Raw genomic sequence first — 72089 nt, forward strand, 5'->3', positions numbered from 1 at the left:
TCAATACTTTCGATCAGGGGTGTCAAACTCATGGTGTCGTGTTGTTATCATGTGATGAACTATTTTCCCCTTCGCTAATCCGGGGCTGGGAGTGGCCAGTGCATGATGCATCTGGCCCATGGGCCACAAGTTTGACACCCCTGCTTTAGATCAATTAATTACTAACCAAATTTTAAACCAATTGAGACAGTGTAATGAGAAATTGAATTGATTAAAATGCATATTGACAGGATATTCACTCTAAATATCTTTTGATTTCACAACTTGGTCCCATTTGTCAGCAGCACCACAAACTCCAGAATTATTAATACTGAAGTACATTTTGGACAATTCTAAAAATACAGGAAGATTTTTAGAGTGAAATATAATTTTAAGATAAATTTTCTATCCCCTCATTGAAGTAATTTATAAAAATTACTGAGGAGCGCTCCAGAATATATCCCTGATCACCTCACTGCATATTTTCCTTTGTGTAGACATAAATCCACTAAGAGACACACATTAAGTTTGATTATACAAACAATGTTATACAAGCTTCTTCTATTTTATCAAGAAGAAAGCTATGATCCACTTTATCAAATGCCTTACTGGCATCTGAGTATACCTCATCCACAATATTCCTTGGTTTACAAGTCTAGTAACTTTATCAGAAAAAAGCAACATTTCCCAAGAACTTATTTAAAAAAAAAAAAACTTGTATTGACTTCTAGAAATGACCTTGTTCTTTTCTAAACCCATTGATTGACTATCTTTGCTAAAAAAATTTACAAGATATTGATATCAAGATGATTGGTCTGCAGTTTCCTGGATCCATGTTTTGCTTTTTTTAAACAAAAGATCAGGACAACAATTGCTCTTCTCCAATTTTCCAGCCCTTTCTTGTATTCCAGGAGATCTCAAACAATACAATCAATGATTCCCATTCCTTTAGCACCCTGGGATGTGATCAATCCAGCTTTGGTGAGTTGAACTAATTCAAAGTGTTCTCTCACCTTTTCCTTGTCCGTTTGGTCTATTTGTTCCCGTGATGCAGCTTCTGACACCTTGGTCACATTTTCCTTTTGCAAAAAAAAACCCATGCAAAATTGGGATTAAGTAATTCAGCCTTTTCCTTGTTACCCATCACCATCTTCTATAACAATGACACCATTAAAGCCAACCTCTTTAACACATTCTTTGGCTCAGTATTTGTACACAGCAATGGATCATGCCCAGTATTTTCTAGTTGAACCACAGACAACTACAATGATCCAATACATATCAATTTCACAGAAGACAACATTGAAAAAGCACTACGCAATCTAAAACCATCTCTATCTATTGGACCGGATGGAATATGTGCCTACTTCTTTAAAAAGCTATCCACTGCCATAACCAAACCTCTAAGCATAATCTTTGAAAAATCTTTCAGGACCAGCTCCTTGCCAAAACTATGGTCTCAAGCCACGGTCATCCCCTTCTTCAAAAAGGGAGAGCCCAGCCTAGTTGAAAATTACAGACCAATCTCTTTATGCTGCGTCATCTATAAAGTCATGGAATCAATTATTAACCAATCCATTATCCTCCACTTAGAAACAAACAACCTACTCTCTAATAAACAATTTGGTTTCAGAAAAAAACTATCCTGTAATCTGCAACTCTTACACTGCAGAAACATATGGACTACACAACTCGATCAGGGCAAAACAATAGATGCAATCTACATAGACTTCTGTAAAACCTTTGATTCAGTGGTACTTGACAAACTACTCCTAAAACTAAAATCTTATGGTATCTCTGGACACCTGCATAACTGGATAGAAACATTCCTGTCAAACAGACAACAAATGGTCAAAATTGGGAGCGTCCTATCAAATTGTGTACCTGTCAACAGTGATGTCCCCCAGGGCAGTGTTCTAGGACCAACTCTCCTCATACTCTACATAAATGATCTCTGTGATCATATTAAGAGCAACTGCGTTCTCTTCACTGATGATGTAAAGCTATTCAACACCACAGACAATACTGCTACCCTTCAAAAAGACCTCGACTATGTATCAGAATGGTCAAACAAATGGCAACTTCAAATCTCAATAAATAAATGTTCTGTCTTACATATTGGCAAAAAAAATCAGAAAATAAAATACAGGCTGAATAGTCAAGACCTTGTTGATGATCCAAACTCTGTCAAGGACCTTGGACTTCTCATCTCTAATGATCTAACTGCTAGAGCCCACTGTAACTACATAGCCAAAAAGGAATTAAGAGTGATTAACCTAATCCTACGCAGTTTTTTTCTCTGGTAATATCACACTACTAACGAGAGCATACAAAACTTTTGCTAGACCAATACTTGAATACAGCTCATCAGTCTGGAACCGGCATTACGTATCTGATATTAACACAGTTGAGAAAGTCCAGAAATATTTCACAAGAAGAGTTCTCCACTCCTCTACTTGTTGCAGAATACCTTATGCCACCAGACTTGAAATTCTAGACCTAGAAACCTAGAACTACACTGCCTTTGGTCCGAACTAAGTATAGTATATAAAATTATATATTGCAATGTCCTACCTGTCAATGAATACTTCAGCTTCAACCATAACAATACAAGAGCACACAATAGATACAAACTTAAGGTAAACCGCACCAAACTTGATTGCAGGAAATACGACTTCAGCAACAGAGTGATAAATGTCTGGAATACTCTACCTGACTCTGTGATTTCTTCCCCAAACCCCAAAAACTTTAACCTTAGAATGTCTACTATTGACATCACCCCTTTCCTAAGAGGCCTGTAAGGGGCATGCATAAGCATACCAATGTGCCTACCGTCCCTGTTCTATTGATTTTTTTTCTTATATGTATCCACTTCATGTATATGTTTATACTTATACCTGTTATCTTAGAATAGCTTGACAAAATAAATAAATAAAATAAAATAAATAAATAAATAACAAGCTGGCCGTCAGTTTCCTTGACTTTCCTCTGGTTCCACACATACCTAAATAAATTTTGTTTTAATTTTTGATGTTAATTGAGAACCTCAATTCATTGTAGGCCTTAATCTTCCTGACCCTATTCCTGTAGTTCAGATTGTGCACTGATCCTTTAGAAAAACATCTTGCCCTTGTATGTGGACTTTTTGATCTTTAGAACTTCACAAAACTTTGTATTCAGCCTCATTAGTTTCTGTCACTAACTTCCTTTTCCCCCTTCTCTTTTATTCTCCTTCTCTCTCCTCATTGGAATTATTTGTGATCATGCTTTTTAAGAACTTCATATCCATGGGGGTCCCTTTTCCATTAATTTCCCCTGCTGTGGAATCATTGTTCTGAATGAATTAAAATCCACTTTTAAAGAGACACATTTAACCACAGTCAGCTTTAGCTTTCCTTAAAACCCAAAAATCTCACTTTAAACAGTCACTTTCCTCTAATAGATCCTACTGTGCCCACTTCATTGACTCTTTCCTATTCATGAGTATTAAACAGATGATTTTCTTCTTCTATCTACAATCATGCAAGTCCTGCTTTGAATCTGCAAAGAGCCGACTGGTCATTTAGTTTAGGGGATAGGGGTGTACTCTAAATATATATAATAATCTACTTCCTTTACTGGGCTCTACTGCAGCTCGCCGGTTCATCCTTTGGGTTGGTGGATTTTTCAGCTCTTTTCCCAGACATCCCTCTGGTCCTACTGCAAAACTTCTCCAGCTTCCAGCTCCTCTTGGTCTTCGCTGGAGCTAGCCAATGGTTCTAAAAGTTGCAAAATCCCCACAGTAGATTAGTCCTCTAGCTCAATTAAAGAATGTAGCTCTGGCTTAATGTCAGACCTGCCTCTGTTTGAAACTCTAAGTAAGAATTATCCTTAACTCCATTTGTTGAGAAAGGTATAGTTTAATAGAGTTCAAGTGATTTACTATAATGCAAAGCTAGAACTGAGATTTGGGTGCCAAAATCATTAAGTTCTACTCCCCCCTCCCTGCCTTTTGCAGTCCAGCAATCAAATTCTTGCAAGATGTTTCTATAATTGCCAGTCTGAGTCCAAGTTGGTATGCAGTTCCCCCTTGCAGCTGGGTGAACTTGGAGCAGCATCTTGAGGTGGCTTCAACTTTCAATTTCCCCCCAAGCATCCCTTTCCCTTCATTCCTCCTCCCCATAGTTCATGGCAGTCTGTCACCACATAACAGTGATGCACAAGCAAGCATAAGGTAGCAGCTGACATAAACTCTGATTCTCTCACGAGGAAGTGCAACACTTAATCTAAGCCAACTCCTCACAGAGTTCTTTTATCTGCAGCCTTATTTGTGGGGTGGTGGGGAAGCAAGGGAGAACACACACATTATGATACTGTGGTGTAAACTCCATCCTTGGAGTTACACCTTAATATCCAAAGCAAATAGGTAAGGGATGGAGCTTGTGTGATCACCACAGACATTTGATGGAACACCTAATTGAACACCTATGCCTAATTTTCGTATTCTATTTCTGCATTTAGAAAATGTCAGTCCTTTAAAATATTCCAGATCAAGAGATGTCATGTAAGCCTAAACTACTACTATTAGAACAGCTAGAGTAACAATCTTGAAAGCCTGAATGTGGTTCCACTACTCCCTACTCTTTTATCTTCATAAAAGAGGCTTCTGTCTCTGGTGTCTATAGAAATCTCTATTTTCCTATGGACTTAAGCCACATCTATCTATCATTGCTTTGCTAATGGATCTTCCCTTTCTCAGTCATCTTCTATATTCTCTACAGCCCTTAGCTTGCTAGAATCCTCATTTTTATAATATTTGATAGGCCTTAAAGTTCCAATTAGCTCTATCATGCTATGATTCAACTGGACCTCTGCTGTGGTCCATGACTCCACCTGGTACATAATATTGAGGCTTTTCTGCACAGCACAGTAACCATGGCAAAACTATGCCTCATTCATCAATGCAGAATAATATGACGGGGTGTCCTTGTCATCCACTCATCCCACCTCAAAGGCTGCCTGTATTTGTCTTTCCTATGCGTTTCAAAATGGTATTTTCTACATTTTCCCAACAAAAATCTTGCCATTTATTTCATCTGCAGACCTGTTCTGCTCCTACTGGCCACCTAAGGCTGCTCTGGTTCCAGGCCACTGTTTTCAAGGCCATTTACCTCAGCAGGTTCTCTTAACTCTGTTAACCCTGCTACAGCTAGCAGCAGAACCCCAGATAGCCAGAGAAGTGAGAAGGTGATTCTTAGTCTTTTGAAGTTGTTTCAAAGGACCAGCAAATGGTTGGGGGAAGGGAAGTTGGGGGAAGCAGCACTTTAACTACTCCTTAACTACTTACAGGGTAAAGCCAACCCAGTCTGGGAGAGCAGAGCCTGATCCATAGAGTTAGGTAGTGCCACAAAGATGATAAAGAGCAACAAAGACAATAAGGGGTCTGGAAGCTAAACTATATGATGAACAAAACTAGGTATGTCTAGTCTAACAAAGAGAAGGACTAGGTACCTGAGGGGCTGTCACTGAGAGGAAGGGGTCAACCTATTCTCCAAAGCACCTGAGGACAGGAAAGAAGCAATTGGCAGAATATTATTAAAGAAAGATCCAACCTAGAACTTAGGAAAAAGACAGTGAAAATAATCAGTGGAACAGCTTGCCTCCAGAAATTGTGGGTACTCCAACACTGGAGGTTTTTAAGAAGAGATTGGAGAGCCATTTGTTCAGAATGACACAGGGTCTTCTGCTTGAATGAGATTGGTCTAGAACAGGGGTATCATACTCAAGTCAGTCAGAAGGGCTTGCTCATACAACTCTATCATGAACTAAAGCCTTTGCTTGTAATGGCAGAAATGGAGTCTCCCTTCTAGTCCTTCCTACCACACTATGATCTGAAATCAGCTGGGCTAACAGAGTTAAGGGGGCTTGCTCTATGTCATCAGATAAAGAAAGAGTGAATAGAAGTCTTGTGTGCAAATGGTAGGTTCTTTGTATTTGATAACAGTTTAAAATATCAAAATTCTTCTTCATCCGTCTCTCTCAGAAGAAATGTTGGTAAACCACTACAAAAATGTGCACAAGTCCATGTGGGCAAATGCATTGCATGGAAGGAAATGAGAGAAAAATAAATGTGTTGGACTTCTCTCTCTCTCTCTCTCTCTCTCTCTCTCTCTCTCTCTCTCTCTCTCTCTGTGTGTGTGTGTGTGTGTCTGTGTCTGTGTCTGTGTGAAGGAAGACAGGCTGATGAGAGCACACAGATCACTGGGAGCTCTCAGGGTGGGCAGTAAACTCAAAGATTGGTAAATCTGAAGCAGAAAGCTCTGGTTGACTTCTCTACTTGAAAATCTATCAATTTCCTTTTTTTTAGAGTCCTAGAATGAAAGTGGCTCAGAGAGCAAATACTAACTGCAATTTGGGACAGAGATAAGATGCAAGTAATTTTGAGACCAATGGGTAACATGAAATTTTTTAAAGCTGGCAAAGTATTTACTCAAGGACTAGAAATGCTAATCTGTGGAAGGGCTCAGTGCCTGAGTTGCCAGCAGATGCCTTCCCATAAAGTGCTTCATGCTCTTTGTGTGCTAGTGTTTGGCTCCTTGGCACCCCCTCCTTTTATTCTTATCCATCCTCAAAATATCACACAAACACCCTCAGTAGTTATGTTTCTCCTCCCAGGTCTTTAATTGACCACAAACTGAGCACAGCCACTGAATGAACTCATTGTCAGGGTTCCAAGTAACAGCCCAAATGAAATCAAAACTCCAAGGCCAGAGGCTTCCTCAAACTATAAATTTATTAGGCATATCATATTGGCACAGCTGGTGAAAACCAGACTCTGAAGTTCTCCAGGTTTTCCCCACCCAGTTCAAAGTCCAAAGTTCTTCCCCTCATTACAGACAATCATCACATGCCCCAATCAGGTCACACTCCCCATCCTAGATGACTCCCATTCACACCCCTCCAGCTGCTGGTGATAGTGTCCTTGGTTCCCAGAAGAAAGAATGTTATTTTGGCTACATATTCCCCCAGTTATCTCTACTCCCCCCACCCTTCCCCCCAGCTCCTTCCAGCCTCGCTGTGACAACCCTGAAGACGTTCAAAGATGGCTCCAGGGTTGACACTCATATCTTGGTCTCAAATGTGCAGCCTGACCCCTTTTGGTTCTGTTTCAATATAAATTCAACAGTCTGGCTTGCCCAGCACACCTCAAGACAACCCAGATTGTTGGTCCAGACTAACAGTAGCACCATCATATGATTTTGTCAGTCCTTCGTTAATATTCTCAGGAGTTGAAAGAGTCTGGTTACTTTACTTAAGGAGAAAATTGTTTTTGTTGTGACTACTAATGAACTCTATTTTTTGTTTTCCAAATTGGAAAGGCATAGTTAGCCTGCTTCAGGTATCACACTAGTTCCCATCAACCAACCATATATATTTTTTCAACTTTAAACCCTCTTAGTGTTGATTCAGCTCTGTTTAGCAGATGACCAGCTACCATTCTCAGTTTGAGAGTGACTCCTGCTGGTTCTGCTCTTTTCTTTCTTCCCTAGATTTGTGCTGCCTGATCCAGCTGTGAGTCCTCTGCACTACCTCACTCAATGTAGCCTATCCAGTCAATCATTTCTTGTACTTGAACTCTGTTAGCTTTAATGCTGCCTCCTCTGTCGTAATCCAGCTTTTCACTTCTATCGTCTTTCTAATAGAGCCACAACCAAGGATGTCTGCAGCATATAATTTAAAAAGTCAAGATGATGTCCAATGTATTTTCTGTGCACTGCATGTGTGATGTACATAAAAGCAGCCAAACCTCTTATATACTATTGTGGCTGCCATCTTGATATTTTTGACTATACCCTGGGACACCTCCAGCCATAATAAAGTGATTCCAATACTACTTAAAACCCAAAACTTAAAATTAGGGTACGTTCTTGATCTGCATTTCATTTGTTCACATGAAAGAACTGCTGCAGGTCTAATTCCAGTTGTGCTTCTTTTGGATTTCACTTTGTCACAAAGAATCTATTTTCTTCATAATTAGGCTCCTGAAGATACATTTCAATATTTCTTTTTGAAGCATGTGATATGTAGAATTATACCTGTAAAAATATAAAGCAATGGTAACACCATTTTTAACCTCTGTGTTAACCTAAGATAATTTACTGGCATATTATGTAAGATTTCTCTGTTGTTTTGTATAAAGGTTATATATTTGGCAGGTCATGCTGTCCAGTGTCATGTTAATGATGGAGATTACTGGAAATGGAAACAGGTAAACAGGATGATGAAACAGATGGTATGCTACAATAGGGATGTTGCATAGGGAGATACGTAGCTGGATAGATTGTGAACCTGGAAAGGGGCAGAGACTGTATATTTGAACCTGTATATAAACCCCAGCCTTCCTGGGAACCATGTCTTCTGCCCATGAGCAGAATTCCTTTTGCAAAAGCTTCATAATAAAGCTCTTATATATTGTTCATGTGTCTCCAGTTGTCTGAATACCTGAATGGTTGATTTTTATCACACAGCAATTTGCCATGTTGGAGCCTTTATGTAAATACTGAAAGAAAAAACAAATGTATATTCAGGAGTATGTGTCTTTAAATTGGTGTCTTTTTTCCTTTTAATAAAATGGAAAAGAAGTTTGCATCATAGTCAGATCACATCTGGTTATTATGCATGGATCTGCTTCTCTGAACCAACACTAAATGACTGAGGAAGAGATACAGAACCAGCATTGAAATAGATGCTTTGGTGTTTTAAACAAAAGTTTTCCTCCAGTTAATGTCTTTGCTTTGCTGCCACTTCTGTGGTACCACATTTCTATGGACTGTGGGAAGAAATGTTCATTTAGGTTCAGTTCCAAATGGGGAGAAAGACACTGGAAACATGGAGGCTGATTGGAAAGATAGTTTATTGATGAACAGGACCACATGGGTTTGAAATCCTGGGTAACTGACCACATGGAGTGGAGACTGTGTTAGTTATACCTTCTTTTGGGCTTTGAACTTGAGCTTCCTGTTCCTGTGGCAAGGGTGTGTGTGTGTATTCGCTGTCAGACTCCCAGGGGGAGGTCATGTTTATCTGAATCAAGTTTGGTTGAGCCTTGGGCTGATGTAATGAATGGGCTTGGTTGTGCCATGTGGTGAGTTCTGCTGATAGACAACCCTATTATATCCTGGAGGATCATGCCTTAATCCCATCACCCTGGAGCTGAGGTCTTTTGTTTTGTAGGTAGGCTGGCCCAGTCTTTAATGGGCACAAAATATCTGCTGAGGGCACTCTTTGCCTTTAAAAAAATGTTTCTCCTTTTCTCATCCAGGGAAATATAATATTCTGCCTTTTTAATATTTCCTGGAATATTTCATTCTTCTAAGAGAGGGGTGGGTGCTAACTTTCTACAGGACCATAATCAGTCCATGAAACAGCAGTTCTTTTTATTTTTATTTTTATTTATCTTGTTCCAGCCATTTAAAAGCACCTGCCAAAAATGACAACCATGTCCCATGAGTACATTAATTCCCCCTCTAAGGAATCATCTTCTCGCAAGTATGACTTCCAATTCTCTCAAATCAAAGGGCAACTTTGGTTCAGATTCCCTTCCATGAATCCTCAGTAGGATTCGGAATCACCCCAATGTCTCCAAGTCATCCCAATAATATATGCATCTGTACTAGCACAATCATGTGGCCTACACAATAAATTAGTAACTCCCTCCTTTCCTGAAGATGGGATAAAACCAGTGGTGGGATTCAGCCAGTTCGCAGCGGTTCAAAAGACCCGGTTGTTAACTTTCTGAGCAGTTTGGTGAACTGGTTGTTGGAAGAAATCATTAGGGAAGAGAACCGGTTGTTAAATTATTTGAATCCCACCACTACATAAAACCCATGATTAGTTCTGTGTGGACATGCCCAGATTAATAGCTGAAGTTTGCTACAGGCTGCTGTGAAGTCTGCTACAGTGCTATCCCAGACTGCTGGTGAGTCATAGATGGAGGCAGCCACTGAAAAAGAGATGCTAACTAGAAACAATTGTGCATGCAGAATGTAGTAAAAAAAAAAAAAAAGCCCAGACGGTCCCCACAACAGTGCAATTGAAGCTCTGAGAGACACAAAAAACAACAACCAGGCACAGCTTCAATTGCATCATTACAGCCATCATTTTGATTATTTTTTTTTTTTACTATACCTCATAAACACCCCTAATTGGGAGACTGATAAAGCAGACCATGAACTCCCAGAGATTCCAAAGAAAATGGCTTCTGAAAAAGTAGCATAGAGATAACAGTTAAAGCAAAAAAAAAAAAAATAATCCGAACCAAAGTCTTTCAATGGACATTTTTCAACAAATTGCAGACTCAAGGAGGTTGTGTGTTTGAAGGAACAAGGCAAGTGTTCTATGGCCTGCTTCTCTTGACCCATTTCATCAGATGAACAAGTTCATACCCCTCTGAATCTGTTCTGGAGCTGATTGCCACTTACTTAAAGAGTTTGTAGGAATTGAAAATGCTGGTCTTTTTAAGCGTATCTGAGTCCCTGGACCACCAGCATAACAGGAAAGGAGCTTCTTCTAGCAAACATAGTTATGTTCAGTGTGGACAAGTGCCGGATAATTTGCAAGGTTTTGGAAAATGGAGAAATCAGGATGTTCACTGTCTTAATAAGGAATCCCTTCTGGCTGCAAAGCAAATGAGTGCAATACATAACTAGGAAACAATTGCTTTCAGCAAAATATAATATTCTAGGGGAGGAGGGTGGAGAGAAGCCAAGGCAACAATTAAACCAAACAACACATTTTGCAGGAGATCCATTGCTGAAATTTCCAGTATATATTTCTTCTAAATGAACAAGAAGGCCAATTAGGATCAGAGCCATTATGTGCTTTTTCCAGCCAGGAAAAAAAAGGTAAACTACACAAGCAGCTGCTGAAATAGTACAATTAATCTTCAGTAACAATTTAGTATTTGCTTCCTGGGTCCAAAATATTTCAAGTATAGCAACTCTTCATCAAATACTCTCTCTCTCTCTCTCTCTTCCTCCCTCTCTCCCATCTCTCTCTCCCTCCCTCTCTCTCTGTCTCTGTGTGTGTCTATCTCTCTCTCTCTCCTTCTCTCCCTCTGTCTCTCTGTCTCTCTCTCTCTATCTCTATCTCCCTATCTCTGTCTCTGTCTCTCCCTCCCTCTCTCCCTCCCTCCCCCATCTCTGTCTCTCTCTGTCTCTCCCTCCCTCCCTCCCTTTCTCCCTCCCTCTCCATCTCTCTCTCTCTCTCTCTCTCTCTCTGTGTGTGTGTGTGTGTCTGGTGTGTAACCAGCAGTTTGGTGCAATGGTGCAGGTAAAGGCACCAGACTGAGTGACCTTGAGCTACTCACTCTCTCTTGGCTCTAGGAAGAAGCATGCAATGGCAAATCACTTCTGAGATTTTGCCAATGAAATTGCAGGGACTAGTCTAAGCAGTCTACAAGGTTGGTGGAGAGCACATACACACACACACACACACACACACACACAAGTACACACAAGTTTATTTCCTCATGTTGTCAAGTGGTGAGTTGAATAAATCTTATACAGTACCACATTCTCACACTATCATTGGACTCTGAGGCAGAGAGATGTATAATGACAAGGAATTTAATTGAAGAAGTAAAATCTTTCTGGTTCTGGTACAATTCCAGTTTGAGTTGTCCTTGCACCATATTGAGAATTTATTCCTCACTCGATTTCAACGTCTCCTCACAGCTTGGATTCTAGCTTGGATTCCTTTGGAAAATTCTGGTCCATTTTCAGCACAGCCCTTTCCAACCCAGTTGATATTGTGGAACTGTGTGGGATTTTTTAAAAACTGAACCTTGTGCCCTAGAAGAACCTTGTGCCCTGGCTTAAGGACCAGGATGATTTCAACCAATTCCCCTATGCGTGAGTCTATCATTACTGATGTCTTGAAAAGCTGGCTGTGTTGATTACAGTCCGCACTTCAGATTGTTGCTGTGCCAAGCCTCTCTTTTTCCTGGATATATGAAGTTTGCATGTTTTATTCTGCAGCAAATACATGAGAGCAAGGGAGACAGAAGGGGTTTTAAAAGGATTAGTGTTACAAAAAGGAAGGAATTCCTGGACTCATAAATCAGAAGAGGGCAGCAGTGGAGCTAGCTTACGTGGAGTGTGTGAACAAACTTCATTTCCTGGGAGATTGCCATTCAATCACCTTGTGTCATACTTCACTGATCAGAGGTGGACATGAGAGGAGTTCATTAAGGTGGAAGAAAAATAATATAATAGGCCCTCCCCAGTATATGCACTATTCATGAACTCACTATTGGAAAAACACTGACTTCCCACCATTCAGAAAAGCTCCTGAATATATTTAATGTAAGCTTGTGCTGTCCTAGGAACATTTTTTTTTCTGAATATACACATAGCGATGGGAAGAATGTAGGGATTGAAATTCCAGTCTCCTGTTGCCATGATCCTGTCAGTCCATTTCCAAGGACCATAATTTCAATCCCCCAACTTGTCATTCAGCCTCAAGGCCCATTCTTCCAGGTCTTTCCTACCCCTTCACTCCCTCAGGTCGTTGTTTCAGATTCATACCATTTCTGAGGGATCTTAGCAGTTTCCCCCATTGACTTTTGCCAATTTCCCCTTTTCAATATCATTAATAGTCTTTATTTAAAATAAACAAAAGAAAAATAACGTTTTAGAAGCAGATGGTTCATCAAAACATAATAGAAAGATCACTTCCACAGAAATAAACATTTTCATTTTATTTCCAATAAACGAAACCTTAGAATGATGGTCCTTTTATTCCCTGGCATTCTAGAAGCTAACATTCCACCATTAAGCCTATCATTAGGCCTCTAGAGGGGCCACGTATCTAGGTTAAAAGGAGAGGTCAGCCCCGTATCTACTTCAAGGCAGCATAACTGTGGACTTTCAGATAGCTCCTACTGTTTCCAATGGATGCTTTTAGTCATCATTTTAGTGATGATGCTTTGTAAGCAATGTCCTCTAATATACCTGTTAATGTGACAACCATTTTTAGAAATTCATATTACCTTGCCTAGTGAAGCTTTTTATATATATTTTTAATAATATACATTTCCTGGCTTTAACATTCTTCTTTTTGGTTATCATTGTTTGTATAAAACTTTCAGAAGGATATTCTTTTCCAGACGTGATTTTGTGGATTATTATTTTTTTATCAGAGAAGGGAAATTGCTAACAGATTCTGTTTAATGCTTATGTTTCTGCTGTTGCAAAGTTTCTGGTAGTGAATTGCACAAATTTACTCCCAGCACAATCAATGGTGGATTACTTTTACATCATCAATTAAGACTATCCCTGTCATTCTGCTGCTATTATGAACATTTGGATGATGTAAACATAGCAGGCAACATTTCATGGTTACATTGTTTATCCTCCAGGCTCTAGATTTGATCAGTTTCAGGGTTAACCTTTGTGAGTTTAATGAATAGCAGCTCTTAATTAGATATACAGTTCCTAACTTAATCTCTGGGTATTTTCCTTAAAACCCATCAACAGACCTGCCTAGTCAATTTCCCTTAATATAATTATTCAAGGATCTCAAAGAAATACATCTCAACCCCTTTTTGCTCATAGCAGTAGTTCCAACAATTCCTACCAGCCTATTTTGTACAGAAGAAAATGAGACCTAGACAGAAAGCTTGGGCAGAAACTAACAGAAGCCTCTGGATCATGTCAAACAAAACCTGAGACATACAGAATACAAATGGTCAGGAGCTCTGCATATGTGACCTCTTCTGTAACAGAAGATTGCAGCTCTGAATGCTTCCATCAACAATGCAATAATGTTGAACAATGTAAGGTTCTTATTGCAGACTGGGGATTAGAAAGTCAGCATGGTGTAGTGGTTAGGATGCCTGGCTAGGAATGAAGACCAGGATTCTGTCCTGTCTTAGGCACAGAAGCCAGCTGGATGAACTTGTACTATTCTCCCTGTTAAATATTACCTAATATGGCCATAGAGTAGAGTCAGCTAACAGACTCCACTCATTGGCCCAGCCATTGATGGGACTTTATTTCTTCAGCGCCGGCTACAAAAAGCTGGCACCAGCTACATCTGAGCGGCTTTTTACTTAAACTCAAATAAAGACATCTGTACCTGTTCCTGCCATGTCCTGCCTCTTATTCCCATGGACCCATTAACATTGGCAACGAAGGTGGGATCCTGAACAGTGGAGAGAACAAAGGACACCTCGTGGGCTTCGGATGCCATTTTACCGGCCATCGCAATGATCACAACCCCGCCAACCGACATGGCACAACGCTCGGCCAGCCTGGCACACCGCCCAATGGAGATTCCCTACCACCTGGCAAAGGAGAAATGGTCCTCATACATGGACTGATTCAACCTGCACCTGGAAGTCAATGGATTCCAAGAAGCCCCTGATGAGCAGAAAAAAGCATTGTTCCTGACCTACTGTGACATCAAGATCTACGAGATGGTAGATGCCCTGGCAGTGGACGACCTGTGTCCTGGGACGAACTCCCTCAAGGGACACTATGGCCCCTCTCCCTCCTACCTGGCAAGCCGATATGACTTTTACACGTGGAGCCAGAGAGAGGGGGAAACGATAAATACATTTGTGGCCAATTTGCAGAGGATAGCAAAAAACTGCAGGTTCCCAGATACCGAAGGGATGATCAGAGATTGAATCATCCTGGGAACGAAGGATCCAGCACTCCAAAAGAAACTCTTGGCCCAAGAGGACGTCTCCTTCAAAGAGGCCATCGATGAGGCACGAGCCGCAGAGTCCTCCAATAACTCGGCAGCATGGATCAGAGGGACAGGGAAGATCCATGCAATGGGGACCGATCACCGCCCCAACTGAAGTTACTCCACCTCCGAAGCAAGCAAGGACAACAACCGAGACATGCACAAGCTGAAGTCTGGTAAGCCAGATGGAAAACCAGGAAGTAAAGAGTGCAGCAGTTGCGACAGAAACCACCATCTCTTGGTATGCCGATTTAAAGACACTATCTGCCGAAGATGTGAGCGCAGAGGTCATATCGCAGAGGTATGTTGGACTGTCCAACCAACCAGCGAACAAGGCTGGTGGGCATCCCTATGAGGCAACATGGCTTCCAAGGGGGAGGGCGGAAGACCCCTGGCAGGAAATTCAAAAGGGGAGATGATGCCAGGGAAGAAGAAGCCCACTTCACCTTCATTGGCTACGCACAGACCCAGGTGTGACATGCCGATGCCTATGAGGCCAACAAGGTAATGGCCACAGTCTCCATAGAGGGCAAGCCCTGCTGCATGGAAGTTGACTCAGTGTCCTACATATCCATGATCTCATGGGACACCCTCAAAAGTCTCCACCCTCAAAAGTCTCTGTTAATACAACTTGTATTGGCTTGCATTGGCAAAAAAGCATTAGCTTTTTTGGGTGCCGCTGCACACTGCTGGCTCATATTTAGCTGGTTGTCCACTGAGACTCCAAGATCCCTCTCACAGTTACTGCTATTAAGCCTGGTTTCACCATGCATACTTTTGGTTTTTCTTGCCTAAGTGTAAGACTTTACTTTTCTCTACATTGAATTTCATTTTGTTAGATTAGCATAAATTACCATAAATTCCAACTAAAAATCAGGCATCTATATGAGAGGCTGCAGCAACATTCAAAACATGAATGAACTCAACATTCTTCTGAAACTGACATGTCTTTCATAGACTAATCAAAGAGCTGAGTGCAGAATGTTCATTAATTTGTATTAATCTCTACTTCTGGATGTTAAAAAAAAAAAAGGAATGATGATACTGATCTAAAAGTGAACTCATTTTTCGAAGTTCAAAATGGCTTCAGCTGCCAAAGACAGAGCTATCAGCAACTGCTACAATGATGTAGAAAATGTTATTAAAAATCTAAAAGGGGAGCCCCAAACAGTCCAATTACCTTATCTGAAACTGACTCTGCCAAAATTTGCAAGCAAAGAACACTCAGAGCACAAAGAGAAATCAACAACTAAAGGTTAAAATCTAGGAAATTAAAGCAGGAACTAAAGCAAAATCAAGAGATAAACTAGGATTGTAATCCAAATAAACCACTCCAACACTCCAACAAGGAAAGCAGATGATAGGATGGCAATGACAGTATTGACTGGGGGCTCCATCAAAGTGATTCACATGATCTAATAAGACTTGTCATGGCTGCTCTTCTGATTCAGTTGGATTTCCCTTTCCAATGTGAGTAATTTCAGCAATCTCTCACTAACTCACTTTTTCCCTAACCTAGTTGAATTCCTTCTTTGATTGCCAACATAGATATACCCTCACTTTCCTGGATTCTGAGGAATTCCAGAGTCTTTTAGTGTTAAAAATCCAAAATATAAATTGCATCCTATTCAGCTGTTTTTTTAGATTAGAAAGTGACACTTTTTGACATCCTCCACCAATTCAGCCCTCTTCCAGCTAGACTTGGAAGCTTCGGGTAATCTTCAGCTGTTCTTTCAAACAGTGACATTTCTTGAATAGCTTCTTCTTCCAATTCATCTAAATCACATTGATTCATGATACCAATGAGGATTGAACATTCTGGCTGAGAGAAAGATAGAAAACTAGAGGGTAAATGGAGTGTCCTGAAGGAAGGCATGGTTGGCTGACCAGAGGGGTGAACAAAAATATTGCATACTGCAACTTTTTGTTGCAAGTTTGATTTGTACAAATAATTTTCTTAGAACAAGCAGGCATCTTCCTTGCAAAATCAGATAGCTCAATTAATATTGTCTAGTACCCTGTCCCCTTTTTGTTCAGTCACTGCAAATTCAGAGAAAGGGCAAAGATTAATTAATGGATGCATCCAGCATGGTACAGTACTTTATTTCTCAAGGTATACTTTCAAATCGTGCTGGGCCAGATTGGGAGCTCAGCTTTCACAGATATTGTTCCCTAGGGAAGAGGCACGGAATTTTTTGCCATGTTAGTAGAAAGTAGATGCACTTCAGAATCAATTTGGTAGAAGAGGAAAGAGCTAGTCACTAGACCTATGTGAATCAGCCTTCATTTGAGATGAATTGGAGTTTCGAGATTCAAAGACAGCATGATTCAAGATTGCGATTTAAGTTTCAGTGGCAACCCAATTTGATTCAAGCTGCTTCAAAATTTATGTAAAAATAATAATTCATCCAGAGGTTACAACAGGAAAATTTTAAAATGTATGAAACTGTTATACTTTTAGCCAGAATGGAATGAAAAAGCAGATATAGTAGACCTTTTAGAGAATTTAACCTTACCATGTTTATCTGAATGTGTTCAGGAGTTTACTACAATAACATTTTGACGTATCCATTCTGTACCAATTGAACTAAGATGAGATAGGAAAGAAAATTATCAAATCAGCTATAGTAAATAGCACATCTAGAAAATGACAGAATCTATGCAGAAAATGTCCTACACTAATGTCAGGCTGTGCTTTGCTGCCTATTCCAACTGGATGTCCTAAGTTTCCCAAATGGAGAAACTCCAAAATATTCCGGTGCTGCCATCAAATTGTTGCAAAATATGAATACACTTCACTTTAAAGAATAAAAGTCGCATTCTAGAAATATCATTACTAATTCTAGAAATTCTAGAAATATTACTACTGCGGTTATACTCTCAACGCGTGCAATGTTCAATCACTATAGTTTTTACAAAAAGATTGGACAGCTGTTTGTCTGGAATGATATAAGGACTCCTGCTTTGGGTAGGGGCTTGGACTAGATGAAACTTCACATACTTTTGTCAAGTACATAAAGTTGAGGTTTGTATTGTGATGTCATCTGTGCACCATCCTTGTGTGCCAGTAATTATGGCTAGATGTAGATACCTATGTCTTCAGTCTCTTTTCTTCATAATCTCTTCTACTATTTACTTAGGGAATCATGAAAGACTAGCTTGATACCCCTGCTTCGCTGTGAAACTATGTGGTCAGGCTTAGTTTTTGGGGAGGAAAAAAGGGGGAGATTGTGCCTCTGCCTACCAGCATCCATTGGTATTCATCTAGCATTAGCGGTGTTCATATCCGATATTAACACTATGACAAAAATGTAAATATTAAAATTTAAGGAGAGAAGAGACAGAATACATATGATAATTATTTCTATACTTTCAAGTTTAACAAACAATAAGAAAACTGATATTTTTTTCCTTAATGAGTGATAATTAATTATAAATCTATAATGTAATAATATAAGCTTGAGCCCTTCTGGTGAGGTATGTGATGGTGGTTCAAAGTCAAAGCCGTAAGTGCTTTGGTTAAAATCTGGATTATAAATACTGCATCATATCAAATACAGTACATATCAATGGAAGGGCCAAAACTACTACAGCCATTCAAATTAACTTAAAATCAAGCAACTTCATTTAAGTAGTTAATTAACAGTTATGCAAAATTACTAGAAAACAAGAAGGATATAAATGTAGCTAATTTTAATTAAAACAAGTTCACTGTAATGGAATTGCTATGATTGTGAAGTATTTTTCACTAAGGCAAAGGGTGTCAGCCCCTTCGCTGACTATTCATTCCCCTCTTCCACTTACAATTATTTCAGTAATTCTTTACATCAAGAACCCATATATGATCACAAAATAGCACACAATGCTTTTCAGTCAGAAATTATCATTATCATTTTTAATGTAACTTTGCAATGGTTTCCATTCTACATAGAGTATGGGCAAAGAAAACCATTGCTAAGGCTATGGCTCTCACTTTACTCATCACCACCTAGTATATTAAAAGTAGCAATTTTAATTACTCATCTATTTACAGATCACTGGGATGATGGAGAGCATCTTTAAGTGATTTATGAGGAACTATTTTCCAAAATGCCAATTGAGCTAAGATAAAGAAATAAGAAAGCTGGGTCACTGTCCTTGTAGACAACATTTGATATTTTAAAATTTTAAAAGATGATGCAGTAAAAGTGCTACACTCAATTTGCCAGCAAATTTGGAAAACTCAATAGTGGCCACAGGATTGGAAAAGGCCAGTGTGAGTTTCCCAAAGAGATAGAAAATCTATCCGGCTAGCAACAATGAGACACTGTTAACGTAGTTAAACTAGATTTTGGGGCCACTTTCTAACACTTTGCTAGTTTTCTTCTGACCAGTCGTGGGAAGTAGTTGGTTAAGACTATGCTTTCCTTTTTAAAATTGCTCAGTTTTCCACACACATTTCCTGTTAATTGTTTATACAGGCATGTATCAGGTGTACATTTAGTTCTGGTTTTTTATTGCACTTGAAAGGAGTGTTTCCATCTTGCTTATGAATATCTTCCACAGGATCCTCTAAACCTGTAGAATGGAGTAGAAGCCTCGGGAGTTTGTGGGATAAGGTAAGGGGTGTAGTGGAAACTGTTTGGTGACTTCCTGCTAAAAGGGTGATTTAGCTCTCATTTTTTTCCCCTTGTCTGTGTGTAAAACAGAGACAGTGGTCAGGCAGGAAGATGAGAGGGATTGGATGAGAGGGAAAGGTGCACCTTCATTTCCAGAGAAGTTTTCATGGAGGCAGCACTTTCTTCTTTTCATTGCCATCTAAGAGTGATGGAAGCATGATAGCCATTGCCAAATAAGATTTCAAAGCTGGGGTGAAGAATATTGACACAATGTTGTCACTGACACAAAGCAGAAGTCAATGGGCAAGAAGGCTTCATTCCCCAAAATGATATTGAAATGAAATGTCATTCATTGTTTTGCAGAAAAATACATCACATGAAGTTAAGTTGTTGAATAAAGAGAGATATGATGATGCTTTCCTTATCCAATAGAATGAGCATTCCTAGTGGCTCCTTGACCCAGTTTTATCTCTATTAAGACCAAATGTCCATTCCTGAGCTGAGGACTATGACAGGTGGGGATAGCTGGTACATGTATCAATGGGTGCTAAATGAGAAATAACATGTAATGGTGAAAAATCTCCATTCACAAGTAGCCAATGTTTGTGCTGGGTTCAAATCCAGCCTCACTTGGACCTGGAAGGACTAACTCTTTCTGCACACACAACACAAATATGCTGAAGGCAGAGCGGATTCAAGCACAGATTTTAGGGGGCTTCCATCTCTGAGGTTCTACTAAGTGAAATGCATCCTGGAAGAGCTTGCAATCAGCTTTCTGCATTTCTCTTTCACTCAAGTGTCCTTTCATTGGGTCTCACACTGGGAAACCTCTAATGCAAAGGTCCCCAACCTCTGGTCCATGGGCCAGCACTAGTCCACAGCATGCCAAAACTGGTCTGCACAAACAAGTGAGGCTCCATCCATGGGATGCAGTTAACATCAAAACCACACCCCCTCCAGTCCATGGAAAAACTTCTCTCCATGGAACTAGTCCCTGGTTCCCAAAAGGTTGGGGGCCACTGCTCAAAGGAGTCCTGGTAGATGTCTTCTTTGGTCCCTAAGCACTCAGTTAAGTGGAACCCACATGGAGAACAGACCACACAATTCATCTGCCTAATTTCCTCACCATCCTTGTACAAGTTAAAGGACACTACCTACCTTAGGTTGCCAGTCATCTGAAAACAACAGAAGTGTTCTCAAGATCCAGCCTGAGCTGGACTATGTCATGGAGCAGTGAAGCTGGACAGGCCATTGTGGCTGTGGAACAGTGAAGAAGGCCTAAGTCTTAAAAAACTGTAAAAACAGGAGAGCTTTTTCCTAAAAGTCAGCCTTCATCAACACAAAGCAGCAGAGCAGGCATTCATGGCTGTGGAACAGAGAAGCTGGCCCAGCCTTCTTGGACATGGCTCTCAGGAATACAAATGAAACAACGGAGCTCACAGGCACCTGCCAGACAAGCAAAAAGTGCCTGGGAGCAAAGTGATAGTTTATTAATTCAGGAAAAGCTTCTTCAGCAGCAATTGTGAGAAAAGCCTCTTGGGACATCTTAACAGGCAGAGAGCAGGTACTGTTAATAACTTTTTGAATAATCTGCATTACTACTTTAAGCAGTAGACTCAATGAAATCCCAACAATTAATGTTTCTTGAAATAGCAGAAAACAACAGAAAGGAAGTAGATAAATTAGCCAGGACTGAACAGTAACTTAGGACATCAGTTTGTAAAACCTAACCTGGCTGGTGTCCTAGGAATAAGGTTTTGGATGTCAGTCAACCAGCCCCATTTATGGTACATTCGGGCTTCTAGATGCAGGTTTACAAACTCCACTTTCCCTGTCTGTGGAAGAGAGCCTGTCTGTTCTGTTTCAGAGAGGGAGGGGGCGCACAAAAGTTAGGGATACTCCTGGATGATTGTGATGCCTCCACGGAAGTCCAGGTGAATGGACTTCTAGAGAACAGCTGTGTTAAAATAAAAGGCAGGACCAGTGCAAAGCACACTGTTACTGGGGTCCAATCAGCCATGGAGAAGTTATTCCAAAAGCAAATTGGAGGTCTTTCAAAGATTGTGGCTTCATGAGAGGAACTTTAATTACTCAAACATCTACTGGGAGATAAATTCTGCCAAGCGTGGTTCCAGAAAATTCCTGACATGCCTTGCAGACAAATTTCTGCTTTAGAGTATGAAGGATAAAAATGGCATTCTGAGCATTAGAAGTTCTAACATAATCCCTATAGATTCCAGCAACTGCTTTGCATTTTTCTTTTGTTAGCTATTCCTCTTCTTCTATATATATTCTTCTATATATGTGTGTGTCAGCTGGTGCTCCATTCAAAATCCAAGAAAGAAATACTTAGACTCCATGAATTAGAGAAAAGATATCTTTTACTGGAAACCAAGTGGTAGTATCAAAGGAATTCTGAATCTGAGCACGTAAATTCTGAATCTGAGCATATACAAAGTGATGGCAACGTTCCCACCCACAATAATTCAATCTATCCATCCAATAAAAAGTTGTGTGCAAAATCATGTGGGCATCTCCAGGTGGTGATGAGGCCTCTGTCCGTTGACCTTGACATATTTTGATAAAGAGCTGCGCTTGCGCATAGCATAGGAAAGAAACATAAGCAAGAAACTTCCCCCTCTCAACTTATACAGTTCTTTTTTGTAAAACCTCCAGCTTCCTCCCCCCGTTACTTATGACAGCTGAAAGATGCAAAGCAAAGGAAGGAAATCTTGAAGGCTGACAGTATGCCTTTTTCTATTCAACTTTTTAGAAAGCTCTGTTTTTATTCACATTGCTCTCTTTAATTTTTTTCCATTTTTTATTCTTATAGGAATTGTTTGCCACTGTATCTTCAGTCTCTCAATTTATAGGATTTCCATTCTCCAGGGACATTTTTCTCCTTCAGCATTTCAAGCCATTGGGTCCAATCTACCTTCCCTCAGAGGTCATCAAAATCTTTTTTCCTGAAGTCTAATATGTAGTTCAAACTCTTCTTAGTTCATCCTGGATATTACAAATAACAAGATTATCTTGTTATTTGTAAATAAGATTTTCCCAAGATACAGCCATCTTCTACCAATCAGCCAACTAATTCCTCTTGGTTTATGAGTACAAGGCCTATATAGTGTTCTCTGTCACACAGAGATATACATACACTGTTCCCATTTCTATCTTCTGGTAAGTAAGCTTTTCAGGAAAAGAGGACATGAATTTGCAGAACCTCTTACTCTTGACATTTTTTTATTTCCGGCAATATCAAGGTAACTGAAATCTCCCATTGTTACTTTTCTGTACCTCCCTAAGTTTGTTTGTCAGATAAAAGGCCTAATTCATATCTTTTGCCTATCCAGGTAGTCTGTAATAAACTCCTACAACAGTATCATTTTTGTTTGTCTCTCTGTTCTATCCCAAATACTCTCAATATGATTTTCATGCTCTAATCTATGAATAACTGTGTGGGCAACACCTTCTCCCTTGCTAGGTGTTTGGTTTTTCCCATAAGTCAGTAACTTTCCATGGCTATGTACAAATGTATTGTGGAAAGGAAACTTCACGAGGACAGTGGTGTCACCCAAGCAGAAAAAGCCCAAAGGGAACATCAAGCCAGCCATAAAACAAACTTGCATAGGAAAAGAAATCAAATAAAAGGTATTAAAGAAGCCCCTTAGACAAAAGCCCAAATAATTAAGAAAACTAGGGAAACAAGAAAAGAAAACCCTTACAAACACAAGACATGCCAAATCAGCAAAACAAACAGACAAAAGACACAAAATATATTGCAAAGGAGACAGACAGGAGATTGCCACAAAACAAATATAAGAAACCATTAAGCTAAAAAAGATTAGGACGAAACCGATAATCCAACCAAACCACCCCACAAAGTTTGCCTTCTGCACCCCACAGAGTTTACCCTCCGGCGGAAATGAAGACAACCCCTGACAGGATTTAAAACATTAAGAAATACAAATACAAGCACTCACACACAAAATGAGAAAAAGGTATAAAAATCAGGGACTTACCATACAAAGGTAGCTAGCCCAGGAACACAGACTTCTTGCTATCTCTAGCCTTCCTGAAAAATAAAAAGATCCAGCTTTTGAGCAGTTGTCTGTATCCTTGCACCGGAGCTCTCCCAGCGGGAAAATCGAATCCTCAGAAGAAAGGCATTTTGACAGCCTCTCAACAGTATCATCCCACCAAATTTCTGTGATCCCTATGGCATCATATATGTCCTCTTCTATTAGCTGTGGTTAGTGAGGCTAGTTAGGTTTATTTTTTCCTTCTGTTCAATTCTGTCCAGTTCTCATAGCCTGCCTGGACAAGCCTCTGCAGTGTTCTTGGCAAGGTTTTTAAGAAGTGGTTTGCCCTTATCGCTTCCTAGGACTCAGAGAAATTGACTAGCCAAGTCAGCTTTGTATATATGGTAGGAATAAATTTCCCAGAAGCTTCTTGGATGAGAAGCAAAACATCTTCAAAAGCAAAAACAAGAAAGTCCAGTTACCTCCTGAAAAAGCATCTTTGGGATAACCATGATCTGAATGACTGAGAATCTCTACAGACTTTTAGCTATACAATTTGGGATGAACACCCTTGGAATGGTGTGGGAGTAGCAATGGATTTCCGGAGAGAAACTGCAGACTACAGGAACCATTTGCACTACTCGGGTGACCCTGAGGACACAGATAAACCTCCAAGTGCTTCAAGAACCCTCGAAAAGGATGCAAATGACCAGCTGTCTGTAAGGAATATAAATCCTGACTGTCTTGTCAGTGCTGAAGAAGCTTCTTGAATGAGAAGTGAAATGTCCTTTTTCTGTATCTTGTACAGAGATGGATTCATAAACTGTACAGATGCAGAGTTATCTGTACAGATAACTCAACAAGACATCCATAACGAAGAACATTTATTGATTCATCAGGTATCTTCATAACTCATGTTTGTGACGAAGTTCTTTTATGACCAATCCTTTGTATATCTGCCTTGTAGTAAAAGATGGTTATCTCCTAACCCATCTCGTAGCGATAGAAAGAAGGTGCCATGAGTAAGAGAGTTCAGACAAAGAATGAGGAAAACTTTCCCCAACCCCTCGAGGGTCAAACTAGTGACCAATCAGGATTACAGATGTGGTCACGTGACATGAACTACATTTCCCAGGATACCTTTAACTACATTTATCACGATGCATTCCCTTGAGGGGACAGCTCATAATTCCTAAGTAACTATCCAATTCCCATAGACTGGCCGGGACAGCACAGTCCTCAAAGCAAAAACAAGAAAGTCCAGTTGCCTCCGGAAAAAGCACCTTTGGGACAACCATGATCTGGATGACTGAGAACCTCTACAGACTCCCAATCTCCCAGTTTCTATCTTAATGCTACGCCGAACTGGCTCTCACATATACTTAGTTTTATTATACATAATGAAGGATTCTAAGTATAATAAAAAGAGTTTCTTTAGATGTATGTTTTAAAGTAAAAGGGATCAGTATTTCAGTGAAGAATGCATCATGCTAGGAAGTAACAATAAAAAGGTAGAGTTACTCATCTTCTGTTTGGATTCCATATTTTCAGACAAAAAAATATGTATACCAATATCATTGTGAAAGAAAGGCTGAGGAATAAGATTGGAGCTTGGAACTGACAGAAGCATGCTTGGGAAATGCCTCAGTATTCATATCTAAGACAGACCAATCCTTAGGTAATGACTGGACTAGTGGTCCAGTCCCCTATTATCTTTGAGAAATTATTTCAACAAAGCATTTGACAAAAATCTCAAAGGCATGCTGATTATTTAAGTAGATAAGGATAGCATGACAATTAGATGGATACATCTCTGGCTCAAAAAACATACTTGGAATCCTCATCAATACTTCCTCATTACTTGGGGAAGAATTCTTTATTCTTCAAGATTTTATTAATTCCCAGGATGTAGACATAGAGGGAATATTATCATACAAGCAGGTGACATATTCAATAAAACAAAAATAAAATTAGAATTATCTTAACAGGTCTGAGCTGAAAGTCATAACCTTTAATACAGAGAAGTGCAAAGTTCTTCATTTAGCAAACAAAAATTAAAAGTCCAGGTATAGAATGGAGAATATTTGTGTTGGATTTGTTCAAATGTTCTTAGAGTAGTAGTTAATTGCAAATTGAACTTGAATCTGTCGAGTGACATTTTTCAAGAAGAAGAAAAACCAGTTTTTGGCTTCATGACCAGAGATGTAATTTCAAATGCACAGGAAGGAATTGTTCCATTTAGTTCTGTTCTGAATAAACCACACTTTGAGTACACTTAAGCAGAATGCTGAAGTGGGTGACCTGAATTAAGTACTATAAAGAGTAATTTAAAAATATTTGGACTATTCCACCTCAAGAAGACTAGAATATAAAGCAGTCTTCAAGCACCTGAAAAAAAAATCCCACAAAAGAAAGTCAGTTCTTTCTCACTCCAAGCTTCAGGGCATGGAACAATAGATTAATTTACAGGAAGGCAGATTTCAATTGAATATTAGAAATATGTTCCTAACAGTGAGAGCAATTTGATAGTGAAACCAATGACCCAGAGAAGTTGTGACATAAGAAACATCACCTGCAGAATTTAATATGGATGAGAATATTAATGATAAGGCAAATATACCAAAACTCACTCCCAGAACCATTTGGTCACAGGCCAATGAAACAAAAAGTATTATGAAGAAAAAGCTAACAGCTAATTTTCAAGGCACCAACTTATTTTCCTTAACCAACTCTGACCCTGGTGTCTCATGACACAACATTAATGACAAATTCAGAAAATGAAGGACCAAAAAGTTCTGGCTTGATTCTTATTTAAAAGCCTGTTTCTGGGATCTGACAGATTTGTGTCAGACTTGCCCAGGTAGGTCCCTAGGAAAGAAAGACCCTCAACTCCATTTAATTGCAGTGATAGGATCTCTTACTAGAAATTAGTGGTTGAAGCAAAAGCAAGCTAGAAATAAATCTCCCACGCAAACGTCTACAAACTTTTCATCTTCGTTCCAGCCCTACTCCACCTTGACCATTTGTCTTCATTCAATGGTGTGCCACTTAGATGTTTTGGGAACTTGGATGTTTGGTGCAAATCACATTCCTTTCTTAGACTCAGGGCTCCTCAGCCTTGAAGACCGGACCAAGCTGATTCTCTCCTCTGGTTTCTGTCAAATCTGTCATTCCCCCCCCCCCCGCCCTCCACTTTCTTAGTCATCTCTACCCTGTATATGCCAATTGCCTATTTCCTCTCCTTTAGTTTTAGGCATTCTTGTCAGAACCGCAAAGTAAATTGAACTCTGCGATCCAATATAATTCTCTCTGGACATGCTGCATGAACAGGTTAGCTAAGATGCAAGCAGAAGATATTTTTTGGCATGGCACAAAGTGCATCTGTTTAAAAAATAGATCAGTTATCACCCAAATAGCAGTAGCACTTAGACCTATATACTGCTTCATAGTGCTTTACAGCCTTCTCTAAATGGTTTATAGAGTCAGTATATTGCCCCTAACAATCTGGGTTCTCATTTTATCAACCTCGGAAATATGGAAGGCTGAGTCAACCTTGAGTTGGTGGGACTCGAACTGCCAAATTGCTGGCAGCCAACAGTCAGGCAGAAGTAGCCTGCAGTACTATATTCTGTGTCACCATGGATCATGGTATTCCCTGAACTCTCTGACAGCTCTACTCTAAAATCCATTGAAATCTCTTTCCGTGGTACTTTGGGCTCCACCACAATCTATTTCTATGCTCTTGTGGGAAATGCGGTATCCTAAATAGTCAATCTTGCCCTGGTGAAATTCACACTTGGACACCTTGGCACACAGCTGAGCTACCCTAAGTTTCCTTAAATATGGCCTTGACCAATTTCACGTGTTCAGCCATGTTTCGGTGTAGGTCAATATGTCACTCAGGTAAACAAAAAACCCTTTATACAGGTGCTCATGCAGTACTTTGTTTATCAGTTGCATGAATATGGCTGGAGCCTCTTGCAACCCAAAGGGGAGTACTCAGAATTGGAAATATTCCAATGGATGATTAAAAGCTTTCCTTAATTTGGACTTATAATAGTTTCTCATGTCCAGCTTTAAAAAGATTTTCCCTTTGGCAAGGTGCGTTAACATGTCCATGAGGAATAAACATTTTCCATGCAAACAACATTAAGGCTGTGATAGTCAACACATATATGAATCTTTAATAGCCTCCTCTAGTTCACATAAGGATTCCATTTTAACAACCACGCTAGACCCAGAACTAGTGGCTGCTCCATACCTGGTACCACAATGAAGCTCAGGATATCTATGTGGGGGCCCATCTTCAACTCTATAGATTCAGTGATGAAAGTTGCAGAGCCTCCACCCCTCCTCTGCTACTGACTTGTCTGGCAAAACACTATGGGCATTTTAAGTTCTCAAAGCCACAGGCCCAACTTTTTAACTATTGCAGGTTTGACCAAGCACCTGGTGCAAACCAAGTCCAAGAGGGCCACCAAGCTTCCCTTATGCCCTGAGGAATGTACTATCAGTTCTATGGATGGTCACTAGGATTACAGGGCAATTTACCAAGTGGTCATCATCTGTGTCCATGTCACTTCCCAGTGGTCTTGCATCAGAGTGATCAGAATGGTCTTGTGGATGAGAGGACTGTTAAGCAATTTATTTTAACATTGTGTGTTATTTGATTACATGAATGTCATGCTGTGCTAAATTACTATATAGTACAGTGTTTTTGTACAGTGTTTTTCAAACTTGCAATTTTAGAATGCTAGCTAGAGAATTCTGGGAGCTAAAATCTGAATTTTCTTCAGTCCAGAATTATGAGATGAGGAATTTCTGTAGGAATAAACCAACCATATTTCCAAAGTACATGGGACATTGTCTAGGAATATTAAGCAAGAAAATTCATATATTTGAAAGAAAGATAAGAAGACATTAAATAAAGAATAAAAAACACTTAAATGGTTATTTACAGGGGCAATATTTTACAGGGCCAATTTTATGCATCAGAAATGAAGACTAAAAAAGACTAATTCAGATTGAATTTTCCACAGAAACAACTATTTATTTCTGAATTTATAATCTGTTTAAAAAGCCAGTGCAAATACAATTATATCAGAGTTTGTAGCAATTCAGCCAGCACACAAACAAATAATTCAGCAGGATTCATTATATAGAAGAAACTTCTTTATATACAATAACATAAAACATGATGCATGTATACAATCCCCATGTAGCTCTTGCAAAGTGATAGAAAGAAGAAGTAGCAAGTACAAGAACTCTCAAGCAAAGAGACAAACAAACTCTTATATACACAGAACAGTTAAGCTAAGCCATACCCAGCTCCAAGCTGTCTCAGTCACCAAACAATCCCTATTGGCTGACTTGTTGCCATGCCTATTCCAGTTAATGAATCCTTATACACTGACAAATTATTTAATTTTTAATTAACTCTGTTTTTAGTAAACGTCCTCATTGCACTTGAAGTGTAGTGGGGAGGGGAGCACTGTGGCTGAGGGAGAATGGGAGCCCTGAAAAGTAAATCATAATCCAAGTAAAGATTCTCACAAACTGAACTCAACTCCTGGTGACAGCATGGCCATTGTCTTCATCCAGAATGTTTATTTAACTCTATGGTGGCCTAACAATCTGTAGGTTTGATGGTCTATCCAGGTCTGAACCTCCTTGGACTTTTGCGATCTGTCAAGATTGAGGATGCACATTGATTCAGCTGATATCATGTTACAATCAGGAATACAATCCACCATTATGCAGTGAATCAGCATATACAGACAATGACAGCCTAATCAGTTGTTTTTTTCAGGCATAGAAAAATGGTGGCCCTTATCCATAAGTTGATGATAATGATATTAACACTTAGATGGATATACAGTACCAATGTCTTAAACAACTAGGTACAAAACAAATTTCTCAACTAACTGGGTGGTTAGATTGGATTACCGAAAAGGCATCTCCCAACTCTATGATTCAGTGGTTCTATAATTGTATGTCAAGGTACAACTGTGTAACAACAACTGTGAATATTGCTGTAGTAATGAAAATAAATACTTCTCAAATACACTGCTATACATAAGTACACAAATGATATAAATGTAAGCAAAAGATGTAAGTCATATGCATTCTGATTTCGCAGACATCCCTTCCCCCCAATAGTCCATTAAATTGAGGTTTGCATTATGATTATCAGAAAAATATTACTGTAGACTTCCTATGCCTGACAAGATTATTGGTGGATGTTTTCTACAGATTTTGTTTACTTTTGCTCTTGATTGCAGCCTTACACATACTAAAGCAAAGAAATTGAAGTAAGAGGTTGCTGAACTGGTTGTGGTATTTTCACTAGGGTAAAATACCTTGCATTGCTTTTCAAAATACAGTGATTTGCATTTATATATTTGTGACAAATCTCAAGTTATGGAATGGTACAACAGTGCCCCCCTAAGTCCAGTAAACTGACCCCATGCTGAAAGACCTGAATTCAGTTTTTCACCCAAAGTCTGTCTCGTAATCCCATTTATGCATAAACTAAGATACAACTAGTAAAAATCAGACTGTGCCTTTTCCTCAAGGTGCATTAGCAAAGGTAGGCCAAGGACATCATATAAGAAGAACAGTTCTGGGATGAGCAAAATGCCAGATTCACTAAAGAAGCTGGCTATCTCAACCTATAAAACTGAGAATAAGTGTTTAGGATAAGTTAAATGCTTGGAAGCAAGAAAGAAGGCCTGTCTGAGAACATCCAAATGACAGACACCTGAGTCATTCTCTGCTAAAATCCAAAGTCTTGTCCAAAGTGGTAATTAAGCAACTGGTATAGAGGTTTGTGTGCATATGATCTTTACCTTCCTTCTGTTTGCCTTTCCCTAATAAGTATTTTTATCCATTCAAAATTTCATTTTGCTTGGTTTTATAGGGAAATTTCTCACAGAATTACTCCTGTCTTTCTTTTTGAGGGTAGATAGCTGAAACTAATGGAGCTACAATTTCAGAGGACGTTCAAGGAAGTAGATTATCTGGATTCTGTTCAGTCAGTGTTTGGCCTGGGTATAGCACTGATTGATTACACTTGTGAAGGACCTTGGAATACTCATCTCTAATGATCTAAGTGCTAGAGCCCACTGTAACTACAAAGCCAAAAAGGCATTAAGAGTTGTTAACCTAATCCTACGTAGCTTATTCTCTGGTAATATCACACTACTAACTAGAGCATACAAAACATTTGCTAGACCAATACTCGAATGCAGCTCATCAGTCTGGAACCCGCATTACATATCTGATATTAACACAGTTGAGAAAGTCCAGAAATATTTCACAAGAAGAGTTCTCCACTCCTCTACTCATTGCAGAATACCTTATGCCACCAGACTTGAAATTCTAGATCTAGACAACCTAGAACTATGCCGCCTTCGGTCCGATCTAAGTATAGTACATAAAATTATATATTGCAATGTCCTACCTGTCAATTAATACTTCAGCTTCAACCATAACAATACAAGAGCGAACAATAGATACAAACTCAAGGTAAACCGCACCAAACTTGATTGCAGGAAATACGACTTAAGCAACAGAGTGGTCAATGTCTGGAATATTCTGCCTGACTCTATGGTTTCTTCCCCAAACCCCAAAAACTTTAACCTTGGACCGTCTACTATTGACCTCACCCCTTTCCTAAGAGGTCTGTAGGGGGTGTGCATAAGCGCACCAACGTACCTACCGTCCCTGTCCTATTGTTTCTTTTCATTTTTCTTATATGTATCCATTTCATGTATTCATAACTATGTTTATATTTATACATTTTATCTTATAATTACTTGACAAAATAAATAAATAAAAATAAATAAATAAAATGAATGATCTCTGTGGTACCAGGATGTGTGATGCAATACTTCTAGCTCTACTTGTTCTCTATCTGAACTGCTGCGAGTACCTGAATGTCACTTTTCACATTCTTCCCAGTTGGTTCTTGGTTCTCAAGAGTATCATTAGTTTATTTCTTAATTCCCCACATAAATATGTGACCAGTGTCTCCTGAGTTCACATTTAATTATCCTCACTGTTAGGAAGTTTTCCTCAATTCCAAGTTGCTTTTTTCCTTGGTAGTTTCCATCCATTGTTTCTTGTCCTGCCTTCTGGTGCTTTGGAAAATAAATTAATCTCCTCCTTTTTATGCCAGCCTCTCAAATACTGGAATATTGCTATCATATTGCCTCTAGTCCTTTTCTCCACACTAGCCAAACCCAAATCCTGCAACCATTCTTCATATATTTTAGTCTCCAGGCTTTTAATCATCATAATTGCTCTTCTTTGCACTTTTTCCAACATTTTAACATCTTTTTTATAATGTGGTGACCAAAACTGGATGCAGTATTCCAGGTGTGATCTCACTAAAGATTTATAAAGTGGTACTAATACTTCATGTGATTTTGATTCTATGCCTCTGTTTATACAACCAAGGGTTCTATTAGCTGCCGTACACTGCTGGCTCATATTTAAGTGATTGCCCACTAGGATTCCCTGTCACAGTTACTGTTTTGGATACTCCACATCTGTTTGGAGTGCCATACTTTGGATTCCTCAACTGAGCAGGAATTTAGACTTAATGGTCCAAATGACCCCTCAGAAACATTCAGTGAATCTATGAATCCTGACTCAGTGGATTAAAAAATAATAATCATATTGCCCCATCTACTCTGGATTCATGCTTTGGGTTGAACTTGTATATAGCCATAACAGTGGAAACTGGAATACTCACCATTACTTCTGCCAGACTTTTCTTGCATTGTGTTGGCAAGATCACTGACAAATTCTTATCAGTCACATCTCAAACCAACTAGGCAAAATTACCCTTAATCTCGCAGGAATATTATAGAGCATTTTAAAGAAAACCATTACTTGGAATTTGATAAGGCTATAAACACTGTCCTCTATTATTAAATGGAGCTTCAGCCTATCTTGCTTGCTTGTTATGGGCATGTGGATGTTTATTTATTCCTTTCTCTTGTGACAGATCCCTTCTGTGGGTTTCCTGGTGAAAAAAAATCATAGCAGATTTGCTATGAATCCATCTGATTTTTTTAGGATTCCTGTTCAGTCAAGGTACCTCAATCTGCTTTGGAAAGGAGGGAGAAAGATATGGATGGATGGACAGATGGATGGACAAATGCATTGGATTCTTAATCCAAAGCCCAGTAATACTTAGCCAATCATCATGAAAACCTCAAAAATGTAAGGAATTATGCAGTTTTACACTAAAAAGAATTTTTGAAAAAGGTTTTGAAAGGAATTTATCTGAAAAAAGAGAGGAGGGACACAAGAAAAACATAGAGAGAATTTCAAATAGATCAGTAGAATCATTTCAGCTAACCTAAAGACAAGCTTAATTAATACTCAGATTGATATCTCCGGGGAATACCAGAGCTGTAAATTAGATTGAGAAGTTAGGAAAACAAGGAAGAAGGTAATGGAAATTCATTTCCATTTTGTGCCAAGAAAACAACATGAATATGTCTGTGTAATCACCAGGAATCAATCTTAACTCTTAGGAGACCTTACTTAGTTTAATCCAACTTGCTTCAGAATCCTGAGTTTATGACCAAATGCAAGTCATTGATCTGATACAGCACCCTGCATTTCTAAATGAACGTTATTAAAAAGATTCTTAATTTCTGGCATCAAAGTTTTACCAATTTTTCAAAACTGAGACCATACTCCCATCTATCCTTCAGCTAAAGGACATATGATGTTCAGTTTTTTAAAAAAACCACATTTCTGAAGTCATTTTTTAATTTAAAATCACTTTCTCAATTATGCATCCTTATATGATAAAGGAGTGGCCAGAATTATTGGTAGAAAGCAGATCATCTCTTCTCTACTAACAGATGGATGGAAATTTTATCCAGCCTGCAAATTCACCAAGCAACAATTACATAGAGGCAGTGCTGTTAACTAGAACCATGTTTGCAATAATGGTCAACTTCCCAATTCAGTTTAGATTTTTTTAAAAATAAGCCCATATCCCTTCAAATTCTTCCAAAGGTCATTTGGGAAGTTATCATGTCTCTGCTTTATCTTATCTGAAACTGCTGAGATTTAGGAACTGGACATAAAGTTCTCACATCAGAGTTTACTAAGAAAATAAGAAAGTGTTTAAAAATATGTGGCATTACATTCTTATAAGGTTAGCTATGATATGTGTGCAAGAGAGTGAGAGAGAAGTACACTAAGTAGGCTAAGGACAACATTGTTGAATTGCACTATACTCTACCCTCAGAACCAGTACAATTAGTCATATATTCATTTTGATTCCATTGGGAATGCAACAGGAACTGAATCTTAGGATTTCCTATGTGTGAGCTGCTGAAAAATTACCTGATCTGCAAAAACATAATGTTTTCTTTTTTTCTTCTTCTTTTTTTCTTTCTACGCCTCTTCTCCTTTGAGTTCCAGGGCTCCACTAAATACAATATCCACAGTTAGAGGAATAATAGCATGGTCCTATTGCACATGCTGAAAAGAAGAAAATGAGAACATTTTTTGCCACAGTAGCACTAAGGTGAGTTCTTCGTTGGGAAAGGGAATAAAAAAGGAACTATTGAGAAGAAAACAGCTCAGATGTTGGTATCAAAATCACATCTCACAATTGCAAATGTTGATGGCTTTACTCCATAGCTAATTTATTTAGAATTGTGAGAAATCTCTATTTCATTAGGCTGTAAAAGCCTCAATGTCAAAAATGTATCCTTTTTTGGTATCATATTATTACTCCCTTGTTTCTCTGGATAAGAAGTTAAGCAAGTGGAGAAAATAGGAGGAGATATCACCTGGGAGTTTTCAAACCAATTAAGAAAAGTTGGAATTAGGCAAGTAGTGCCCATTCTAACATCTGGTTTCTTTTTCAACCAGATGGCAATTGGTTCTTTCCCACTATATCCCAGGCCTGCTGTGGCTGTTAATCAATGCCAGGTCCCTTCATAATATAAACTATGATTTGATCATGGATAAGAAAGATAATCTGATAAATATTATCTATACCAATAATGGGAAGTTTTGTGCTGTAAGGTTTACTCAGTTGTACTACCTGATGCAAGATTATCTTAGAGTTAGGGAAACTAATGCATAAACTATAGGAATTATATGTAATTCTTTAGACTTCTAGACTTGATTATGTGCTAGTCTAAACTGGTCAAGTAAAATTATGATTTTGTTCATATACAGAAGAACTGAATTGCCCAACAGTCTCTTTCCTTAAACCTAGTACAGCTAAGATGCTAGTCCTGGATATATGGAATTGCATGCCAAGGCATAACAATTCAACCCACCATAAATAACAGTATAGACTTTTGATCATATTTAGACTACTAAGCAGGAAAACATTACTTTAAAAAGTGAGGATTCATTTTGGTCCCTTTATCATAATCCAATCATATTGAGTCTATCTCACATCAGGTCTACTTTGTCCAATGCCTTTCTGAAGTCCAGGTATACTATGTCGACAGAATTTTGATGGTCTGCTAATTTAGTTACTATATCAAAGAAAAATATAAGGTTTGATATATTTTTAACATGTTGGCTTCTAGTAATCACCTTATTCATTTCTAGCTGCTCACTAATCCTCTGCTTGATTATCTTTTCTGGGATTTTCCCTGGTACTGATGTCAAATTGATTGACTTATAATTTCCTGAATACATTTTTAATTATTTAATTTAATTTAATGAATTAAATTAAATTAATGAATTAAATATATGAAATAATTCAGCTTCCACTGGATGAAAAACACTGGAGGTACAGTATATGACATCTGTAACACTGACTTTATTTACGAGCACACAATTTAGCCCAATGGCCAAAGATCCTCATATTCATAATTGGTAGACAGGATATTGGGGTCATCAGGGCTTCAGGAAAAGAGAAATCTCTTTCTCACCTCCCCTCCTCATTCTCAAGCTTGCTTTTGTAACTATACATGGAGAGCAAGCATATTCCCCTCTTTGTTAGGTTTGCACTGTGTTACACATCCACCTCCAGCCAGTATAAGTCAAAGATAGAAAAATAGTCATATTGAGCATTTATGCTTATACTGTAAACCGAATTACTTTAAAAAATCATAGCAATTGCTCAAAAGTTACATAGGGAATCTATGAAATTTTAGCATTTTAGCATTTCATTCTGGCCCATTTTCCATTCATGGAAAGCATGAAGCATTTCCATAGAAGCAAGAATGCAATAAGATAATTTTCTGTCTCTATTGCTATGCTTGCTAAAAGCTTTTGTTTAAAAGTTTCCCATTGTTGATGTTTTCTTTTTTCCTAGATAACCACCAAGGTACTTTCTGAATATCTTTAATGGACCATTAACTAGCTCTCTCCAAGCTACAGTTGGGATGGAAAAGAAATGCTGAGTCCTATGAAAACATCACAATCAGATAGATAGAACACCTTTGGGAAGGAAAATTAATACAGTAGAGAGGAGATGCAAGACTCCTTCCTCTTCTTCCTCTCTTTTGCAAAACACACAAATACATACACAAACATGCACACAGAGAGGCAGTTCTATATATCAGAAAAAGAGAGATAAATTTTTTTTAATTGAATGCATACAAATAGAAGAAAATATGCAAGATAGCACTTGGATTTAAAGCATGGGCACCAAAGCCTACCTGTCCACAAAAGAACATCATAGCTACATGGCATAACAGTCTTGATGCTTAGAATATATTATACCAAGAATCAAGCAGGGAAAGGAGATGTCAGCTGTGCCTTCATTTACAATCCAAGAAAGGAAACCTTAGACTCCATTAAAATAGAGAAAAGTACTTTTACTTGATTTGAAGTGATAGCAACAAAAGGAAAGCAAGATCTGAGGCAAATAGGTGCAGAAATTACATATTGAAAGTTATCCCAAGTTCCCTCTCCCAGGAGTTCAAACTGGTCATCCAATCTGAGGTGTGTATAATGCCATGTGGGGTACATCTTCAAGTGGTTTCTCACACATCTGGTATGCCAAGACAGTTGACCTTGGCTTAGAAGAGATAAGTGTATGCAGTTGCGCAGTAAGAAGGAAAGTGTCCCCTCCATTTTAGTTCACACATCTTGCATTCCAGCATCCTTCCTTCCCCTCAAACACCAAATTACCCCTCCCCCCATTTCCATGGCAGCCGACAAGAGTCAAGCAGCAAAAGATGTCAGGAAAACTTCTTGGAGGCTGACAGGAGGCATTGATGTAATTTCAGTGCCATTTTTCCACAAAAAAATCCTATAATGTGATTCTGATTCAGATATAAGGAAACCCTATACATTACATTCCATGTATATATTACAGAAACAGCATGAGGTCACACAGTATATGTGGAAGATATGCAAAGCATATTTGAAAGCTAAATTCATAGTACAACTAACACAGCTGTATTAAAGTGAATCCTGGGCATCCTGAATCCTGTGGCAATCTTCACTTCTGAATGGAGTATTAAACTTTTCCTCATAAACTTTTTCTGTTTCTATTCCCAGAAAAAGAACCAAAATATACTTCATTGACAAGAACTCTCTATGAAATGTCTAAATGGTAGTCAGTATTCCAGAAAAAAATATTAATCAGAATTGGTCCTATGTTAACAACCACACGTTGAAAGCATTCTCATTCATTCATTCTTTCTTTCATTCATTCCACTTTTAAGGTTGCCCACTCCTTAAACAACTCTATACATATTTCTAAAAATTTCCCTGCAAACATGAAAGTAGAAGATAATAGGACAATGCAAATCAAATCAAAGTTATGAATTGAAATAATAAGATCAAATATTTGATCCAAATTGACAGGAAAACAATAAATCCTTCTTTTGTTATTTTTGTCCTCTACTCTCTCCAGAGTCACTTGCTTTGCTAGAATCATCTGTCCGCATAGTATACTTGGACTTTAGTAAGGCATTTGACAAAGTAGACCACAGCCTATTTCTTGATAAGATAGAACAATGTGGGATAGACACCATCACCAGCAGATGAATTCACAATTCACTGACCAAATGCTCCCAGCATGTATTCCTCAATGGAACTATATTTACATGGAAGGAAATATACAGTGAAGTACTCAAGGTTCTGTCGTGGATCCAGTTCTCTTCAACATCTTCATAAGTGATCTAGAAGAAGATATAGAAGAAGAATTCCTCACTTTGGAAGATAGACTTGATTAGAAGAACTTAAGAGACCTGAATACTGAGCTATATCCAATAAAATGCAATTCAGTGGTGAGAAAAGTAAGATCCTGCACTTAGACAGGAAAAACCAAATGCACAGGTACAATGGAATAGAATAGAATTCTTTTTTAAAAAATAAATTTTATTAATGAAACAACAGAAAGAAAAACATTTAAAAACAATGAACGTGGTGCATACATCCCAACACACCTACTTGTCTTACATCCTCAAATAATACATATAACAAAAAGTGCAAATTTACATATATACATAAATATTAATCATCATTAATACATTTACTCCTTTCTTTTTTAAACCATTGGTAAAACTTCTCCCAGATTTTGTAATAATCAGATTCAGTCCTATCTTTTAACTCTTGAGTTACTTATCCATTTCAGCGCACGTCCAAATTTTTCTAATTATTTCCATCTCATCTGGCATATCATTACCTTTCCATCTTTGGGCAAGGGCTAATCTCGCAGCGGTGGTGTCATGGACTATTAAATATATTATCTCTTTATTATATTTTCCCACATTGATTCCCAATAGAAAAATTTCAGGTCTAAATTCTATTTTAATTTTACACATCTCTTCTAACCAATTTCTAATTTTCAGCCAGTATGTCTAGACTTTTTCACATTTCCACCATACGTGGTAGTATATTCCAATTTCTTTATTGAATTTCCAGCATTTAGGGGATAGTTTTGGGTACATTCTTGCCAATTTTGATGATGGGATATGCCATTGATAAAACATTTTGTGTAAGTTTTCTTTATATGATGCCGCCAAAGTTATTTTTCTATTTCTGTCCCATAAAATTTGCCAATCATCCAAATTTATACCATATCCAAAGTCTTTCATCCAGGCCAACATCGTTTCTTTCACCTTTTCCTCTTCCAATTTACATTCTACTAATACTTTGTAAGTTTTTTCAATCAGTTTCTCATCCGTTCCTAATAATATTTTATCTAATTCTGTTTTTCGTCTACTAATACCCCATTCTTTCATATCTTTACTATACCTCGACTATAATTGTAGGTAGGCCCACCATTCTATCTCAAATCCCAAATCTTTCAACTCCTGTCTTGTTTTTTAATCTCCCCTCTCGCTAATATGTCCTCATATGTGATGACCTGCCCTCGTCATAATAAGTGTGGGTACATTAATGCTTCTAATGTAGATAGCCAAGTTGATATTTCAACGGAAATTTGTTGTTTAGTTTTATTCCATACATTTAGTAGGATCTGCCTAATTTTATGCCTTTGAAAATAACTATGAATTTGTCTTGCCACAAAAAGGCATGCCACCCTGCCTGTAGATTGTATCCTTCTAATGTTAATATTCTTTTATTTTTAACACTTATCCAATCTTTAACCCAGGTCAGAATAGCCGCTCTATAATATACTTCCCAATCAGGCAGACCAAAACCTCCTCTTTCAGTAGCGTCCTGCAACAATTTCAGTTTGATTCTGGGCTTTTTTCTCTGCCATATAAATTGTTATACTAGCTTAAAACAAATTTATCTAATTGTACTGGAGCATTTTGGAATAAAATTTTGGTAATATGTTCATTTTTATGGACTCAATTCTCCCCATAAAGGAAAGTCTTAAGTTGTTCCATTTCCTGGGGTCTTCCGTTATTTTTTTAATTAGTGGGGTATAATTATTCCCTTTGAGGGTTATACATTTTGCCAAAATTACAATTCCCAAATATTTAACTTTATTTATCATCTGGATGTCCATTATCCTTGTTAAATTTTCCTTTTGTGCATTTGTCATATTTTTTGTAAGTATTTTAGTTTATTCCTTATTAATTTTTAGCCCCACTACTTCTCCAAATTCCTCTAATTGCTCTATTAGTTTTAGTCCTGAATTTTGCAGATCTTCTAAAATAAAAACCAAATTGTCTGCGAAGGCTTGTAATTTATATTCTTCTTTCTTTATTTTTAGTCTTTTTATTTCCGGTTCTTTCCTAATTATTCTTGTTAATACCTCTAATGTCAAAATAAATAATAATGGTGATAAAGGACATCCCTGTCTTGTTCCTTTTTGTATCTCAAATTTATTTGTTGTATAATCGTTTATCAATATCCTGGCTTCTTGTTTGTGATATATTGCTGATACTACATTTAGGAATTTTGGCCCAAAATCCATATACTTGATTTGTTGGAGAACGAAACTCCATTTTACATTGTCAAAGGCCTTTTTAGCGTCCAAGACCTGTTCTCCACTACAGTCTTCATAATACTCTATGATACCTAGAATCGTCCTGATATTATTCCTAAGATGCCTATGTGGAAGGAAGCCATTTTGATCTGTGTGTATAAATTTGTTTAATATTTTTTTAGTCTTTCAGCTATTATAGTTAGGAAAATTTTATAGTCCACATTTAACAGAGATATTGGCCTGTAGTTTCCTATCTTTGTTTGGTCATTTTTTTTATTTTGGAATGATCATAATCATTGCTTCCTTCCACAATTGCAGAATTTTTGCTTTATCCAGGACCTCATTAAATAATTTGAGTAATCTGTTGCTAATAATTCTTGTTGAGTTTTATATAGTTCAGCAGGGAGTGCATCTGGGCCTGCCACCTTATTATTTTTTTGTTTATTTATTGCCCAAATCACTTCTTCTAAATTTATTCTTCCATTCAATAAACTTTTTTCTTCTTCCGATATTCTCGGAAGGTCAGCTTTCTTTAAACAGTTTATTTTTTTTTTCTTCTGTTATGTATTCTTCTTCTTTATATAGATCCTCATAAAATTTCTGAACTATATTCCTTTTCATTTCTTCTTGATAGCATATTTCATTTTGTAGCTTAATAATCCATCTTTTTTCCGCTTGTTTTTTCAATTTCCAAGCTAGCCATCTTCCTGGCTTATTGGCATTCTCAAATACATTTTGTTTTATTCTTTTCAGTTTCAGGCTAGTTCTTCTTTTTCCAGCAAGTTTATTTCATGTTTTATTAAATCCATTCATAGTTTTATCTCTTTCTGTTTTGGTTCTTCTTGCAGCTTCATCTCCAAGTTTCTACATTCCATATCTAATGCTTTTCGTTGTAGTTTCTTTTTCTTATTTTTATTCACCATATAATTTATCGCCACCCCTCTCATAAATGCTTTAGCCGTATCCCAGGTGTTTTGTAGGAATGTATCTTCTTCTTTATTCTCCTTAAAGAAGAGTTTCATTTCCTTTTCCAATTTAATTTTAAATTCCTCCTCCTTTAGGATCGCTCTTTGTAGAGTCCATCTTGAGGTCTTGGATTGGCCTTTCCAGCTAAACTTGATATAACTATGATCTGCCCACAAGCTCAGTTCAATTTCTATTTCAATTATTTCTGAGATAAGCTTCTTCAGCATCCATGCCATATCTAATCTCGACCAGGAGTGGTGTCTGTTAGAATAAAACATAAATTGGTTTTTACTTGGATGATGTGCTCTCCATGCATCATAAATCTTAACCTCTTTTGCCAAATCATGAAAAAAAATTGGTAATACCTTTTTTCTTGTTATTTTCTTATTTTTCACTTTATAATCCATTGTTTGTCAATAATTGCATTATAATCACCTAAGATACAAATCTCTTCATATTGTATATCCTTAATGTTATTGTACAGTTTTTGAAAGAAATGTTCTTGTGAGCCATTCGGAGCATAGATTTCTATCAAAAGAATCTTTTTATTTTCTAACTCTATCTCTATCAATATCCTACCATCTTTATCTTTAAAAATTTCTTTAGCCAAGATCCAATCTTTTATGTATAACACCACCCCTCTTTTCTTTTGCTTATCTAATGACATAAAAGCATTTCCTAATTTTCTGTTGTCTAGCAGATATTTTTGCTTCTCTTTTATATGTACCTCTTGTATAGCTATTATATCTGCATTCAATTTTTGTATATTATGAAATATTTTTTTCCTTTTCACTGGAGAATTTAAACCATTGATATTCATCGAAATTACCTCATATTTCTCTCTTTTTTAATCTATTTCTTTGTCTTGTGCTCCTTGTTACTCTCATTTCCCTAGGTTCTGCATCTTGTCTTTCATGTATTTCTGCCTTTCTTCTTCCATATCTTCTCTCCTTATTATCCAGTGAATTTTCTTCCTTATTTGCTGCCTCTGCTCCTCTTTCCTCTGCTGAATCTTTCCTTCCTTCCACTTCTTCCACTGCTGTCTCTTCTTCATTAGCAAGTTGTTGGTCGTAGAAATCTTCCACTTTGTCAAGTGTGTCTAATCGATATCTATTTTCCTGCCAATTGACCATAATTCCCTCCAGCATCAACCATCTAAAACTGCTTTATATTTTATAAGGTTTGTTGTCAGAAAGTCGTAAGGTCTCCTCAAGTCCCTTACTCTTCTTGGCATCTGTTTAAGGACAATTATCTGCTTTCTGCTATGTTCTACTGGCTCGTCTCTCATTCTATGCAGTATTTCATCATGAGTCGACTTATTGATCAATCGGACATGAACTTCTCTAGGAAGATTGTGCCTTCTTGCATAATTCGTCTGCATTCTGTATGTCTCATCTATTTCCATCACAATTTCTTCTTTTTCAGTTCTCAGTATTTTTGCAATTATCTCACCCATTACATCCGGCAGATCTTCCTCTTTTTCCTCCTTAATATTTTGGAATCTCAGGTAGTGGGCTGCTTTTTCTGCTTCCAGAAGAATTACCATAGATTCCACATCTTTATTTGCTTGTATCAGCTTATCAGTCAGGTCTTCCACGTTTTTCTCCTCTTTGTCCATTCTAGATTCTATTTCTGCTATTTTTTCTTGATTTTTCTGCATCTCTTGTTGGTAGCATTTAAATTTTTCATCTATAATTTGGATTTTTTCTTTTAACTCAGATCTTACTGATCCTATCTCTGTCTTCAAGTCTTCATGATTTTTGGATAGCATTTCCTGCATATTCAGCATTAATCCTTGTAGATCTTTTATCAAGTTCAATCTCTCCCTTGATAACATTTTGTCAATAGCTCTCTGTGTGGAGAGACTTGCCATTGATGCCGTTGTCAATGTTTGGATAGGTATTGTTTTTCCACCTCCCTGTTTAGGTATATTTGTGTTACTTGTCATACTAAATATCTTTACTATAATATTATTTTTCAACCACTTCTTCCAATTTTTCTCTTCTCTTTCAAATCCCTCCAGCTCTGTAAATTTTAACTTTAACACATCACACTATAATATTTGACTTTTTTTCCTTATATCAATTCTATATCCACTAACAGCTATATCAGCTATCCAAATGCTTATCTTAATAATAAAGCCAATCTAGAAATAGATCCAATCTGATATCAAATATTCAATAATATGTTAAATTATATCCACAATATCAACAATCAGTATATAATAATTAATTTTAACAGATATATTGATTAAAGTAATCCCAATTAATCAAACCTTGAATACAGTAAATATATATCTAATTAATCTATAACATAATATATAGTATAACAATATATTAAAGTATGTAGTAATAAGAAACTTCTCTTATGCTTTAATTAATCAACCTAACTGCCAAGTATATAATGTATAGTTTATATTTGTATAATTATATCAATCTGTGTTATCCAATATGTGCAGAGACTTAGAGATCAGCAAAATCTTATATTTACCTATATGTGCAGTAATTTGAAAATCAACAAAACAAAACAAAGACAGAAGCTTTAACATAAAAAGAAACCAAGTATTTTTCTTATTACAGTTTATCTTCAGCTCAGTGGACAGCAGGTGTCTCTCACGAAGCACTACAATGTCTCTTGGTCAACTTCAACATTGCTGACTTATTGTCTTTGTATCATCCATTTTATTTAGTTCCAAGTTTCTTTTTCCAAAAAAGTTCAGAATAGTTCAAAAAGATGTATAGAGCAAAAGTCAAGAAAATCTAATTTCATCACGATATTTGATCAAAATTATCAATTCTCTCTCAAGTTCTTAAATCGTCCATTTAGTTCAAATCCCTTCCATTTTTTCTGTATTATAATCCTCACAGGTCTCTCTCAAATCAACACTTGACACTTTCAAAATTCACCATTCTCCAAATTTAATCCAAAATTCCCTTCTTGCTTTAATTCCAGGCACCGATCTAATTGGTTTTTCTTTTACAGCCATATGTACCATTCTTCTCCCTTCTGTTCACCAGATTTTTTTTATGGCTTCCCTATCTTCTTCCGATCTCTTTGCCCACCATTAAATTCACTGCTCCTTCCGTTCTTAACTAGGGCTGACTCTTAGTGCCAAGTTTTCTCTATACCAATCGCTTTTGGTGCCCCTTTTTGTTTTACTCATTTTAAAGGCTGTTAAGGCTGTCTGTTTAGTATGCACCTTCATTCCGCTATTTCACCAATAGTAAGACCAGCTGTCTGCTTCTATGGACAGTCTGCCGATCGTCCTTTCTTTGTTTGCTTGATCCAGGTTCTCTCTGCTTTCCCACATGAACTACCACCCGTGTAGGTTCTTTGGCACCCCTACACCTTTGGAAATCCTATGAGCCTCCTTTTGACCCCCAAAAGGTCCTGCAAAACGAAGTTTGAAAGATTGTGCTTCACAGAGAAATCTTCTCTCCCAGACAGCAGGATCTGCCCCCCCAAATAGAATAGAATTTTTTATTGGCCAAGTGTGATTGGATACACAAGGAATTTGTCTTCGGTGCATCATCTCTCAGTGTACATGAAAGATATATGTGATGAATCATGATCATAGTCATCATAAATACATTCATCATGAATCATAAGATACAACACTTAGTGATAATCATAGGATACTAAATAAGTAATCAAAATTATGCTGGGAAACTAAATGAACAATATAAATCATAAGATACAAGCAACAAGGTTATCGTTATAAGTAGAAAAGGAGATAGGTAATAGGAAGGACAAGAAGAAGAATAGTAATTCAGTCTTAATAAATAGTTTGACAGTGTTGTGGGAATTATTTGTTCAGCAGAGTAATGGCATATGGGGAAAATCATCCTTGTGTCTTATTGTTCTACTGTGCAATGCTCTATAACATTGTTTCGAGGGTAGAAGTTGAAACTATTTATGTCCAGGATGTGAGGAGTCTGTAGATATTTTCACAGCCCTCATTTTGACTCATGCAGTATACAGGTCCTGGATGGAAGGCAGGTTGATAGCAATTGTTTTTTCTGCAGTTCTAATTATCCGTTGAAGTCTGTGTCTGTCTTGTTTGGCTGCAGAGCAACCAAATAAATAACAAATACATAGAACAACATAATAACAAAGTTGAAAGGGACTTTGGAGTTCTTCTAGTCCAACCCCTTGTTCAAGCAGGAGTGCCTATACCAGGGGTGTCAAACTCAAGGCATGCAGGCCAAATCCAGCCCGAGGGACCAGCCTGGAAATATCAAAGGACCAGCCCATGGTGCCTCTGCCAGACAAAATGGGCAGTGGGGGGCTGTGTCTGCCCCCTGTGGCCCATTTTCAGCCTCCACAGCCTCCTACAGCAGTTTGACAACCAAAAACAGGCTGCACAGAGGTCCCATGCGGCCTGTTTTTGGCCTCTCTGGCCTCCAGCAGCACTCTGCCATCTGAAAAACACCACACAGAGCCTCCATGTGGCCCATTTTCAGCTGGCAGAGAGCTGTAGGAGGCTGGGGAAGCCAAAAACAGACCACATTGGGGCCGTATGGGGCCTCTACGCAGCCCATTTTTGACTGTCAGAATGCTGCAGAAGGACTGGGTTGGACTGGATTACAATTATGGCCTCAAGTAAGTGTCTGATCTGGATAGAAAATAAGCAACATCCTATGTTAAGACTATAGTTTAATGCTGGATTTTACATACTGTAGGTCAATTTAATCTACAATCAACTATCTATAATTGACAGCCATTTCTATTTACTATCCTGGAAATTTACCTCTGCTGTTAGATCTTGTATTAACATGTTATTTATGTTATTATATCTTTATTATTAGTTGAATAATAAAAATACAATAGTATAAATAGCTTTTCTGCCTGGAAAAGCAACTTTCTATTAAACAATGGGGTATAAATTTAGAAATAAAAAGTTTAGTGGAGTATGAAGAATAAGTAATAAATGTTTGCCAGTAATATCTGGTAGAAGAGATAGGAAAATGGTTATAATAAGGAACTGTGGAAAGACAGAAGAAAAGGGGAAAAATGCACTTTGGACCTGGGTCAAATGCCCACCATGGCTACGCCCACCCCAGCCACAGCCACAGCCACCATGACCACGCCCACCCCGGCCACACACACACACACCCTGGCCCTCCGAGGTCAAACACAACCCTGATGGAGCCCTCAATGAAATCGAGTTTGATATCTCTGCCCTATACCATTTCTGAAAAATGGATGCCCAATCTTTTCTTAAAAACCTCCAGTGATGGAGCACCCACAACTTCTCGCACCCACCCACAAGCTATTCCACTGATAGATTGTACTCACTGTCAGGAAATTTCTTTTTATTTCCAAGTTGGATCTTTCCTTGATTAGTTTCCATTCATTGCTTCTTGTCCTGCCTTCAAGTGTTTTGGAGAATTGGTTGACCCTGTCAGCATTCCAGCGAACAAACTCCAACCCAATAAACTCCGAGACAAGCATCTTCTCAAAGTTACCTTTTATTAGAGTTGTCGTATTGGCACATCTGGGAAAACCTGAATCTGAGAGTTCTGGGTTTTCCCTTGGTAATTGAACTTTCAAAATTCCATCCCCTTGCACCCATTAGTCCATCACATGGGCCAATCATGATCCATTCCAACTGGAGACCTTCCTTGAACCATTCCTCTTCCAGGTGCAGGATGACATGTCCTTGACTGAGAATAAGAATGTTGTTTTGACTAACTACCTCCACTTTATGAAATCCCCCCTCCCAATTTCCCAGGCACTGGAATGTAGCAGCATGAAAGCTTCTGAGGCTAATATGGCTTCCAAAGCTGGCATACTCATCTTTTTTCTGGCAGCCCTTTAGATATTGGAACACTGCTTTCATGTCATCCCTAGTCCTTTTTTCATTCATAACCAGTTCCTGAAACCATTCTTCATATATTTTAGCCTCCAGTCCCCAAATCATCTTTTTTGCACTCTGCACTCTTTTCCAAAATCTCAACATCTTTTTATTTCATGGTGACCAAAACTGGATGCAATATTTCAAGTGAGGTCCTACCAAGTCATTATAAAATAATATTAATATTTCATGTGATCTTGATTCCATCCCTCTGTTAATGCAGCCTTGGACTACATTGGTTTGTTCAGCAGCTGAAGCATACTGCTGGCTCATATTTAAGTGGCTGTCCACTAGGACTCCTAAATCCCTCTCACAGTTACTGCCATTTAACCAGGTATCACCTATTCTATACCTGTACATTTGGTTTTTCTTGCCTAAGTTTTCTTGCCTTACTTTTCTCACCATTTAATTTAATTTTGTTGAAAAGGGCCCAGTTTTCAAGTCTCTTGATGTCAGGCTACCTTCCTACCACTTGTGCTGCAGCCTGACATAATCCTGAGAAGGTGGGGATGGAGGGGAGTTAAAGCATTTGTTGTAAAAGGGAAAGGGGGAAGGGAGAGACTAGCACAAACAGGAAGCAGAGGTGTGAGACAGTTTCATTCATCCACTTCAAGGGCTTTGGGTGCCCAGGACCTGGGAATGGAATATTAACTGCTTCTCAAATGTCCTGCTCTCATAACATCCAGCTACTATCCTATTGGGCACTGATGAACTAGTCAAAGTGGGGGAGGACTAAGTGTTCCAAACCAGTGGTCCAACTGTTGGTCCATGAGAAAATTTTGGTGGTCTGCAGAAAAATTATTTGCATTTTTTATATTGCACTAAATACTATTTATCTTTTTAAAAAATTCATATTAGTGGTCCACGGGATTTAAAATTATGAATTTAGTGGTCCCTGAGATCCAAAAGGTTGGTGACCCCTGTTCTAAACAATGTAACATGGGTTTTCTTCAGATCTGCCCTTACTTTCACTGGATCCAGTTGTCTCTTGTAACCTTCTGATGGAGTCAGATGTCTTTCTTTCCTAGAGATCCAGCTGGGGCAGGATTGACACTTGAGTTCCTTCTGGATCTTGAGCCCATCTTCTGGAGTGCTGGCAATTCCTGCCAGCTTGGTGTTGTCTGCAAATTTGAGAGTTCCCCTTCATCTAAATAGTTTATGAAAATGTTGAAGAGTACTGGGCCTAAGTCAGAAACTTTGAGGTACCTCACTGCTTACTTCCCTCCAAATAGATATAGTTTCTTTAATGACTACATGTTGGGTGCAGTTGGTCAACCAGTTATAAATCCATCTGGTGGTGATGCTATCTAACCCATATATTTCTATCTTACCAAGTAGTATGTTGTGGTATGCTTTATCAAATGCCTTACTGTGGTAAATAAGTGTATACTGAGGTAAATACGTGATGCCTAGCTCAACAGTAGTAATTGTGAGAAACATCTAAGTGTCCTAGAATATCACTAGTTAAATATGAGCTAGCAATGTGCTGCCCAAAAATCCAATGCAATCCTAGACACCAACAACAGAGGGATAACATCAAGATCACAAGAAGTAATAATACCATTTTTATTTTTTTTATTTTTTTAGAAAATTTATATTACTGCCTGCTTGCCCATGGCAACTCAAGGCAGCTTACATGGATATAAAAACCATATAAAAGAACTGAAAAGAATAAAAAGAAAAATAATGAAATAATAAATTAGTAAAATAAAAACTTCCATCCAGGTGACAATACACATTCATACAAGCCATTTATTGGCTCCATCCCATTCTGGTTCCCCAGGCCCACTGACAAAACCAAGTCTTCAGCGCTGTCTGAAAGAGTGGGAACTAGTCTAATGTCTAGGGGAATGATGTTCCAGAAAGAGGGAGCCACTATGGAAAAAGCCCTTCTTTTGGGTCCCACCAGATGAATCTCCCTAGGGGATAGGACCTGCAACATTCCTTGCCTCTCTGCTCTAGTGGGTTGGGTAGATGTGACCGGCAAGAGATGGTTCCTCTGATAGCCTAGTCCAGTGGTGGCTAACCTTTGTGAGCTCCTGTGCCAAAAATTGTGTGTGTGCTTGTGCACACATGCTCACATGCCAGCACCCAGAAGGCAATGTGCACGTGCCCCCCCCCATGCCCCCTGTTCATACATGCGCAATCCCCTCCTGCACCCCTTACCTGCACTGCAACTCCCAGCTGATTTTCAGCCCAGTTGAGGCCTTTTTCTGTCCCCCAAAATACAGGACGTGATGAGACGGGCCTATTTTTCAGTCTGCAAAAGCTGCAGAAGCTTTCCTCAAGCCTCTGGGAGGCTGAAAAAAGGCCTCAGAGGAGCCAAAAATTAGCTGGGAGGCACGCGCATGCTCATTGAGGTAAGTTTGCCTGTGGCTCGCGTGCCGGCAGAAATGGTTCACCATCATGGGCCTAGTCCCAAGCCATGAAGGGATTTAAAGGTGAAAACTAACACCTTGAACTGCACACAGAAGCAAATTGGCAACCAATGCAGTTCCCGCAGGGGAGTTGACACATGTGCATATCAAGGTCTGCACAAAACCACGCAGGCTGCTGCATTTTGTACCAACTGGAGCTTCCAGATGCTCTTCAGGGGCAGCCCCATGTAGAGTGCATTGCAATAGTCATGATAAGAGGTGATTAGTGCATGAGTGACTTTGAGTAAGGAATATTGCTCCAAGAAAGGGTGTAACTGGTGCACAACCCATAGTTGCAAAAGATTCTCTCGGCCATGACTGCCACCTGCTCTTTGGGCAGGAGTAATGAGTCCAGAAGAACCCCTCAGATTATGCACACTCATATTACACTAGTGAGGCCACACTTGGAATAATACATACAGTTCTGGTCGCCATGATACAAAAAAAGATGCTGAAACCCTAGAAAGTATGCAGAGAATGATACAGGATCTAAGGGCTAAATTGTATGATGAATGGTTCAGGGAGCTAGGTATGTCTCGCCTATCGAAGAGAAGGATTGGGTTGGGGGGAATGATAACTATTTTTAAAGGGCTGCCACAGAGAAGAAAGGATTGATTTATTCTCCAAAGACCAGAGGTCAGGACAAGAAATAAAGGGTGTAAGCTTATTAAACAGAGATCCAACTTAGAAATAAGGAGGAATTTCTTGACAGCAAGAACAATTAATCAATTGAATACCTTGCCTCCCAGAGTTGAGGGTGCTCCATCACTGGAGGTTTTCAAGAATAGACTGGACAACCATTTGATCGGGATGGTATATCTTCCTGCCTTGAACAGCAGTTGGACTAGAAGATCTCTGAGGTACCTTTCAGTTCTATGTTATACTTTCCTTCATCAGAGAGGTAGAAGATGCCAGAGCAAAGGGGCAGGGGGAAACAATGGGGACTATCCACCCCACAGCTTCGAAAGAAATGCAATAGCATCTTTCTCAAAGGCCTCCCCAAGACCAAGATCATTCTGTAGCACAGGAATCTGGAGCTCACTCCACAGACTGGTGCAGCTCATCTGGGCAGAAGCAGGTAATTAGGACTGAGGTACAAGGTGGATGGTCACATAGAAGATGAGAATGCTTAAGGTTAACTCTCCTGTGGTTTGCTGGAAATCCTTCTGCATATGTGGGTGTTCTTCTCAAGCTCTTTTTGTTACAAAAAGCTTGAGAAGATATAACAATATATAGTTACTAAGTTCCCTTAAGTTAAAGGCGGGGAAAGCTGAGCCAGATCCCCACCAGACTGACTCACAATCCTTCACTGAGTTGACATTAAAAAGTGCTGACAGCTGAAGGAGAGAAGAACACTTTCATCTGGCAGTAGCCTCCTGTTGGCCCAGGGGTCAATGCTGTCTCCTCAGCCTTCCCTTTCCCATCAAAGCCATTTCTTTCTCAGTCCTTTATTAAATAGGGTCACTGCTGGTGTTCCTCCTCCCCCTCCCCCATCAGCAAAAATGCTCCCTTGCCTGGCCACTCCTGGCCTAAAACGCAGCAGCCTTCATTCCTGCCATCACTTTGAACTGCTTCGACCAACATCAAGGCAGAAGGGCACAGGCATGTGATCTGTTCTCCCTATATTAATTATCTTGCTTAATTGAAAGGGAAAAAAGTTCAAAAAATGGGAGCCATTCCTGGCAATTTAAAGTGCCTGTAGAGCAGAGCAGGGGTTTGTAACAGCTGCAATTTGTTTATCTCCACTTTAAAATATGCAAACATCGCTTTTTGGGAAATAGTCATTAACCTGAACTAATAATAATAATCTCTGATAAGTGGGGCATGATTTAAGGGTAAATTAGTAGTAGTAGTAGTAGTAGTAGTAGTAGTAGTATAGTAGTAGTGGTCGTAGTAGTGGTAGTGGTAGTTATTGTTGTTGTTACACAGTTGCCGAAATATTGAGACTAGATTTGGCATTTTTGTCTGCCTGTCAACTCGTTCCCAAAGACCTGAGATTGATAGATGCTATTTCCAGAGAGGCCCAGGATAGTTTGTGAAATCTCAGTAATTTTCTTAAACAAAACAAGCAATAGAAAAACCAGACTCTTAAGAAGTACAAACATGAATTTTTTAAAGTAATACATTCAATGTTTTTTCTGAAGCATACAGCTTTCTACAAAGGTAAAATCAAATGTAAGAATTGGATATTTATGTTGCAAAAGGATAGATTCTTGGGGAGGTCACAAGGGAGTCATAAAAGTCGAGGTGGCAGCCACAACCTTGCAATTGTGGCATATCTATAAAGGTGAAGCTGCAATCATGATTATGGCTATCAATTTGACACTTTAACCCTCTCCCGTGTAGACATTCCTATAGATACCAGTTGTAACCAAATCTCCTTCTTGAAACTGCCTTTCATATCCCATGAAAATCACCCCAAATTGGACCATCTTGAAGGTAATGGTTAATGCTGTACAAGCAGTGTCCATCCCATGGCCCTCACACGTAGTCTATCAGCCTGATTTAGCTGAATGTCCAAGATTCATTCTTCTCATGGGCAAGTTGGCCTAAGTTGGTCTTGTCACTAATTATAGAGTAGCTTCCATGGCTGAAGGGGAATTTGGATCTCTCAAGTCCCTCTCCAACACCCAAACCACTGGAATACCCAAGGCTCCATTTTTTACATCTGTTGGTCCAATAGCCAGGATATTGTGATTAAGGGCAATTTTTATTTTATTTTTATAGCCATCCATCTCACAACAATGACTCCAGATTCCACATTGCACATTTGTAATCCATGCTGCCCATGGCTTATCCTTTAGACCAGGGGACTCCAACCTTGGCAACTTTGCTGGCTGAGGAACTCTGGGAGTTGAAGTCCACAAGTCTTAAAGTTGCCAAGGTTGGAGTCCCCTGCTTTAGACAGATTCATTCTAGTCCAGACTGCAGAGGATTGGCAGCAGGGCAGGCTTATGACAATTGCAGTGCACTATTTGTAACCTTCCCAGCTGGCTTCCGGCAAGCAAAGTCAATGTGAGAATCCAGATTCGCCTAACAATTTCAGTAGTTTGCTTAACAAATATGGCAGCAACAACAATAACAACAAAAGATTGTAAAATGAGGCGTAATTCATTTAATAACTATCTTGCTTAGCAATAAAAACAATTGGGTTCAGTTGTGGTCATGAAGACTATCTGTACATTTTTTTGTACCTGTAACTATGTCTGTGGGTAGTGTATGATATTCTATGCTTGAAACAATAGAAATGAATTGCCATTTGACTGGGCTGGTATGAAGCTCCTGCCATGAGCAGGGATCGGATTAGAAGGCCTCCCTATGAGTCTATGTTCTATAGAACAGGGGTCCCCAACCACCGGTCTGCGGACCGGGACCGGTCCGCGGAACAAGTCCTACCGGGCCGCTGGCTTGCTGGCCGCCGCCATCTTTTTTTGATGAAAAAGTGCTTCCGGTGAGATTTTCCGGGTAGAAAGCTCACCGGAAGCACGTTTTCATCAAAAAAAGGTGGCGGCGCCAGAGCTTCCGGTGAGCTTTTCCGGGTAGGAAGCTCACCGGAAGCACGTTTTCATCAAAAAAAAGCCATTTCTACCCAGAAAAGCTCACCGGAAGTGCTGGTGCCGCCATCTTTTTTTAATGAAAAAGTGCTTTCGGTGAGGTCACCGGAAGCACTTTTTCATCAAAAAAAGATGGCGGCGCCCAGCTGATGCCGGTACCGGGCCGCGGCGCCCAGCTGATGCCGGTACCGGGCCGCGGCGTAAAAAAGGTTGGGGATCACTGCTATAGAAGTCCCAATCTATTACAGAAGAAAGATATTAACCTGATAATAAAAAACTAATATCTGCTAGCAAGAATCCATTTTTAAAACATATTTAGAAGTTTGAAAAAGGTGGAAAATAATTTCTGGTTCTGATCTTCTCTTCTTCTATTTCTTTTTTTTCTTTTTTTGAAAGTTTTATTTGGGTTTTCACAAAAACAAAATACAAATAAAACATCTTTTTTGAAAATAGCATGGTCCCAGGTTATCACTTCTTCATACAGACACCCAACTCAATTTCATGCTCATTTTTATATTCTATTCCATATCTTATTACCATTTTATATTTTCTTCATAGTTTTTCCCCTCTTTTAATTTTCTCAACTTTATTTTAATTATCTCATCTCAATCAAATCATTATATTTATACTTTTGTCTGTCCTGTTTCAATTTCATATTATCTTTTCTTATTAAACAAATTTTTCCCTGTAGTTACCAATTTATATCTTTTAATTTTATCCATTCAAACTCTTATTTAAGCTTCAATGTATACCGTTAAGATTATAGCATTCAATATAATACATAACTTCCAATTGAATTCTGCTTGGTACATTCTTAAAATACACACTATATTCTTAAAAAGGAAAAATTATGTGTGTGTGTGTGTGTGTGTGTGTGTAAATAAAGCACACATTCCATTCCAATTCAATTCTATCATTAATATTCATTAAAATCTTAACATCTTTAACATTTCTTTTCAATTAAATATCATACTTCCTTGGGAACACTTATAAACTTTCCATAGTTAATTCTTTTTTTCCCATATTTCTTACTTATATTTTTATAAATCATTACTAATAATTAAAAATGTTCCCATTTAATTCTCTCAATCATTTTAATTCATTTATTTATTACCAAACATTCAACTACATTACAGTAAATATTTTATCCATCATTTTAATCATATTTTCTAAAATTATTTCTGTTTATAATATAACAATGCTATCTTATGTACCTTTGCAGAATCCCTTTTGCAATTAAATTTTCACCCATTATCTCTAAACAAGCTTTTGGTTACAATCCTTATATCTTTTCCCTGTTTCTCCATTTCTTGTTTCTGTCTTTTACAACTTCTTTTCCTTGCCTTCTTTCCCCCTCTTCTTTTCCCTCCCCTTTTTACCCCCTCGTCTCTTTACTTCTAACTCTCTCATCTGTAATCCCCTCTTCTGTTGCTTTCTAATATTATACTTATCTTTCAAATTATTCTTCTTCTTTTTGGTTGTTTTTTCTAGTCTTAAACTTTTCACTCTCTTTCCCCCCTTTTCTTTTTCCCCCCACTTAAAATTATTTGATCATTAAAGATGGCTTCTTCTTTGTCCCAACCTTCTTATTCTACAAGTGTTTCTTGTTGTTTCTCATAGTTCCAGATCTCCATTTCTAAGAATTGAAATATGAAGCCAAAAGAACTTCTCCCTTCTTGTGCATCTTCTTTCCATTTTTGAAGTTCCATTTTCAGTTCTTCTAAGAGTGATACCATTTTAAAGACTTTTAAACAACCACCCGGTTAATTTTAGTCATCCAGATGCAAAAACCAAAAATCACCAAGTAATCCAAATAATCCAAGGCTGTTTCTTTCTGCTTCTTTTTATCACTTTCTCTTCCTGGAGTTCTATTATTTTGTTACCAAGTTTCAATTAAAATGTATCTTTGAGGAATCTTGTTGAAATTTCACTGTAAGTTCCTTTTAGTTACAGTTCCATTCCTTAGTTCCAGGCAGTCTCCTCCATTTTTCCAGATCCTGCCCTTTTATTCTTTTCTTTTCTCCTTTCCTGCTTTTAAAAACTTTTAAATATCCAGAAATCTTTATAATCTTTATTATTTGACTTTTATTTTCAGCTTAGATGCCTATTAATGTCAAAGTGGATTTTTTTTTTAAGTCTCTTAGCTGTCAGTATAAGGAAGGGAAGAAAAAAAAACCTAATCCTTTCCCTTTTTTCTCTCCTTCGCTGCTTCAAAATCTTCTTTGGGAACAATGGTATTTAGTTTAAATTCCAGGGTAGCTTACGTTATTGCTTTTTCAGTTTAACCTGGTCAACCAAAACTTTCTCTTCTTATTTTCCTCCTGCACATTCTTTTCCGGTCGAGTTCTTCTTTGTGGTGGCCATTTCTGACCACTGCTGCAACCGCCTTCGGGAAAGGGAGTAATGGCCAGCTGGGGAGGAGAGATGCGGCTCTCCTCAACCCTGCAGGCAGTCTCCCCCTTCTTCACCATCTCTACGGGGTGGCTTAGCCCCGAAACCAGCCGGCTCGGGGCGCTCCAGCGGTGAGCACAGATCAAAGCCTCGCAGAGACGAGGCTTCGGTCTGTTGCCGAAGAAGCTCCTCTTCTTCTTCTATTTCTTGCCCGCCCAAGTTTTAAATATGTCATTTAATTGTGATCAGTATAATGCCTAGGATGACAACAGTTTTATAGGATTGGAAATGTGATTACTGATGAGAAACCTATTTCATTTCAATATACCCTGCAAAAGAATTGATTACTAGTTCTAACATGGTTCTAAATGAGACAAGTGTAGTAATTTTCTTCTTAAAATCAGAGGAAAATCCAATGAAATACATTAACAGTGTTTGAAAAATTATGTGTATCCACACCATTTTAATTCAAAGGAATTTTTTCAATATTACCAAAAAAACATCATTTGCAAGGTTTTTTGATAGTCTTTAAAAAGTATCAGATGAAGACTTGGGTATAGGAAGTACTTATGATATAAAATTCTTTTCAAATCATTTTTAATAAATCAAGAAAAAATATCAATTATTCATTGATAGCATAACCATATGTTAAAACTGTTTTTCTTTTGCACTATGTAGAAAAATGTGCAGTCTAACTGGTATATTTTACCCTCTCTGGGGATATAACTTAGTCACTTATTTTGATTCAGAGTATTTGAAGAAACTGCAAGGGGGATATCTAATATTCTTTGACAATTTACAAGTTTCAAAAAAAGTAATAGCTTTATTGCCATTTTTGTTCGGATTTGTTTCTTTTGGATTTGTTTTGTTTGGATCTGTATAACAGATTGTTTTGTAGCACCCAGAAGCACTTTCCATGACATGGAAAGTCATTAATCATATAAATTTGATGAAAAATAAATAATGTTTTGTCCGAACATAGAAAATGCATAGCACAAATAACTAACCTTTTTGTTGTTTTTCTCACTAATTTACTGTAGCAAAACATTGGAAATTGTAATCTCTCTTTGAATTAATAGCCTTTATAAGTATGAAAAATGAGTCAGTACATGAACCGATCCATGTCATTTTCATAGTTTTCTGAGATCTCTTTATTTGACTTCTCAAACTACTCCCTAGGAATCTCTGGTAGTCTTTCAACTAATAAGGCAGGAGTATCTGCATAGCATGATGAAAAAAGTCAAAATGGTGGCCATGTCCCTGCAATTGAAGTTATATAGAAAAACAGGTGGCACTTCGACTGGTTAGACAGTGGCCACCTTCCTGTTCTACTGGGGTTTTTCTTTTCTCCAAAGCTTCAGTGCTGACAAAGACTGGAGATGAGGGAAGGGGAGAGGGTATAGAGATAGCTGGGGTGCTATAACCAAAACAACATTCTTTCCCCTGGGAACCAAGGTTGTGTATGTGCAGGTGGTTGGGAGGTGGAGACTGAGGCCACCCCATGTCTGGACTGTGTGCTGATTGGACGATGTGGCTGACACCTCTGAGGAAGTGACAAATTTTTGCTTTTAATTGGGAGGAAAACCGGTGGGAACTTAAGATACATTTTTCACCAGCCTCATGCCAACTTGACATGCCCTAATAAAATGTTCTTTGAGGAGACCTCTGAGTTCTTTCATTTGGGATTGTGTTACTTGGGACTCTGACACCATCACTTGTTGAGTTACCATTTCAGAGATATTCCCACACCTAAGCAGGAAAGCAGAATGACTACAAAAAGCAGTGGGAGCGGGAATGACTTCCAACTTCCAATAATTTCCTTCCTTCTTCCCTCCCTCCCTCCTTTCCATTGCCACGTTAAGTTCAGACTTCCTGCTAGTTTCCCAACTGACTTAATAAAAAAATTATAGATGCTGTGCAAGGGTGTGCAAAGGTGTGGTGAAGGTTGGGAAGGGTGCACAGGGCTGCATGAGAGGTGCCATAGAAATTGGGGAGACTTCATGGGAGTGCAGTGAAGATTGAGAAGAGTGCACAAGAGATGCACAATGACTTTGCTCATGGGAAGCTGGTAGGGAGCGTGGACAATCATGATCAAGTTTATACTTCCTCCTGGCTTCCCCACTAAAATGTGAGAAGCTGGCAGGGAGCACTGGAAATGGTAATCACATAATTGCTGCTGACCGTGGCAGCATGATGGTAAGGCAACATTAAAACAGGCACAAATTCGCCATGGTCCCAGATTTTGGACACATTCTGTACATTAGCCTTGCTTGAAGTACATTGATTCAAAAATAGTTGCCTATGATACACTGTTTTGCCCAATTCAAGGTTACAAAAATAGGCACAAGAGTTCTTAGTACTATATAGGTAAGTTGTGTCATCCCTGGAATCCAACTTAATGCTGCTACCCTTTTGTGCTGCAACAATACACATAACTACTAGAAAACTCTGGAGAAAGAGGGGGGAGAGGGGGAGAGAGAGAATGAGAATTACAGGTAGTTTCTGCTAAGTAACCACAATTTGAACTGGCAATTCAGTTGTTATGTGGAAAATCGCATGACCTTGATTCGATTTCTTTTTTTTTTTCAAATTCAATGTTACTTCTACCTTTTCTATTAATCCTGCTTGTCAAAGATTGGTTGCAAAGTACACAAATATGTGCAACGGTGAGATGCTGCAATTTTCATAAATGCAAGGATTGGTCACAAAGCTTTTTTTACCCTAACTTCAAAAGGTTACTAAATGAGACAAACAGTAAGTGAGGATTATCCATGTTTTATTTTGTTTTTTATTATTTTTCCTAAGCAGGAAATTAAGATTTAGTATTTCTAGAGATTAAAATGATACCTCTCTGGAGATATAGTTAGCAAAACGTTATCTGTGATAGAAAAATTAAAACTTCCATACTGATAATTAGTTATGTGTAATCCTTGGGTTGAAACACAGAAGGAAAACTTGTTACAACTTCCTGGTCAACTTTATTCAAAATCTGTATGCAGATATGGAGGACAACAAATGTGGCAGGAAAGGGGGTCTTTTTCCTGGCACCAAAAGTACCACTTCAGCCATGGATTGTAACAGCTGAAGAGCCTCTTAGGGACAGGAAAGTGGGGGCAGGAGCAGCAGCCCCACAGCAAAGTAAGTCACTGATACCAGCAGCAGAGCCCCATGAGCTGCATCATTGCAAGCCCATCAGCAGATCTGTACAGTGACGGGGCTGCAGTAAAGCTCTGCTAGCAGATCCCTGTGGGGGTCATACAAGGAGGTTAGGGAGAGGGCTTCCAAAAAGTCAAGATGGAGGCCACAACCATGGGAACAGTACCTCACCCATTCTTTATGGGTGTCCTCAGATACTTCCCAAGTCTAGAAGAGTCACCACAGAGTTGAATGTGAAAAAGCAGTTTGTTATATCCTGGCCAGCATCTAACTACCTGCAGTTTAGGTCCTGTGAGGGAGTGGAAGTTGCTGGCAGCTGCATCAAAACGATGCAGGTGGAGGTGGAAACCTAGGTGTAGCAACACAGGTGAACAGTGTAGGTGGCAACACAGGTATACAGCCATCTTAGTCCACAGTAGCAAATAATCAGGAAGAGAGTTACAGCACCTTTTCTGTTTATAAATTTTATTAAAAGTCATCAATTTAAAACCTTCTTAGCTTTCCAAAACATTGGAAAATATTCTACCAGATTCCTTTTGATGTTTTGTTTTTTTTCAGAGCAGTATCACTTGCTTCATCAGTTGATATCACTGCTGTCTCCTAAAAGTATTTAAGAAAACCCTTAAAACTCTGTTTGTTTTACCACACAAACCACTAATTTTTTATAACAGATTCCAGAGATGAAAGAATATATGCAGATTCCCCTGCACATCTGTATTTGAATATTTTCAGTTGAAGCCATCTGCCACAATGCTGTGGGGATGGTGTCTGTGCATTAGCTTTACTAGGCTTTGCAGGATCTTACACGTCTGGATAATTCACTGCAGGCACTTAAAAAGAGCAGAATGTTTATTTATTATTTCACCATACATTTGAGTGACCATCTCCAAGCTTTAGATACTACATGTGATTGATCCAAAAATATTTGTTCAAAGAGCCCAAGGATGCTGCTAGCAAATTAAGCTTTCAAAAATTAAGGAAAGATAGATGAGACTTGATATTTTCCCCACTTTATAAAGTAAAATGCCCCTACCCTCCTGATTGTTTTCCTCACAAAAGGAAGCTCAAGAGTTTTGTCACTGCTAGATTTGACCTGCCACTGATCTACACATATTTGCTCCCAGGAGAATCTGCGAAGAAAACTTGTCCTAGCTATTCTCAGTGAAACAGTCCCCTGAGTGAAAAGATGAATGAATTCCTAAAGCAGTATTTCTCAGTCCTAGCAACTTTAAGATGTGTGCACTTTTAACTCCCAGAATTTCCCAGCCAGCATGCTTGTCAAGGTTAACCTCTATTCTAGAGGTACCAAAGAGGCTCTATCAGCAAAGTATTCAAGCAAATAGGAAACGATTGGATGAGAAGACCTCAAAGGTCTCTTCCAACTCTGTTACTCTATGTTCCATAATAAGATTTTGCCAGAGCAATTAAGGAGAAAGAGGTACTCTAAAAAGTCAAGATGAATAGACCCAATTTGGCAATTGTGGTACACTAAAACACCTAGTTCTTTCTCACAGTTACAAATGTTGACAGTTGTAACTAGTAACTTGAGAGATAGTGTAACGTCATGCTTCAGGTGTTGGCCTATAAACTAGAAGATTGTGACCTCTAGACCTTAAGTATGGCCACTGCTCTAAGTTATATATAAAAAGGCAGGTTATCTGTCAAAACTCATTCCAGATATCAAAAGTAGTCCACTTGTGCACTTAATAGCATGTAGTTGTGTTCTGTAGTGCAGTAAGGGGTATAATTTCCACTGCACTATGCCATTTGTTACCTGTAAATTGCTATCATGTATGCATTTCATGCTTTTCTAAAAAACTACTAGACCCATATATAAACATACCACACCTGACGCATTTGTTTTAAAAAATATTAGCTGTTGCAATTTTTATTCTATTTCTCTTTACCATTCTCAAAGGTGAAAAACCCAACATGTCACCTGCCCCAGTCTGATCCCCTAGGAAAGTGAAACTCTCAACTCCATTTGGTTGAAATGAAAAGACTAAGTGTCGTGTCCGTCGCGGAAGGAAGCTCAGAGTCAGTGACTTGGTTTCAGCTCTTTATTGGCTCTGGATACAGCTTAAACTTGGAGAGGAAAAACGGCGGCTTTTATTTCCGAGCCGCGTCGGCGCGGCAATAGCACCGCTTGAATCTCCCGCGATTAGTTTCCACCAATCGCGGGGATTCGGCAACGGGCCAATCAGTGCGGCTCGCCGACCAATCCGGTCGCCGCGCTTTAGCCAATCGCGACGCGGGCTACGAGTATGTAAATTGACTGTACAGAACACCCCTCCCTCTTGGTTCGGTCCTACGTAACGTAGTCCCGTAGGTAGGCGAGGCTTCGCACTTGCCTACTTGACCTGCGCAGATTAGTTGTTGTTTGGCTCTCGGCCGGTTCGGTCGGGACTTCTGTTTCTCTTGGCCCTGTCGATGGAACCCCTGGAAGGTGTCGCTGGGCCTCTTGTTGCAGCTCCCTCCCGGTCTACCCGGGTTGGTCGAGCTGCGACTTTCGCCGCCCCTGCCTGGTCTTTCCGGGCTGGTTGAGCTGGCCTGGCTGTTCCTTCCTGGTGAGACTTCGGGCTGGCTGTTGACTGGTGAGTATTGCTGGTTATTTCCTATTTGATCCCCTGTATCTTCCCTCCCCTCTTGGTTTGTGTTAACGGGTCGCCTCTGTGTTTGGTGCGTGTCGGTTGTGTTTTTGTTCTTGATCTTAATTGATCGATGTGGCGTTTCCATGTTTGTCCGTCGGTTGTCTGTAGCCGGTAGGAGTGGGGTCCTGTCAGTTGGGTTATAGTTGCCGGTACCCATAGTGGGTCTCCGGTAAGGTTTTTGCATAGACTGCGTCGCCTGGTGCAAAAACCGGTGCTTGCTTGATGAGTCCGGGGTTTTTCCGGGTTGTATGTGGGGTGTAGTCTGTCGAGTGGTGACCTTAGTTTTCTCCCATTAGTAATTCTGCCGGGCTTTTGTTTGTCGTTGTGTTTGGGGTGATATGTTGTATTAGGAGCATTTTATTTATTTTTTCTTGTATGTCCCCGTGTTCGATCTTTTGGAGGGTTCTTTTGTAAATTGAACCATCCGTTCTGCCCTACCATTGGCCGCCGGATGCGCCGTCGCTGTCAGTGCGTGTCGTATGCCTCGCTCCGCTAGGAATTTTTCGAATTCCAGCGAGGTGAACTGGGGTCCGTTGTCTGACACGATGACATCCGGGAGACCGTGGGTTGCGAAAAGTTTGTTTAAGACCTTGGTTACCGCATCTGTTGTGGTGGTCTTCATGTTGCTTACCTCCAGCCAGTTGGAGTAAGCATCCACCGTGATGAGGAATGTGTTCCCTTTGTGGGCCCGCAAAATCTATATGGAGTCTCGACCATGGCCCCTGGGCGTTTCCCATTCTAATATTGGTGCTGCGGGGGATTTGGTCTGGTTTCTTGGCAGCGCGAGCACTTGGCTACCCAGGCCTCGATCTCCTTGTCCATACCTGGCCACCAAGCATAGCTTCTGGCCAAAGCTTTAGTCCTCACAATCCCGGGTGCCCTTCGTGTAATAATTTTAATACTTTCCCTTGCAGTTTTTCCGGTATGACCACCCTGTCCCCCATAGCAAACAACCCTTCTGTAGTGACAGTTCTGTTTGCCGGTTTCGAATGTCCTGAATGCTTCATCGTTGTCTTTCTCTGGCCATCCCTTTTCTACCCAATGTAATACCCGCGCCAGACGCTTGTCTTTATTAGTCTCTCGGGCAATGTCTGACGCGGTTATGGGTAGGTCGGGCAATGTCTCTATGCTGAGGGTGGTCGTCGTGGGAGCTGGATCGTCGTCTAGGTCGGGAAGCGGCGAACGGCTCAACGCGCGTCGGCATGGGAGATCGCCTTACCGGGTCTGTGTGTGAGCCGGTAGTCGTAGGCGGCGAGGAACTCAGACCACCTTGTCATCCTGGGGGATAGGATGTTCGGGTGGCCTTGTTCCCCACCAGGATGCCCAGCAGTGGCTTGTGGTCCGTGATGAGGGTGAATCGGCGGCCGTAGAGGTACTCGTGGAACTTCTTTACCGCTGCGACGATGGCCAGTGCCTCCTTATCTAATTGGCTGTAGTTTCTTTCGGTTTGCTGAGTGTTCTTGAAAAGAAAGCGATGGGTGCTTCTTTTCCGTCTGGAAGTGTATGGCTGAGGACGGCGCCGACGCCAAATGGTGAGGCGTCGCATGTGACGGCGATGGGTAGGGTCTCATTATACTGAATGAGAACGGCATCCGAGGTGAGCAGGTCTTTGGTATTCTTGAATGCGGTGTCCTCCCGTTTCCCCCAGGTCCATTTGGCCGTCCTGTCCAGGAGCCTATGCAAGGGCTCCGCCGGGTCGCCTTTTGGGGCAAGAACACATTGTAAAAATTTAGCAGTCCCAGAAATGCCTGCAGCTCTGTTTTGTTCTTGGGTGTGGGGGCTTCCTTTATGGCTTTGACTTTGCTTCCGGTTGGGTGGATGCCATGTCGGTCTAGGAGGTACCCCAGGAACTCGACTTGCTCTGTGCATAGCTGGCATTTCTCTTTCTTCACCTTCAGCCCGGCCCCTTTGAATTTTTCTAGCACCTCCCTTAGGCGACCCTCTAATTCCTCCTGGTTGGCTGCCGACACTAATACATCGTCAAAGTAAGGGACCACCCCTTGATTCTCGCAGCAGCCTCTCCATGAGGCTCTGAAAATTCCTGGGGCCACGCTGACTCCAAACTGGAGTCGGTTACAACGAAACGCTCCCGGTGGGTGACTATAGTTTGCGCTTGGCGGTTTCTTCATCGACCGGCAGTTGCTGATAGGCTTGCGCCAGGTCGAGCTTCGCAAAGACCTTGCCCCCCAGCGAGTGTAATAGGTGTTGCACTACTGGGACGGGTAGGCGCTTTGTTGCAGTGCGCAATTGAGGGTGGCCTTATAGTCCCCGCAGATCCTTACTGACCCATCTGGCTTGACTGGGGTGACTATAGGGGTCTCCCACCGGGCGTGATCGATTGGCTGCAAAACCCCTGTTTGACGAGCTTGTCGATCTGCTCGTCAATTTTCTTCCGGAGTGCAAAAGGCACCCGTCTGGGCTTTAGGCGTATGGGGACGATATTTGGGTCTAGGTTGAAAGAGATAGGGGCCCCTTTGTACTTGCCTAGAGTGCCGTCGAATACTTCTTGGAAATCCCTCGCCAGTTGCTGCTCCCAGTCGGCCTCTGTGGTGTGATTTATTCCCGTGACCTCGATCCCGAGTGGCGCGAACCATTGGAGTCCCAAGAGGCTGGGTCGGTTCCGGTCCACGATAGTCAGGGGAGTTTCAGCGGTGCGGTTTTTGAAAGTCACCTCGAACTGTCCGGTCCCAATGACGGGATGCGGTTCCCTGATAGTCCTTGATGATCAGCTTCTGGTTCTCCAGTCCTCTTTTCTGGATGTTTGGCACCAGTCGCTTGAGTTCTTTCCAGGCGACCATGGAGAGGTAGGATCCGGAGTCTACCTCCAGCTGGCATGGCTCGCCTCTATGCTCACCTCCACGTAGACCTTCCGTGCATCAGTGGTTTCGGCATGGCCGATGGTGACCGTCTGGTGGGTTTCTTCTCTCTGACGGCCTTCCCGTTCCGTCGCCCTCGGTTGTCTCGGCTCCAGCGGTTGTCGGCTTGGCGATCTCTGGCCCTCGGGGGTGTCGCCTCGTCCCCGGTTGCTTGGTTCTCGCCGGCGGGGCTGTGTGTCTTTCTGAGCCGGCAGACTCGGGCGATGTGGCCCTTCTTGTTGCAATGCCGGCAGATCGCGTCGATGAACCGGCATTCTGATCGAAGGTGATTTCCCCGCACCCGCGCACTGGCTCCCCGACTTACGACCTCGTTGATCTCGCCGGTCCCGTCCCTGTTTGTAGCCGGTGGACGTCTTCCTCCTCGTCCGTGGTCTCGGAGGCGGAGTCCAGGTCCCCGTGGTGTGTGGTGGTGTCCCGTCGGCTTGCCTCGGGGTTTCAGTGCGGTCCCCGTTCTCTGCCCTCCGAAGTCTGGCTGCTGACTTCCGGGTGGCTTCGCCGCGGAAGCTTGCCAGGGCGTCCCGAGGTCGATGTTGCCTTTTGCCATCAGTCGACTTTTTAGTGCCTGATCCCGGAGGCCTAGGACCACGCGGTCTCGGAGGACGTCGTCCAGGTCCCGGAACTCGCACATCCCCCAAGGTCCCGCAAGGCGCTATGAAGTCGCTGATGCTCTCGCCCTGCCGCTGGTTCCGCCGATAGAACTCATCCCGCCGGATGAGGATGGGTACAGCGGGGCGTAGTGGTTCCCGAAGGAGTGGCTCGAGATCGGCCCAGTCCATTTCCTTCACATCCTCGGGCTTCGCTAGGGCTTTGGCCATCTTAAACACCGCGGGCCCGCAGTGTGTGAGGAAAACGGCCCTTTTCTTCTGCCCGTTCGCATCCTTCAGATTGCTACTTTCGAGGAACATTAGGAATCTATCCGTGTACGATTCCCAGTCCTCGGTAGCTGGGTTGAAGGGTGCTGGCGGGTCATGCTGGCCATCTCGTCGGTCTTTGTCTTCCTCGGGACACGTGTTCGGTGGTCAGTCTCTGGATCCCACCCTCGTCGCCAGTGTCGTGTCCGTCGCGGAAGGAAGCTCAGAGTCAGTGACTTGGTTTCAGCTCTTTATTGGCTCTGGATACAGCTTAAACTTGGAGAGGAAAAACGGCGGCTTTTATTTCCGAGCCGCGTCGGCCAGCGTAATGGTACCGCTTGAATCTCCCGCGATTAGTTTCCACCAATCGCGGGGATTCGCAGGGCCAATCAGTGCGGCTCGCTCGACCAATCCGTCGCCGCGCGCTTTAGCCAATCGCGACGCGGGGCTACGAGTATGTAAATTGACTGTACAGAACACTAAGAGATGCCGATTGCAGTAAAGTCAGGTGAAATCTAAAGTTCCTCTGCATCAATACAGAACCCCTTGGTTTCCCCAGCCCTCCCCACATAGTCCATCCATGGTAGCCAATCCAGCACCTCCAAGATGATTTAGGAAATGCTGAGGTGTTTGGGCTGGTGAAATTCCACTCTCAGGACAAATGGCCTTCATGGTGCCAGCACTTAACCAGATTCCAAACTGCTCTTGTCAGATCCCAAAAAGTGAGACTGCCATTCAATGGGGAGAAGGGGGAGTCTTGGATTCGAATCACTAGTATTGCCTGTGACACATTGTATTTTTATAACTGGTATCCTGGTGCTGGGGTGGCCTGAGATTGCCCACCTCTTGGAGGAGATGGATAGTAGGGAAAGCTATCCTTCACACTAATAGCCAGAGGAAGTGGGGGGGGGACATGGGAATGTATGCTTATCTGTTTTCTCAGAGTGACCAGGAAGCAACATCTTCACACCTGGGGAGTGGCTGAATTAACATTCTGGCTAAAGGGAGGGGTCTCTGCTGCTTTAATTATACCAGTCTTGCCTAAGGGTAGTCAGAAGTTGCTTTGAATCAGATGCTATCATTTCTGCTTAATAAAACGTTCCTTTTGAAATCCATCGTTTAGAGCAGGGGTCTCCAACCTTGGCAACTTTAAGCCTGGAGGACTTCAACTCCCAGAATTCCCTAGCCAGCAAAGCTGGCTGGGGAATTCTGGGAGTTGAAGTCCTCCAGGCTTAAAGTTGCCAAGGTTGGAGACCCCTGGTTTAGAGAACACTTCACTTTCTTAAGTAAGAAGGAGAGGCAGTCCTTACAGCTCTGTTCTTCCTCAACTGTCAGTCTGGCTCCCAATTTCCCACCAGAAAGAAATACAGCCTTATTGCCCATTTGTTCCTCTCTCCCTTCCCCAATTGATGGAAGAATGCCAGTGAGGTGCCAAGCCAAAGATGGTGGATCTGACACTCCTTTTAATCCAACCCATGTAAGAAGCAGGATCAGGAACAACAGTGTAGAGTTCACAAGTCTTCAGGGGCTAGTCAACCTGATCTTCATCCTTCACCCTCCTGAAGGATATTCCATTCAGCCCCTCCCGTCAATTATTTTTCTTTCATTTGTCAGGGAATTTGACAACCAATTATTCATGATGCACTGTGGATACAATGTCAGATTTATTGTTAGGTGATCGTAGAAATGCTGGAAGGTCTTGTACTCCAAAATTCCAGAATCTTGGAATTTCCCACCATTATTTTAATGAGTTAATTAAGACAAACTATAACAATCTTTGCAAGATTTGAAATGCCTTTTCTTAGATTTCTTGCCAAGTGGCCTAAGTTGAGGTTTATGAAAAAAGCTGACAACTGATTCACCCTCTGCCTCCTACTCACTTCCTGTATGTTTGTTTTCTCTTTCATTTCTTTCACATTCTTCCCATAATTTTTCTCACAGAAGTTCTTTTTGCCTTCTTGCAAGGTACAGTTGCATCCTGCTTCTCCTTTAGGAATCCAATTTTTTTCTGCTTTACAATATTCCATTTTGATTCAGAACTTCTTTTCCAAAGAGCTAAAATATATTTCTAAGTTCCAATGGTACAGAATGCTGTCTACATCTCTTTTTTTCTTATGGTCATTCTCATACAGTAGATTTGTCTTTTAATTTTATTCTATTTATCTATTTGTTCCTGCTGCTGCATTTCCATTGTTTGATCTAATAATTCTTCATCCTTTCTTAAGAATAGGAGCTTGGTCGCTTACTGCTCTGAACCAGTTTTTCTTCAAGCACAGTTAAAAGACTGTTATTGCTGTAAACATATATCAGTTGTTTCCAGGCAAGAGTGAGTGAGTGAGTGAGTGAGTGAGTGAATCTTCATTTTTGTTTCTTAAGGACCTTCAGCTGAAATGTTTGTTTTTCCTTCGTTCTCCCTTCCCAGGTTCTCAGGAAAGCTGAATAAACTGTTCACTTAACAGAAAAAAATGTTACCAAGCTTCCCCTCATACTCCCCCACCAAATTCCAGTTCAAACTCCCTGTTCACTCATTCACTGAGTACAATTCCTAGAAACTGGCTGCCTTATATTCTTGCAGCTTCAGGTTTCTCAGCAGGCAACAGCCATTCATGTACCTGCAGAGGTCATTCACCAACTTTCAGGTCACTCCTTTCCAATCAGTAGTGCTTCAAGAAATGTTGTTGCCCTTATAGCTAAATTCACAGGTTTTCTGGTCAGCCCCCTTTCTTCCTTGTCTCCCTTTTGTTGAGCTCCACTAAAAATTCCTGCTAGCCCTCCATTTTCACTTGCACAAGCTTGGGAAACAAGTAGAGAGACAATGAAACATAACCATGCCTTGCAATACATCAGTTGCATAAACTTCCTGTCCTAAATTATCTTCCTGATCATTTTCCTTGGAATATTGCTTGTTCCTTCCCTTTAAGATCATATAATTGTGTTGTATTTGTCTACTCAAAAGCTACTTGCACACATCTGAAGTAAGGCTGCAGCTGAAAACTGTATGAAATTAGCTCTGTGTTGTCTAACTCTTTCCCCAATAGCAGCCAAAGTTGCTTTTTTTTAAAGCTGCTAGTGTGAGTATTTATTCATGATGTTTATTCTAGTTTCAATGTATAATAAAGATTATTTCACTGTATACAAATCCGAAAGCTGCTTTTTGTTTTTTCCATTTCACAGTATTGTGAAATAGAGTACTGTCTGAAAATTCTGCTTCCTTCATTAATTCTTCAGTCATTCAAAACATCAAAAAATGTTCTTAACCAACAAGTGTAGCTTTTTGACCAGGTGCCAGTTATAAATGTAATAACAAGGGGGAAAAATTCAGAACTGGGTGGTGACGGAGGGGGGAATAAAATGCTATTAAACTCAGGAATAGAAAAAAGTTCTGTGATACTGAACAGTGTTTGCATTTCTTTGGTTTTGTGCTTATGCTCCTCCCCATTTCGAATTTCTCCCAAGTTTCTTTTGTTTGAACAGCCAGGATTTAAAAAAAAACAGAATAAGGTTTTAAAGTTCATCCTCTGATGCCACAAAGAGCCTTGTGGGGGGAAAAAAACCCACCAAATGGAAACTGCTGAGATGCTCTGGAAATGAGGTGGTGTGTAATGAGAGGTTGGTAAGAGTTCTGACACACTGCAAGTAAATCATAGGCAACTTCACACCAAACAGGTTAGACATGGAAAGGTGAACTGAGACAGCACTCAAAATATTCTTGGGATATATCTAGTAGAGTTTGTGAGGGCAGGGCTTTGTGTGTTAGACAAACTGAACCTCCATTCAGATGACAGGGAACCCTAAGAAAGAAATTTGTTTCAACAATGTTTATGTCACCTTATGCAATGACCCTGAATGGATTTAATGGGTAAGGTCATCAGGGAACATTGCCTGAACCTTCACCTCCTTTATTACTCTTCTGCTTCTCCACCAAACAGCAATAATTCCTCAATTCCAACAACAAGTTTTTCCAGCTACAGAAGCCAGTAGACAGCCAACAGTTAGAAAGGAAGAAGGAGAAAGTAAATATTGGAGAACAGAAGCTTCCCAGCATAAAACACATTGTGCTTGCTTTCCCCAAGGACCTGGAGAATTGATTCAGTGATTCTTTTGAAAGCTTGGAAAAGAGCAAGAGTTAACAACCAAAAGAAACATTTTGTCATTAAACAAGTAATTCTGTGGACACACTGGTTCCTTCATTAATTGGTATTGATAATGTACTCAACCAACAAGCTATTTCTGAAGGGGAAGGAGGAGGTTACCCATTGGACTATGGACAAGTTTTCATCAACCATTCATCATCCAAATCTTTCATCAACCATTGCTGGAAAGAAGTAACAGCTCCTGCTCAACAAATTGTCACACAAAATAGGACCATGCAACACAGGAGATGACCAGGACTACAGATGAATTAATCCTAGACAGCATTCCCTTCTGCCAAATATATCATCACACTCAAATGCCTTTACCATGTCTTCCACTTTCCAAATGGGCCCTCCTTAAGAAATCAAACATGCATGAATGAGCACTTTCATAAGAATGAGGAGCTGGATTTTATACTGCACTTAAAATCAATGCAAAAATTACCAACAATCAGCATTGATCTGTTAACTCTCATCAAATTTTAAAAATCTTTTGAATGGGTCTTTCTTAGTAGATGGTGGGAAAGTTGTAGAGATAATATATTTTGATTTCAGCAAAGCATTGCATTTGATAAAATAATCCATGATCAGCAAACTAATAACTGTAGGCTGGAAGGAATGACAATTCAAATTGGTTCCCTGATTCCTCATCAAACTAAAGTGAAATATCCAATAGAATGCCCAAGTTTCAATCCTTGTTATTATCCTCTTTTAACTTTTTTAATTTATTATTTATTAGAGGTGGAGATGGAGTGCATATATATCAAATCTCCAGATGACCAGAAACTGGGTAAAATAGCTAACATTTTAGAAAACAGAAATAAACTTCAAATGATTTTAGAGAAATGAGCTAAATCATAGAATAAAATTTAACAAAGATGAGCATACTTAGGAAATAAAAATCAAGTATACAAATGCAGAATGGAGATATCTGATTTTATAATAATATATGGAAAACATATTGAAATTATAGTTGACTGCAAATGAGTATAAGTAGTTTGTGTTGTGGCCATAAAAATGGAATTGCAATTTCAAGCTACATTAAGAGAAATACAGTTTCCAACTCATAAACAGTAATACTTCAAGTTTGCTCAAAACTCATATTGAATACTATGTCCAGTTATTATTACTACACCCTAAGAGAGATTCAGATAAACTAGAAATGATTCCCAAAAAGGGTCCAGAACTTATAGGTAGTTCTCAACTTACAACCAATTTGTTCAGCAACCATTCAGAATTGGTGAATGAGGCTGACTTAATCTATGAAATTGTAGCCCCACAGTCAAATGATTGCCATTTGTGACTATCCTTGCCCATCCCTCAAGCAAAGTCCCCTTCCACAAGCACCCCACAAGCAAATTCAATGGGGAAGCCAGAAGGGAAGGTCACATGTTATTATTGTGTAAGTTACTCCCACCTCTTTTTCTCCTGAGGAACTCTGGGGACTTTGAACTCCAGAGCATTCCACTTTTATAATCTCATTTTTTTTAGTTTCCCAAGTTTTCCCATCTAAGATTTCCATCCCTGGAATCCTTCCCTAAGTTCTCTCTAAGTTAGTTGAAGTCAGCTCTCTTAAATTCTAAGAAACTAGTTTGGCTTTGATTACTCATGCCAGCATTATGTTGATTTCCAATATGACATGGTCACTCTCCCTCAAAGTTTCTACAACTTCAACCCTTTCTATTGTTTCATCTCTGTTAGTAACAATTAAGGCCAATATAGCTGACCCCCTTAGTTCCATCCTCTACTTTTTGGATGAAAGTTGTTTGCTAGATTTATCAGGAACCTGTTCGATCTCCTTTGTTACAGAGCTTGTCTCTCATGTCAAGAAAATTAAAGCCAACCCCCCTGCATTATACTGTAGCATGCTTCCTGCACATCTTAACTAACTGATTAGCAAAAAGTTCGTCTATTTCCTCTGCTTTATTGGGTGGCCTATAGTTCATGCCTATGGCAATGCCATTCCTTTTTCCTTTTATATTAACCCAAATGCATCCAATAAAGTTTTCTACTTTGGTATATTTCATGCTGGTCAACCCTTGTTTTAGGAAATAATTCAAATGCATTTTGATAAAATTGGTTTTCTGGACTAGTCCCAAGGAGTCTTTCATCCAAGATACCAAGACGTTTTGCTTCAATAGATAACCAAAAACCAGATAGTAAGTGAGGCCTGCCAGTTCTATGAATATCACAGCAGCCTTTGATACCATAGACCATGCCTTCCTTCTGAGCAATCTGTCAGGGGTTTTATTTCCCAGTAGTGCCAGTCCATGCCTAAAACTATTGCTCCACCGCAAGGCTGTTGATATGTGATGTTCCATAGATTCTCTTCGTCTCCTGTGCTGTTTAGCATTTATATGAAAATGCTTTAGAGATCAATCAAAGCTGTAAAAAGTGGGGTGACACCCCACTCCTCTGCCCCTACCTTCCATCTAACTGCTCTGAATGGGTTGGGTGCAAGAGAAGAACCAAAATGATGGTGCTGTTGGTGTGGAGAAAACTGGATTCAGGATTGAGATGAATGTTGGTTGGAATTCCGGCCAGGGTTACAGGATTACCAGAAACAGCCAGGTAACAGTTTGTGAATACAGTGATTTCTAGGGAGCAGCTCAGAAAATGAGCACATTGGCATAATTGTGCCAATTGCCACTGCAAATCTTCCCAATCTGTAAGTCTTTGAATTTGTATGCCTCATGCCTTAGTTACAATGGATTGAATGTTGTAAGGTACTTTATGCATGGCTTCCTTCAAAAAATGCCCAGAAATTGCAAATGGTACAAAACATGGCATCCAGGCTGCTGACTGGTACAACAATAAAGGATCATACAAAGGATTGGCAGTGACTATCATTGGGAATGGGCGTTGGTAAATTTACCTGAGAACGCCCTTTCTATCTATGCTGCTAGAGAGCCCAGAATGGGTATGACTCCTCCTGATGACATCATCAAGCTGTGTCCATCTAGTATAAAAGTAGCAGCCTGTGGGAGAAACCCCCCTAGCTTTGGCGAAGATACTTGACAGACTTTAGTGAGTGTCTCTGAAAGCCAAAACAGAATCGTGAACCATAACATACCTCACTACAATCCGGACACAACAAGGGAGGGGCTGGGCTCTCTAGTAGCATAGATAGAAAGGGCGTTCTCGGGTAAATTTACCAACACCCATTCTCCTCCATGCTGCTGCAAGAGCCCAGGATGGGACATATCAAAGCCTTCATGTCCTTGGGAGGGTCCTCATCCGGTCTCACTCTGAAGTAGGCACCACTCGCTGAAGAACCTATCTGCCAAAAGCCGCACTTGTGGAGGCATAGGAATCCAGGCGGTAGTGTCTGATGAACGGAGATGGAGATGTCTATGTAGCCGCTCTGCAAATCTCCTCTAGGGGTGCCTGGGTGGCCCAGGCAGCTGAAGTTGCAGCACTTCTAGTGGAGTGTGCTGTCAAGCCGTGTGGTACTGGTAGAGCTTTGGCTTTGTAGGCCTGTGCGATGCAAGCCCTAATCCACCTGCTTAAGGTGGCAGGACAGGCCTTGTTCCCCCAGTGGGAAGGGG

General features: G+C 39.8%; 1 long non-coding RNA gene across 1 annotated transcript; it reads right to left on the reverse strand.

Moving 5' to 3' along the window:
• Window positions 1-28418: 28418 nt before the first annotated feature.
• LOC148130812 (uncharacterized) lies at window positions 28419-37487 on the reverse strand. The gene is made up of 3 exons (XR_015749628.1): window positions 37393-37487; window positions 33707-33844; window positions 28419-29017 (listed from the first exon to the last, which is right to left on the reverse strand). It is a non-coding gene; the product is annotated as an uncharacterized LOC148130812 (long non-coding RNA).
• Window positions 37488-72089: the final 34602 nt, after the last annotated feature.

This window comes from Notechis scutatus, chromosome 4 (genome assembly GCF_049901735.1).
Source record: "Notechis scutatus isolate UNSWTSFEM ecotype Mainland chromosome 4, rNotScu1.2, whole genome shotgun sequence".
Taxonomy (NCBI): Eukaryota; Metazoa; Chordata; class Lepidosauria; order Squamata; family Elapidae; genus Notechis; species Notechis scutatus.